A 72,089-nucleotide genomic window follows, 5' to 3' on the forward strand; every position below is an offset into this window, starting at 1 on the left:
ATTTCACTCCATTTACCATAAACACCAATGTGCATACTGCTTTACTTCTATGATGAGTTGGACTTCATTTGAAAGTTTTATTTTGTATTTTACAGCACAAACACTAAGTCATCTGCTAAACAAAGCAATGCAGTATCACAATGAAAACTTAGCATTAAAACTTTTCTGCCCTTGAAACTCACATTCATTGAAACAGCATTGAAACCCACATTCAAAGAAAATACATTTTGCCAGTGACAGATAAAGATTAATTTTGGGCTGTTTTCAAATCATAGGCCCCTTGCATATGAAATATACATGTGCTCTTTGATACACCTTCCTCATTGTACTAAATTATATTCCTTGTACAATACAGTACAGTTCTTAGAGGGCGTTTTAAATTTGTTTTGAACATTTTTCCAGTAAGCAATGAAACAAAACGCATGCACCCATAATGGCAAAACTGCCCAGTTCAGAACATTTATCATAAAAGTCTACTCAGACTTCCACAGTCCTCCATTATTAGTAAATGTGCACAATTCTACAGTCCACCATTATCAGTAAATATGCACAATTCTACAGTCCACCATTATCAGTAAATATGCACAATTCTACAGTCCACCATTATCAGTAAATATGCACAATTCTACAATCCATTATCAGTAAATATGCATAATTCTACAGTAAATTATCAGTAAATATGCAAAATCTCTGAAGAAGTAAAAGTCATCTAAATAATTCCACATTAAATAAACCTGTAACTAATGAAGAGGTTGCTGCTAGCAAACACCTTTATATTTCATGGTTTCATCAAAAAATAAAGTGTCTGTTGCCCCTCAGGAATAAATTGCCTATATTACATTAAAAAAATAAGCTATTAATATTGCAAGAGGAAATGGATGGCAAACTGATAACAGATTCATAGTTAGAATCTTCACCAAGGAGAACATTCTCAGTACGGCAGCATCCACCCCTTGTGGGAGTAGAACCCACAGTCTTCTTTATCAAAAGCAAGTACACAACCTGTTGTGCTATTAACAAGGCAAGCCAACTTCACTTGAGCAACACTAAACTTCTGTTCCCCTGCAGCTCTCAGCTCCTTGTAAAATCTACTCAATACTCAACTGCATCTCAACTTCACAGCACAAGAAAACTGGAAAAAGCCAAAATGTATTGGGGGGCAGTCAAAAGCCCAAAAACCAGGGACACATTAAACATTGCTTGTATAATCTTGGAAAGTTGCTAGAATAAAATGCTGTGTTACCACCATACATTTTACTGCCAAGGTCCCTGTGCAAAACAGTCAGAGCAACATACCACTATGCCAAATCAGCTGCTTTGTAAAAGAGAGGAAGACTGAAACTTAAATGGCTATCATTTAGTGAATTCAGTTCACACCATGGCTGTCAACCTCTTAGTACAAAACACCTGGACAAACTCAGTAATGAGGGAATACAGCCCTCAAACAAATTCAGTGAATTCAGTTCTTGCCATAGCTGTCAACCTTAGCACAAAAAACCTGGGCGGAGCCAATAATGGGGCAATACAGTCCTAAAAATAGGGACACATTTCAAATATTCATCTTATAAACTTAGAAAATTGCTAGAATAAAAGGTTGTGTTACGGTTGTGTTACTATGTATTTTATGAAGAACATGAAGTGTGAAATTCAAATGCCTGTCAATTTTACTGCTGACAGAACAAAAACAATTTTCAGCAGAGACACAGGGAGAAATACTGCAGACACGTCTTTGTAAAATGACAGGGCATCAGAGCAAATCCACACAAACACAGGGAGGAGATGCAGACTCCACACAGAAGGCACCCCAGCCAAGAATCAAACCAGAAAACCTATAGCTGTGAGGCAACAATACTACCACTGCACCATCAGATATGCAAGTAATTAAACATTCAGAAACCCGAAGTCTGAAATTCAAATGCCTGTCAATTCTATTTAACATTTGTTAATCAGGACAGTCTGACTTGGAACAAAAAAAAAATTTCAGCAGAGGCCCAGGAAGAAATAATGCAGACATGTCTTTGTAACATGGGAGGCCACAAAAGCAAACCCACACAAACACAGGGAGAAGATACAGACCCCACAAAGAAAGCGACCCAGCCAAGAATCAAACTTGAGAACCTACAGCTGTGAGGCAACAATGCTACTACTGCACCATCAAATATCAAGCATTGCACCATTTACAAACCACAGATATTATGAGGAACAGATCAGATCAAATATGAGGCAAAAATCTGCAATTTTTTTTTTACAAATGGTAGTGGGTAGGGAATTCAGGTCTTTAACACCTCATACAAGGTACAGGGTTCAAGCCTGAGGTATTCCCTACCACATACACACACACACACACCTGTAGTAGCAAACCACAAAAACTAAATATACTGCTCTGGGTGCCAAACCGTCATTGAGAGTCCAATCAAGACAAAATGAAATGTAGAAGAATAAAAATATTTCAATGCATTGGCTGCATGACAGCTTAATATCTAGATGGAAACAAAAAAGGTTGTGAGGCATAAAAAAAAATTACTTTTTTTAAATAAATTAATGGAATGCCAGTCAAAATCAAGTATAAGAAAAACAAGCAGCACTCAACTCAAACCACTTCTTGCAGTTGTAATTATAATTTATATTTAGCTTTATTAAAGTAACAAGTAACATGCTGAAAGTAGAAATCTCTGATGCCTCCACCTGTAAAAATGTTCCTTATCCAAAAAAAGACCTGCTGCCTGACATCTACTTGTTTCATGGGGGAAAACATGATCAAAGTAAAAAATGAAAAGCAAACAAGAAATAAGCACAAGATACATTGCTTAAAAGGATTACTGTACAGGTTATGGACCATGTGATTGGCATTCAGTTTACGGGTAAAGCCTGCAGAGATGACGAAGTCTCCAAGTGTAATGAGACTCTTAAAATAATGTAATACTGTCCTTTATTACAAATACTGGCATATGCATTTCAATACCCAAGGCTTATACATTATCTAGTTAAGTATTCTCTACATGGCAACAGAAAGGCTTTCAATGTTGGCAAATCTTTAACAGTATGCTTATTAAAGCTTACTTGCATCTTGCAATCTCAGCCAAGCTTACCTGATGGTCATTAAAGTATTGCTACTTAAACACAGAGCAACAGGCACTTTGAGTAATAAGCATAAATCAACAGTACAAAAAATATGACAGAAACCAGACCATTCTGTAAAAATCAAGGACAGATGAAAAGCCACTCTAGTACTTGTGTCTACCTTGGATGAGTGGGATTCTCTGCACATTTACACTGCATAACTACTCCTTGCCTTGCTTCGACACATCCAGAGTCACTACATGGGGGAGTGGGGTGCAACAAGTATGTCACAGTTTGAAATGTCTCTGGCTGACTTGTGATGGCCCTGACACATTTGTCATACCTCTCAACCTCAGAGCAAGAAATCTGGACAAAGCCATACAAAGAAATGGGACAAAGGCCCAAAAATAAGGACAATTTTTAAAATATTGCTCTTATAAACTTAGAAAGCTAATAGAGGTCTTGCATTAGTATGAATTTCCTGAATGGTTTGAAATCTGAAACTCAAATGTCTGTCATTATTTTCTAACTTCAGTCTTTAATTATTTGTCAGTAATTTGCCAACAAAAACACAATTTTATGAAAAATGGACCAAAATTTTAAGTAAAAATATAAAATAGCAACACAAAACAGCTGGGAACCTGTCAAAGAAGGGACACTTTAATATTAGTACTGCTAACTTTAGCAGCTGACAAAATAAAATAATCTACATGCATTTCTGAAATAAAAGTAATCTGATTATTACAGTTATTTCCTAATTATAAACCCTCCATGTTTTCTTCCAAAATTGCTATTTTGCGGAGGGATCATTAGGGGAAGAGCAACATTTTGAGCCAAAATTAGGGACAGTTGAGAGGTTTGGCTATGCCTAATTCTATAAAGCAATTTATTTGCATGTACCTCTCAACCTGTTAATGCAATAAATCTGGACAAGGCCAACTATATTGGGGGAACATATAAACAGTACTAAAAATTGCTCTTGTATAAACTGGGACCATTGATAGAACAGGTCTTACTTTGGCATGCATTTTTCTGAAGGTTATGAAGTCTGAAACTAGTGTGTCATTATTTAGTGACTTAATTCCTAAATGATTTGCCAGAAAACCACAAATTTTATGAGGAACAAACCAAAAATAAGAAGCAAAAAATCTATTCATTCTTTGAAAATCTGGGCAGTTGGGAGGTATAGTTCAGCTGGGGCTGCCTATGTTTGCCGCCCTTCCCCCTCACAAAACCATGGTCGAATGGAGCCTCCCCCTGCAGCCATTCCAATGATCCATTACTTTGCTATTTCACTCCATTTACCATAAACACTAATGTGCATACTGATTTACTTCTATGATAATTTGAACTTCATTTGAAAGTTTTATTTTGCATTTTACAGCACAAACACCAAGACATCTACTAAACAAACTTGGCATTAAAACTTATCTGCCCTTGAAACTCACATTCATTGAAACAAAATTAAAACCCACATTCAAAGAAAATACATTTTACCCGTGGCAGATAAAAATTAATTCTGGGATGTTTTCAAATCATAGGCCCTTGCATATGAAACATACATGTGCTCTTTGATACAGCTTCCTATTGCTTTGAACATTTTTCCACTAAACAATGAAACAAAACTGCCCAATTCAGAACATTTCCATCATAAAAGTCTACTCAAACTTCTACAGTCCACTATTATCAGTAAATATGCACAATTCTACAGTCCACCATTATCAGTAAATATGCACAATCTCTGAAGTAGTAAAAAAGTCATCTAAGTAATTTCACGTTAAATAAATTTGTAATGAAGAGGTTGCTGCTAGCAATCACCTTTATATTTCATGGTTTCATCGAAAAATAAAGTGTCTGATGCCCCTGAGGAATAAATTGCCTAAATTACATTAAAAATAAGCTGGTAATATTGCGATAGGAAATGGATGGTAAACTGATAACAGGCTCATAGTTAGTATTATAACTTTCAGTACGGCAGCATTCACCCCTTATGGGAGTAGAACCAACAACCTCCTGCATCAAAAGCAAGTACACAACCTGTTGTGCTATTAGCAATGTGAGCTGACTTAGCATAATCAGCACTAAACTTCTCTTCCCCTGCAGCTCTCAGCTCCTTGTAAAATCTACTCAATACTCAACTGCACCTCAACTTCGCAGCACAAGAAGTCTGGAAAAAGCCACATTTATTGGGGTGGGTAAAAAGGGCAAAAAACAGGGACACATTAAACATTGCTTGTATAATCTTGGAAAGCTGCTAGAATAAAATGCTGTGTTACCACCATACATTTTACATTTTACTGCCAAGGTCTCTGTGAAAAAGAGTCAGAACAACATACCACTATGCCAAATCACCTGCTTTGTGAAAGAAAAATGCTGTGTTACCACCGTATATTTTACTGCCAAGGTCCCTGTGCAAAACAGTCAAGAGCAACATACCACTATGCCAAATTAGCTGCTTTGTGAAAGAGAGGAAGACTGAAACTTAAATGGCTATCATTTAATGAATTCAGTTCTCACCATAGTTGTCAACCTCTTAGCACAAAACACCTGGACAAACCCAGTAATGAGGGAATACAGCCCTCAAACATATTCAGTGAATTCAGTTCTTGCCATAGCTGTCAACCTTAGCACAAAAAACCTGGACAAAGCCAATAACAGGGTATTACAGTCCGAAAAATAAGGACAAATTTCAAATAGTCATCTTATAAACTTAAAAAATTGCTATAATGAAAGGTTTTATTACTATATATTTATTGCTAGAATAAAAAGTTGTTTTGCTATATATTTTCTGAAGAATATGAAGTGTGAAATTCAAATGCCTGTCAATTTTACTTCTGACGGAACAAAAACAATTTTCAGCAGAGGCCAAGGGAGAAATACTGTAGACACATGTCTTTGTAAAATGGCAGGACACCAGAGCAAATCCACACAAACACAGGGATAAGATGTAAACTCCACACAGAAGGCAACCCAGCCAAGAATCAAACCAGAAAACCTATAGCTGTGAGGCAACAATACTGCCACTGCACCATCAAATATGTAAGGAAGTAAACATTCAGAAACCTGAAGTCTGAAATTTAAATGCCTGTCAATTTTATTTAACATTTGTTAATCAGGACAGTCTGACTTGGAACAAAAAAAACAATTTTCAGCAGAGGCCCAGGAAGAAATAATGCAGACATGTATTTGTAACATGGGAGGACACAAAAGCAAACCCACACAAACACAGGAAGAAGATACAGACCCGCCCACAAAGAAGGCACCCCAGCCAAGAATCAAACCCAAGAACCTGCAGTTGTGAGGCAACAATGCTACCACTGCACCATCAAATATCAAACATTGCAATATTTACAAACCTCAGATATTATGAGAAATAGATCTGATCAAATATGAGGCAAAAATCTGCAATTTTTTTTACAAATGGTGGTGGGTAGGGAATTCAGGTCTTTAACACCTGCATACAAGGTACATGGTTCAAGCCTGAGGTATTCCCTACCACACCACCATGAGTCTAACCACCAGTATATTGCAGCTGGGGCATTTACACACACACACACACACACACACACACACACCTACACCTCTTACCTGTAGTCCATAAGTCCAAATTAAATCCTGCCATAACTCCAAAGTCTGAAATAAAATAAATCCTGCCTGTAAACCTCCACCGCACATCCAATCCCTATCCAAAACCCGCGCACATCTGACCCTGCCCGTCGCGAGATCTTCCCCGATAAAACTGCAGCACACTCCAATCCAGACCCTGCCCGTCGCGTGAGATCCTAAATTCCTGACTGCTGATGTTGCAGTCCAACCCCGACGTGTTTCCCCAGGGCAGTCTATGCAGTTTAAAACTGCATAGACTTCTGGGAGCTCTGTTCTCCCAGTCAGGACTGCTGCTGAGACAATCTGCGCATGCTCCAGATTGTCTCAGCAGCAGTCTGGACTAGTGCGCATGTGCAAAGTCCGCGATTTTTAAAATTTATTTTTTCTTTTTATTTCTTTTTATTTTTGTGATTTTAAAGTTGAGGGGGCTGCAGTCCGGCAGTCCAATAGCATGGGCCGCCCCTGCCTGGATCACAAATTTATCTCATTTGCATGGCTTTCACCAGCAAATGAGGTAATTTGCATACCATGACTCTGTCCGTGCAAGGGTAGCTTTAGCAACACTCATGCATGCTCCTGCCAGCTGTTCCTGGATCGCACGGCAGACATATTGCTGGCGTGAGCTCCTACACTCTTCTTGCACTCCGTGCAAGCTTTCTTGAATCCGGGGATATGGCTCTAATTTTTCTATGAGTTCTTAATAAATTAATTTGCTCTGTAAAGATCTACCAAATGTTCCTAGAGTTGCTGTTCATTTATCTAGTGTGGAGGACATAACAACCTTTTGTAGAAATTTAAATTTAAAACATTGCACCACTCCAGTGGGGTAGGTCTACCAGTTTTACATTACAGTGTGCTAATATTCAACATTTTGTTTTTAAAAAGTCTGATTTTTAGTTACCATATCAACTCACTGTCAGGTTGTTTGTCTTCAGTGTTATGACTGCATCCTAATGATATTTTTCTAAATTATGGGCATAAATTAAGAGTGGAAGAAAAGTTTCTGCTTAAGGAGCTACACATGAGCAAATTTATTATCATCATCCCCACCACAGTAGATAAGAGTGTAGTACAATTGCTATTTAGGAAACTGCTGATTATAATTGGCCTAATGGTTAAGGTGTTTACCTTACGGACACAATGTGCAGGATTTGATTCTCACATGTGGTAACTGGCTACGCATAAAATGGCCTGAAAAGGCAGGTAGCCTAGTACTAACCTATGAACATTTATCTTAGTTTATATTGATGTAGGTTGTGAAAATAAATAAATAATTCAGGCACTTCATGACTGTTAGAAACATGGGTTACTTTATTTAGTCCTAACCCAACTATACCAGAGCAAATCCACACAAACACAGGGATAAGATGTAAACTCCACACAGAAGGCAACCCAGCCAAGAATCAAACCAGAAAACCTATAGCTGTGAGGCAACAATACTGCCACTGCACCATCAAATATGTAATGAAGTAAACATGCAGAAACCTGAAGTCTGAAATTTAAATGCCTGTCAATTTTATTTAACATTTGTTAATCAGGACAGTCTGACTTGGAACAAAAAAAACAATTTTCAGCAGAGGCCCAGGAAGAAATAATGCAGACATGTATTTGTAACATGGGAGGACACAAATGCAAACCCACACAAACACAGGAAGAAGATACAGACCCGCCCACAAAGAAGGCATCCCAGCCAAGAATCACACCCAAGAACCTGCAGTTGTGAGGCAACAATGCTACCACTGCACCATCAAATATCAAACATTGCAATATTTACAAACCTCAGATATTATGAGAAATAGATCTGATCAAATATGAGGCAAAAATCTGCAATTTTTTTTACAAATGGTGGTGGGTAGGGAATTCAGGTCTTTAACACCTGCATACAAGGTACATGGTTCAAGCCTGAGGTATTCCCTACCACACCACCATGAGTCTATCCACCAGTATATTGTAGCTGGGGCATTTACACACACACACACACACACACACACACACACACACACACACACACACACACCTACACCTCTTACCTGTAGTCCATAAGTCCAAATTAAATCCTGCCATAACTCCAAAGTCTGAAATAAAATAAATCCTGCCTGTAAACCTCCACCGCACATCCAATCCCTATCCAAAACCCGCGCACATCTGACCCTGCCCGTCGCGAGATCTTCCCCGATAAAACTGCAGCACACTCCAATCCAGACCCTGCCCGTCGCGTGAGATCCTAAATTCCTGACTACTGATGTTGCAGTCCAACCCTGACCTGTTTCCCCAGGGCAGTCTATGCAGTTTAAAACTGCATAGACTTCTGGGAGCTCTGTTCTCCCAGTCAGGACTGCTGCTGAGACAATCTGCGCATGCTCCAGATTGTCTCAGCAGCAGTCTGGACTAGTGCGCATGTGCGAAGTCCGCGATTTTTAAAATTTATTTTTTCTTTTTATTTCTTTTTATTTTTGTTATTTTAAAGTTGAGGGGGCTGCAGTCCGGCAGTCCAATAGCATGGGCCGCCCCTGCCTGGATCACAAATTTATCTCATTTGCATGGCTTTCACCAGCAAATGAGGTAATTTGCATACCATGACTCTGTCCGTGCAAGGGTAGCTTTAGCAACACTCATGCATGCTCCTGCCAGCTGTTCCTGGATCGCACGGCAGACATATTGCTGGCGTGAGCTCCTACACTCTTCTTGCACTCCGTGCAAGCTTTCTTGAATCTGGGGGTATGGCTCTAATTTTTCTATGAGTTCTTAATAAATTAATTTGCTCTGTAAAGATCTACCAAATGTTCCTAGAGTTGCTGTTCATTTATCTAGTGTGGAGGACATAACAACCTTTTGTAGAAATTTAAATTTAAAACATTGCACCACTCCAGTGGGGTAGGTCTACCAGTTTTACATTACAGTGTGCTAATATTCAACATTTTGTTTTTAAAAAGTCTGATTTTTAGTTACCATATCAACTCACTGTCAGGTTGTTTGTCTTCAGTGTTATGACTGCATCCTAATGATATTTTTCTAAATTATGGGCATAAATTAAGAGTGGAAGAAAAGTTTCTGCTTAAGGAGCTACACATGAGCAAATTTATTATCATCATCCCCACCACAGTAGATAAGAGTGTAGTACAATTGCTATTTAGGAAACTGCTGATTATAATTGGCCTAATGGTTAAGGTGTTTACCTTATGGACACAATGTGCAGGATTTGATTCTCACATGTGGTAACTGGCTACGCATAAAATGGCCTGAAAAGGCAGGTAGCCTAGTACTAACCTATGAACATTTATCTTAGTTTATATTGATGTAGGTTATGAAAATAAATAAATAATTCAGGCACTTCATGACTGTTAGAAACATGGGTTACTTTATTTAGTCCTAACCCAACTATACATTTTAAATAACAGACTGTTTTTTTTTTTTTTTTTTGCAGTATGAGATGATGAAAGGTGAAATTACATCACATATTTTTGATTAACTTAGGGATACTGACCCAGCTAGATCATATGTGTACTCTTGCCCACTATCCTTAACTTGATTACACCTACACTGGGATGACCTATAGTTGTGGGCCATGGTTCTTTTACTGAACCCATATCTGTTTTCTTAGTAGCCTGTCTTAAAATGTTACTTAGAAATGTCTCTGCTGGGATCTATGACAAGTCTTGTATCTGATACATAATACTGTGGTCACTTGGCACACTGACATTTATACCCCAGATATCCAACTACTTTATACTTGTACTCTGCACCATATAGGTATGGACATGATTCAATATGTTTACATAATGCATACATTTATGAAGAATGAATGTTTCCATTTTACATTTATTAAGTATGGTGTTTGAAATAAATGTTTTCTATTTTCAAGAGCAACGCTTTTTGCAAATGATTGGTACTGTAATGGAAGCAATATTTACACCATAGATGCTGGCTTATTTATCGCATATTATTTGGTACAAATGATGTATGACATAGCTTCCAATCCCCTTTTATGTCCCGAGTTATGGAGATGTTTGGATGGCTGTTTTCTTTTATACAATGGTGATATTTCAGGGTTTGAAGTCATTCATTAGTTATTTAAAGTACAATACTTGTGGAGTGATTTTCACTAAAAGCCCCCATTTTTTCTGAACAATTTTATGGACGTCACAGTAACTATATTACATGATAGATGTATTAATGACACCAACTATAGGAAATGCTTTCACTGTAATTCCCTTTTGCTGGCCTCCAGTTTTCAGTCACTCCATGTCAAGCCTAACATTTCTGCATATCAGTTTTTACTATTAAGATGACTATGCTTAGGTTAGAGATTTTGATAGACTAAGAATATGGCTACAGGTTTTGTGCAACATTGCTACCTGATCAATTTAATTAATTGGGGGTTAACAAGACTAGAACCGATGTCTGTTCCTACACATTATGCTGTGGAGAATGACTAAGTGTGGGAGGTACCTCCAATACATAGAGGTATGTTAGCACTTATGGTAATAACTTTTTCAAATTAAAGTCTCTTAGAAAAACATTGATTCATTTAACTAAGGCTCATTTATTTTCTTAGTTCCTAAGGAATTATGGTTTTCATATCACTGGGGCATGAGGTTGGCTCAAGGTTCTTTTGAGTACATAAAATGCACACATTTTGTATCTATACAAAGGGTATTACACCAAAGTACTCTGAAGGGTTATATATCTGATAATCATGTCTATTATAGCCTTGTTTGTAAAGCAAAGTTTTCTGCCACAATCAATGCATTTCATACCTATGAGATTAGATTTTTATTGACCTGTAATAGCAAATGGTTAATTAATCTCAATACGTTCCTGCATGGCTTTTTATGAAGGACAGACTTCTCACTCCTGGAAACAAGATATAGTAATATCCATTGCAAAAGAGAATGGAGTACTTTCTACAGACATCTAATTAATCATGCCAAAAGCAAAAGGAGTGCTTTCAGGAGACACCTAATTAATCATGCCATGTCAGTTTTTTTTCATTTAATGCCATTGACAAAATTATTAACTAAGGTCTGACATTACAATATAAACAACAGATACTTCACTGAATGAAAAGAAAACAGCTAGTGAATTTGGAAGCTGTTTTCTCTCCTGGTTTGATTCTCATATGAAGTAATTGGCTAGGCTTAAAATACCTCACAAAGGCAGTTAGCCTAGCACTAATCTATGGACCTATGAAGAGTCGCTGGTTATTTTTTCCTCTTTAATGAATATTAGTTTTATATGTACCTTCATCATTCATTTTTCCATTGACTTGCAATTTTGATGTAGTTTACTGCAAATATAATGTTATGTTTATTCCTATTTTAAACTTTTGAGTTTCAGTTGATGCATTTATGTGTAATTGGCTCTGATTTTTATAACACTAATTATTTATTGCATTGTCATTTGGTATTCTTTACTAAATGTTGTTTGATTTATTCATTACAGCATACAAAGAGTTGTCGCATGCTTCTTTTAATTTTTTTTATTAGGTATTTTGTTTAAATTTTTTTTCCAAGTCTATTGCTTGTTAGCACTGATAAAGCCCAGAAGGATGAAGCTATAGTCTGCTCTGTATTTTTGTTTTTTTACTTCCTGTTAACTTTGCCAATAAAAGAGGTTTACGTGTGTGTGTGTGTGTGTGTCAATAGGCACTTATTAAACTACTGAACACTCAGATGATTAAATGACAAAACGTCAAGCCAGGAAGTTTGAAAACCTGGAACATGAAAACGAATCAGATGTCTATAGTGTGGGATCACTGCACAGTAGGAATAGGGGAATTGCTCATTTCTTGACAGTAGTGTGATCTCTGAGATAGTATATATAATTATCAGGGTGTGTAGGGGATGGAGGCAGGTTTGCCCCCCTGCAAAAAACAGGTGTTGTGTGAGTTGTGGTCTGTGTTAATGTTCAAGGTTTTTGACCTTGCCATGTCATTCAGTTATTTGAGCATTCAATACTTTTATAGGGATCTACACACACACATATATATATATATATATATATATATATATATATATATATGGGTCGACAACCAGTATTCAAGGCACTTAGGTATTTACCCCCCTCCTCAATGTTGTGCGACCCTGGAGTTGATATATATAGTTAGGGGGTGTGGGGTGCACAGCCCCCCACATTGGGGGTGCAGGGGTGAAGATCCCCACCTATTTTCATTTAAAAGCATGAAAATACAAGAAATACTACACATTTTAAATGAAAATAGGTGGGGGGGCTTCACCCCCCCCAACTATATATAACAACTCCAGGATCGCACAACATTGAGGAGGGGGGCAAATCCCTGTTAAGTGCCTTGAATACTGATTGTCAACCAAATGAGCTGTCGACCAAATTAATGTTGATCAAATGGTCTGTCAAGCTTCTGAAGTAGACCCATATCTATCTATCTATCTATCATATATATATATATATATATGCGTGTGTGTGTGTGTGTGTTTATTTATATTAAAGCAATAATCCACAACTATGCATGGGTATATAAGGATTTTCTTATGGTTGATGTGGTTTGATCATGTAGGCGAAGCCTGAGTGATTAAAACAAAGCCAACTGTGAATAAATTCTGATATACCCACAGACAGGAGTGGATTATTGTTTTTATACAATAACATTAATTAAGAAAGATATTTCTTACACTTTTAAAATAATGCAATTGTATAAGGGCATTTCTGTCTTCTTCAGCATTGTCTTCACTATACTGATGTACTGTGCATGCAATTGCACAATACATCAGTGGAGGAGAAGTGATGCCGACAACAGAATTTCAGTTACTGTTTGCCTAGTTTAAAAAAAGACATCTAGAGGGACAGCACAAAAAATATGAAGAAAATCATGTATGTTTCTGTTTTAATTTTACAGAATGTATTTGATTTTTCTCGTATTTTGGAGTGGACTTTAGTATATGCCAGTTAAAAAATGTGGCCTCTTAATGGTATTTCAGCGGCCTGATTTTTGTTCTGTTGGTAGAAGTTTAATTTGCAATGGGCACACTGGTTATATATAGGGTCTATATTACCATGTCGACAGAGCTGTTCATCGAATGACCTTCTGTCGACACATGAACACCAAAATACCTAAATGTCGAATGGCCACAAAAGCAATTTTTTCCCTAATAAAAAAAATCGCTGGGCCAACAAAAAACAAAACAAATCGACATATGCTGTGTCCCCCACACCCTCCCTACTTAAATATACCAATTTCAAGATCATACTACAGAGAAGGAATGACAAATTACTGAAAACGGCCCAGCGATTCTTTTCCCTGATAAAAAAAATCACTTCTGTGGCCTTTTGACATTTAGGTATTTCGGTGTACGAGTCAACATTTAAACATTCGAAGAACAGCCCTATCCACAAGGTAATATAGACCCTATATATATATAAGAGTGCAGTAGATTAAGTCACAGCATGCTTTAATTGTGTGCCCTAATTTTTGGAAAATTTTGTCAGTGGTTACAGGGGTTTCCTTATATTACAGTCAAACTGTGATAGTTCAACTACAATATAATTTTAGGAGTTATCCTCTTTCTCAGAGGTTGTTTGAACTTGGAGTTAATGTATTTAATTTTGAAGTGTGTGGAAGTGAAGAACTCCCCACATACAAAGAATGTTTTGTTTTTTCTATAAGATCACAAATGTAAGCCATGCATTTACACATGTGATCACTTTATTTCAGAGATTTTTGTTAGATGTTTGACATCATAGTTGAACTTTTTAGATTCATTTTCTGTCAATTAAAGTTCATTGCTAAAATTAAAAATAAATGATTTTATATATATATATATATATATATATATATATATATATATATATATGGGTTCACTACCTAATCTCGAAATTTTGAAATATCGAATTTCAAAATCTCGAGACGATATATCTGAAACCCCTAAATATTGAAAGACCAGAAGCGCGAATTACAAAACCCCGAACACTACACTAAACATACACCACACAAATACACATACACACACCTTCACCCAAAACACAAACACACAAACCTACACTACATACAAGCAAGGGGGCAAGTACCCCTGCACCCCTCCACACCCCCCTACTTAAATATTCTAACTCCAAGGTCACACTACACAGACAATCACAAGAAAACACTACCACACACCTACATTCCCCTCGCACACACACACATCAGTCACAACACGCACACACATTAAAGCCCCTAACCAACACACTTAAACATAGATACTTACCTGACCTTCTACCTATCCATTCACAAACTGCAGCACCATGAACTTCGGGATTTTGAAATTTGCTCTTCTGGTCTTTCGGTATTTAGGGGTTTCAGCTATATGTTCTCAAGATTTTTAAATTCGATATTTCAAAATTTCAAGATTATGTAGTGAACCCATATACATATATATATATATATATATATATATATATATATATATGAGAGAGAGAGGGAAAGAGAGAGTTAAGTAGCTAAGTTTACAGGTGGTTCATAGGTGTGTACTTGGCTAACAAACACTGGGGTCTTTATAAGCTTAGCCATGCAACGAAAATGTATCCCATGAGTTATTTTGCATTAAATGTTTTTTTAAAGGGTATGTGTGTTAATAATGGCATAATTTAATGGCTGTCTCTGTCAATAAGAGACATAGGTGTTAGACCAAGGGTGAAATTATGATTTCCAATCCACTGGTCCAAGGTGCACTTGAAGAGCATTTGGGAAGGGCTCTGTTTCAAGTGGATGGAAAGCCTATTCCAGATAATTCTCTGAGATGTATAGCTGTCCCTGCAGCATGTCCTATTTGTCACAAGAAAAGTTTAAATCCCTGTTTCTAGTAGTTCAGGTGCTGTTCATTTTGTGGTCAAGCAAAAGGTCCAGCAGAGTGGGATCCAAGTATGCATAACTAGCATCTCAGCAGAATATAGAGATAGGGCTTTGATGTGATCAGCAGTGGACATTGTGTTTACAGCCTGCATCTTTTTGTGAGACATCTCTGTGGACATTATAGTTGTTGCATGGGGCCATTATACTCAATAATGGGTTTAATAAAGGCTGAGTACAGTGGCACAATAACTTCTCTGGACTTATGATGGCATACCCTTACTTATAAGCTGAGTAACAGAGAATAATTATCTTACTACCTAATACACATGTTAGTCAAAATCTAAGGTAGTAGCTGCATGAGTCTCCAAATCCCTTGCTATTGTGTCTACTTTGAGATTTTTTTTTTCAAAGGGGTAGTTTCTCTTGGTGGCCAACTTCTCAAAAGGTGTTACTATTCATTTCTTGACATTGAATTTTAAGTTGTGGCTTTGGCACCTGTCATTTGTCTGTTAGACCTTTCGTCAAGATGTTAGTATCATGCTGGATGTCATGATAGCCTTTAGCTTTCAATCATTTGCAAACTTTTTTGCCAGAGGCCCTTGACATCGGCCTTGAATTTTGAAAAATATTTGCAAAAGAGGAGTGGACCTAGCACAGAGGTCTGAAGGACTCCACTGGTTATCAGCCATTTTGTGAAGGTGTCTCTCCAAACCTATCTTCCTTGGTACTGTCTGTGAACCAGTTGTGTATTCAGTGAGTTACATAGGGGGTTTATTCCTAATTCTGTTAGTTTGTTTACAATGCACCAGTGAGACATTGTATCAAATGCCTTAGCTATGTCAAGGTAGGCAGTATACACCATTTTGCCCTAATCTATTGCCTTGGTGATCCTCTCAAAAAAGTCCACTAGGTTCAGTAGAAATTACCTGCCTTTCACAAAACCACACTGGGTTGGGTCCAGTGTCTGAAATGTTCTTATGTCATTGTTAATCATTTCCTTTATAATTCTTCCAATGGTTTTGCATATGAGACCAGTTAGATTAGTGAGTCTGTAGTTTCCAGGATCCACTGGTGGTCTACCCTCGTGTAAAAGGATGACTGCTGCAGTCCTGCATCTGCTTGGCATGAAGCCTGTACAGAGGCTATGGTTAAGCAATGACTATTTAGGAGGCATCATAAAATATTTTTGAGGCCCAGTGAAGCAGTATTTTTGGCCTTAGTACATTTATGACCTACTCCCTACTTTTAGTTGGGGTGTTATTTTAGAGGGTACATCATGGAAGGTGGCTGGAGAGAGGGGAAGGATAAAGTTGCAGCCATATTTGTCAGCCAGAAGATTTGTTATATCCTCCATTTCCATGAACATGGCTCCATTTATCACCAGTTTGATACACTGCTGTATGCTGCCTTTGAGGCTTTGGACATATCTAATGACCACCTTTTGGTTGTTCTTGGCCTGGGACACTATCATTAAAACAACATTTGCTTTTTTTGGACTTAATTAGTCCTTTTAGTTGTGCATTCAGTTTGATGATCAAGTTTTAATCTTTTTTTTTTGTTACACTTCCTAATTTTAGCTATGATTTTGTTTTCTTTTGTTGTACAACATGTTTAGTTTTAGATTCTACCATGTTCATTTGTTTTCTGAGTTAGTTTTGTGCTTTCTTCTGGTAGGCACAGCAGCTGCTATGCAGTCATTAACATAGCTGTACAGAGCTTCTGTGAATAACTCCACATAGATTGCTCTGTTGTCTGGGTTTGTAGGAGCTTGAAATTTTATCATGTTATCAACTACTAAGTGGTAGTTTGCCTCAGAGTAGCTTCTAACTGTTAAATAGTTTGCTTGGTTAAAAAATGTATTCTCTTTTTATTTTATTACCAAAGAGGGCACAAAGCTGGGATAGGGGCAGCATTGTCCCATATTAGTGAGTACCAGATCCAGTATACTTGTAGCTCTAGTAGGCATGCACACCAATTGGCCCAGGATATTTTTGTTTACAAACTCAAGAAATCTCTGCCTTTGCAAATTTGGGGCCATGTAGAATTCCCAGTTTATAGAGAGATAACTGAAGTCTCCCATGAGTATGGTATTTGTTTGAATTATGAATGTCTCGAATATGTCTAAGGATGAGCTATGGCTTTATGGGACATACAGGGTGACCTATAGCTTTCTAGGATATGGAATTTGATTTTGCCTATGGTAGTCTAGATGTGGAGGATCTCCACTGCATCATCCTGTTTAACCAGCCTAAAGGTATGCTTGTTATTGCTGTAGATTGAGACACCTCCACCTTTAGTGCCTGTCTTTGCTGCTGCAGGGCTAAATGTTTGGAAGTCACTGAAGTCTTGCACTGCCTGGGTATTCTCTAGAGTTTTAAACCATGTCTCAGTAACTCCACAAATGTCTGCATTCTTCAAGGTGATGAGAGCTTGGATGATTGAACATTAATGCCTTTAGATTTTCTTGGGTAGATTTTGCTATGTTGAAAGATTTATCAAACTGGCATTGCCTAAAAATTGCTCTATGGGTGAGGACAATGTTTTAACTCATATTCTAAAGCCTACAGGTGACAGGTACAGATGATCCTTAGCAAAGCAAAGTGGCTTGTTAACCATAGTATCCTGCTAGAATGACACCTAAAACAAGCCCATTATTAAAGTCAGTCATCTTGTGTTCATATTGTGGCATCATCTTTGGTGAAGATAGAATGCTGCTCAGTACTAGGCACTGTCAGCCAGTGACACATATTCTGAAACCTCCATAATGTCTCTCTTCACATCAGGTCTTTTACTTAATCATACTGGTACCTGTGGTGCATTGACTTCACTGCATGCATAACTTGGTGGATCCTGGTCCCTGACATACAACATATCATTATTTCTCCTTTTTCACCCTGATGAGTGGGAGATCAGTATATCATACAATGGAGTCCCCTTTGACTAGAGTCCTGGCTAGTGTATTGGCTTGCTTTACGGGCTTGATCGTTGAAGGCCCACTGGGTGTGGTTATATGTGCAGTGCTAGGTATTGTTTCTGTTGAATGCTTTCAGTTAGCAAAACATACTTTTTGCAGGTGGAATGTCTTAGAAGTTGTTAGGGTTTGAGAAGATTGCATATAAGTGCCACAGCATAAGTATTTTTTGTGCGGGATGAGTACTATGTGTGGTGGGTGAAGCATGTATGTCTCTGACAGCTATACATGTGGTCCCATGTCATTACAGCGATCCACTGTTTGGTCAATAATAGCAAGGGCAATGACTGAAGTCATGCAATGTCTATGAATAAAAATATTAAATAACTTTAATAGCAAACATATTATCAGAAGCAAGGCATCAAACTTAAAGACTGTAACCTTGGCATTGTTCAAAGATGGCTCTGGATCCTGTACACATTGAATGTAAACCGAATTATTCATCTGCAAAAGATTCATGACTATCCCTCTTTCAGATGATCAGATAAAATAAAGGTATGGCATACTACGCCTGTTAACATTTGATGTGTAATCCATAGAGGTATATGACCTGTTGCCATCAGAAAATGATGTAAGCACACATGCTTTAAATAGTAAAACCAGACAGTATGGAGTACCTGGATGTCAAGGGGACTGTAGACTAACCATCTGACATTGTCAGTGTTTAGTCAGGACATTGTACTAATGATTGAACAGCAAGCAAGTCCATCCCCTGGGCAGTGCAAACCTGGTACAGGTGGAGAATGTTAAACATTTGTAACATCACTGAAGGGCAAGATCATGTTATCCATAGAAGTTTACCTGCATTACCTTGAACACCAAAGTAAACAAAGATGCTACTGATGCTATAAAAAAGTGCAGCACACTGTCATGGGAAAAGAATTACATTTGTAATGTACCCTGGGGATGAATTGCTAAAGTCTATGCCTCATGACTGTATACCAGAAGACAGCATTGCAGAAAAGTATGAAATGATTTCAACAATACATGGCAAACCAGAAAAGTGCAAAGATTATCCGTGTCAGTTTCTCAGTGAATATCTGAGGTCAGAAATGATGTTGCTTTGCTATTGCCCACACAGTATAATTTGATGAATATGACACCGTGTTAGATAGAAATGTGTGACAGCCACTGAGCAGACACCTATAACAATTATAGATATCACTCCTCAGAATTGGCTATTACAAAATGGTGAATTCCTGTTCGGAAAGGTGAGTGATGACAAAACTATTATGCATTTCACTACTTTTGAAAACCTAAGGGATGTGTCATCCACAGAGATGTGGCTTGTGAATGGTACCTGTGTCTTAAATGGACATGTCCTATGACAGTTGTATTTTCTGCATGGCTGTATAGAAGTAGGAAGAAGATACAGAAGTTTCCCTTTCATTATAGCTTTGATGACTTCTAAATCACTTTGTAGTTACAACATAATGTGGAACAGTGTTTTGGATATATGTTGTTTCATGGTTAATCCAGGACACATCATCTGTGATTTTCTGCTGGCAGCCATAAAGAATTTCTAAAAGAACTTTATTTTGGCAAAAATCATAGGTTAGCATTTTCATCTGAGTTAGAACATTTGGCATAAAGTTCAGCATTTAGCATTATGCTCCCATCACCATAAAGATCAGTGTTTCTGACAATTTGTGAAAAAAATGCTGTCTCCTGCATTTCTGTTACATACCAAGATACCAAATGCTTTTACTATTTTATGTGATTTTGCACCAGAGGTTACTGCGGAATTTGGTGTCTTCCTTTGATCAATGTTATGTGTTTGGTAGAAAACAAAAATTTTCTACTCATTTCACGCTGGCTCCAATATTTCCACCCAACCTATGGTCTGTTTTTACTAAGGAATGACACAAGTATTTGAACTGTCTATTTGGTTGTTGTCAACGGAACCTGAGTGACACCATATCTTGCAGAGTAAAGAAACAGAAAAGTATTGACCAAGTTCATGTTCACCTCTCATAAGGAGAGTTATGCATCTCACCATGGAAACATTTGATTGACATAGATGCCTCATACATATTATACAGCATAAAGTAGACTGATATCTTAAAAGTACTGCAACTCATCACTCATCTATTACAAGCTTTTTGCAAATATGTTTTAAAGTGAGCAGGCTACAATAGTGCAGCATGCTATCATAGCTGTGTGATGCTTCATTATAAAAACAGTAAAGCGTTTCTTTTTGTTTTCAACATTTACACAAGTTGTAATCGGCATAGCTAAGTATTTTCATTGGTAATTACTGCACTGTGAGACTTACTCATGGGTATTAAACACTTGCACATGTTGTCTTATTTTTTTGTATTGATCTCACGGGAAGTATTTCTGTTCTCCATGTTATTTCTAACTTTAAAACTTGACGTTTGCTTTATTTCTGTCCATAATATATTACATTTTACACTCAATCACATTTACTAGCAACAGTGTAAACCTGACATAATTTGTCAAGTAGTAAACAGCATGCATCAGTACATATAGCCATCATGCTGTGGGTATCGCCAGACAGATTGTGTGATTCCAGTGTCAACCAAATCTGTCTTTGATCATTTCACTATTCCAAGTTTTACATAGTTGATCATTTTTATGGTTGTTTGCATACATTCGACTTATTTATGGCATGAGGTAATGTCATCACACACACACACACACACACACACACACACACACACACATATATATATATATATATATATATATATATATGCATATATATATATGGGTCTACTTTGATTCACTGGAAACTCATTTCAATGAATTTCAAAACACTCACAACAAATCGTTGAAAGCTCAAATCACTGAAAACTCATTTCACTGAATCACATTTCACTGGATGTAAGTGCTGTTGGGCAAATAAAATGTATATGCCCTTTTCCCCACTGTAGTGTGATCCTGCAGTTAGTATATATAGTATATATAGTTAGGGTGTGTGTGTGTGTGTGTGGAGCACAACTCCCCACATTGGGGGAGGTGAGGGGCACAACCACCCCACCTACTTAGCTTTTATATTTATGAATCTCATTTTAATGAAAACTGACAACATAAAGCTAAAAGTAGATGGGGAGATATGCCACCTCCCCAATGTAGGGGGAGTACGCCCCACACCTCCCCAACTATATATACTAACTCCAGGATTGCACTAGAGTGCAGCTAAAGAGCATTCCAAGTCTCCATGTAACCATCTAGTATATAAAAGTGTGTCCTGACATTGCTGTACTACAGATCGCTTCTAATCAACCTTGGAGTGTCTAAACAAATCCATCTCTCAAGTGTTAAAAAATATATATAGCATAAACTGCAATCAATGGCACCTAGTGTCTAAGGGGCCTGTTCTTCAAAAAAGGTTTCAAGGAAACTATGTCAATGAGGCCATAACCTTTGTCGGCTTGTAACCTAATTATCCATTTCTGTTCCTGTGATTCTGTAACATTTCTGATATCCCCCTTCTTCAAACCATTCAGTGTAAAGCCTAACACTAAATATTTAAACCAATGTGTAGGTCCTGCTTGTTGGATATGTTTCGCTGTAGCCAAAGTGACATCTCCCTTGTTGATCTTGTATATATGCTCTCTAACTCGTTCTCTTAAAGTCCCGTTTGTTTTCCCACATAAAATCTCGTGCATGTGGGCTCAACTGACCAAATATACTAAGTCTCTGGATGAACAATCAGCTATTTTTGTTTTTCAGAAAAGGTGCCAAAGAATCCCCAGGGAGGTTCCTGGAAAATCTTGTTAGAAGTGAGGTTCATAGGTTCATAGGTTCATAGGTTCATACTAGGCTATCTGCCCGAGGGCATTTACAAGCCTAGCTATCTTTTGTGGCTTTACGCCACCCTTTAGTATGGGGAACTATACCCATTATTTTGCTGTGCCTCTGTCGAGCAGTGACACTGAGGTAATCCCTGGGGTATATCTGCGATCTCCCATCCATTGGTCAAGATTTCTCTTGAACAAGGCCAGCGAGGTGCTCTGCCTCACATGTACCGGGATTTTGTTCCACAGCATAGGGAGTCTTTAGGTGATGAATCTATCCCACCAGCACGTCCTATTAATAGCCGAGGTTTAAGTCTCCGCCCTTGTGGCTCTGATGGATCTAGATTTTTGAGGTGAAGCATATTCATCAAATCTGGGTTTGACATGGCCTTGTATGTTAGGCAAAGGTCACCTCTGAGCAAGCGACTGAATAGAGCTGGAGTTCTTTCAGTCGGGCAGCATAGGACAAATTTTTGAGACCCTTTATCCTTTTGGTGGGGAACTTTTGTGGCCTCTCCAGCTGCTGCAAGTGTCGGGTCAGATACATCCCGAATGGGGCATTGTACTCAATCATTGGTCTGATGAGTGATGAGTAAAGGGAGACTATGACCTCCCTTGATCTAGATGAGAATCCCTTCATGATAAGGTGGGCAATGTAGAAGGTCTTCCTAACCACTTTAGCTACATGGGTGTCGAATGACAGACTACTATCAACCTGGGTCCCCAGGTCCCTGATAACTTCTTCTGTGCTCAGTGGATTGCCACCTATTTGGTAGCTAGGGGTAACTTTGTTTTTCCCAAAGGGTATGACTATGCATTTTTTGGCATTTAACTTCAGGCCGTGGCTCTGGCACCAGTTATCCGTTTCTGTGAGACCCTTCTGAAGGATATCTGTGTCAGATGTGTTTTCTACTATGGCCCAGTTTGCAGTCATCTGCAAACTTTGTCAGCCATAACCCTCCTGTGTTTGCTTGTACTTCGGAAAAGTAGATGCCAAACAAGAGTGGGCCCAGGACTGAGCCCTGTGGGACACCACTTGTGACAGGCTTTGAGTCTGACATGGCGCCAGCAACTCTGACCCTGTGGGTTCTGTCACTCAGCCAGTTTGCAACCCATCTTGTGATGTATGGGTTAACATTTAAGCTGATGAGTTTTTCAATGATACCCGAGTGGGGTATTGTTATCGAAGGCCTTAGCCAGATCGAGGTAGGCTGTATGGACTGCCTTTCCCTAGTCAATGGCTTTGGTGACTGTTTCGAAGAAGTCAACCAAGTTTAAAAGGCATGATCTGCCTTTGACAAAGCCAAACTGGGTTGGATCCAAAGTCTGCAAATTCCCTATGTCTTTATTTATGAGGTCCATTATGATCCTCTCCATGGCTTTGCAGATAAGGCTTGTCAAGCTAATGGGCCGGTAATTTCCAGGGTCGGTGGAGGCACCGCCTTTGTGAAGTGGGACCACAGTTGCAGTGTGCCCCCTGTGCACGTATCCAGAGGTAAGACTTTGATTAAACAGCTGTCCTAGCTGTGGGTTTAATTCCTCATTGAGTTCGTGGAGCACACAGCCGGGGACACCATCAGGTCCCATGGATGTTGTGTTTTTTTTTGGAGAGAGCAGTTCTCACTTGGAGATGTTTGGGGGCTGCAATCATTTGGTATAGATATCTCTCCTTTTGGGGGGGGAGAAGTTTGCACTGAACCTGTCAGCCAGTATGTTGGCAATGTCTGTAGGATCAGTAATCTTCACATCATTTTGAACTAGTTCTGAGCATATCTGGGAGTTTCCTCCTAGGTTTCTAACATAGCTAAAGAAGGCCTTATGATTGTCTTTTGAGTCTTTAGCTATTTTTCTCTCGAAATTTGCTTTGGATGATTTTATGAGAGCTCTTAGTTTTTACTTATAGTGATCAAGGGTGTCTTACCTTTTAAGGATTTTGCTCTATCTTGTAGTAGCTTCCTCCTTTTATTGTAGAGTTTGTTTATGGCTGGGGTCCACCAGACTGGACGCTTGCCTTTGGTACTAAGAGTTTTGTTTTGTTTGGGATTGCCTTATCCATGCAGTCCTGCAGGTGCTGGTAGAAGGTGTTTGTAAGTGATTCAGCGGCTTGAGTACTGTTTTCCGCTGGCTCGATGGCCTTATAGGCGACCACACTAGTCTTTAGAAGTGTGAAGTCGGCTTTTGAGAAGTTCTTTCCTGTGGTCTTTTTTATTTCGGGTGGGGGTGGGATGAGGACCTCCAGCGAGATTAGTTTGTGATCTGATCTCACCAGTGAGGGGTATACTTCCGGTGTTGAACATTGTGCTCCCATGTTCGTGATGATGAGATCAAGTATGTTATCTCCTCTTGTGGGGATGGTGACTAGTTGTTCCATGGCATTTGAGTTTATGAATTCCAGGAACTTTTGGGCTAGGGTGTTTGGGCTTGAGTAGTGTTCCCAGTCTATATTAGGGTAATTGAAGTCACCTAGTATGATGGTGTTTGGTGATACATTTATCCCCTCTAGTGTTTTCAGGAAGGCCATGTGAGGTTCCTGAGTTTGTGAGGGTGGCCTGTAACATGCTACAATTTGTAGAGCAGTCTTGCCTATGGTTAATTGCACCTGGATGGTCTCCGATGCATTGTGCGTTGCCACCAGTCTTGAGGTGTGGGTGTCCTTGATGAATATGGATACCCCCCTTCCTTTCTTGGTATTGTCCGATTTTGGGGCGGAACGCATGATATGAGGTAAAACCTGATAGCTGGGGTGCTCTCAGGAGCCTTGAACCAGGTTTCTGTCACAGCACAGACATCGATGTTCTCCATACTGAGAAGGGCCTCGTGCATTTTGAGATTTAGACTTCTGGCATTGAGCAGCATTACCCTTAGTTTATTTCCTTTGTTGTGTTCTAGGGTGGTAGGTTTAGAATTTGAGCCTTGCCTAAAAAAGGCACTATGGGGGTGGCAAGAGCCTTTGCCAATATCCGGAATCCCAGGGGTGACAGGTGCAAGCCGTCCCTTGTGAAGCAGCATGGCTTGTCCAGCATGTCATCCCAGGCAGACAGATACTGGATCCCCTTTGAATGACACCAGTGTTTAAGCCAATTGTTAAAGCTGATCATCTTATCTCTGTATTGTGGCATCACTCTTGGTGAAGGTAGGATACTGTTCAAGGTCAGGGTCATACCTGCCTGGGCTACATAATCAGAGAGCTCCTCAATGTCTCTTTTCATGTAGTCCAAGGAGGTACATCTCAGGTCGTTTACACCAGCGTGGACAATGACTGAGTCATATTTGTACTTGCTGTTGAATGACCTGAGTGCTTGCGTTATGTGGCAGATTCTAGCGCCCGACAGGCAGCTTACTGTGACCCTCTCCTTACTCAGTCTGGTGAGCGGGACGTCAGTGTGTCTGACTATGGAGTCACCAATGACTAGTGTGTCTGGCATTGTGTTTGGCCTTAAGGGCTGTGACTGTTTGACACTCTGACTGTGAGGTCTATGTGTTGCAGGTGTTGTGTTCTGAGGTGGTGGTTGTTTGGGTGTCTGCTTTGGTGGCCTCTGCTGTTTTGGTAGATTTTGATCAGAGCCTCGAGTATGTCTTTGTGTGTTTATGTGTATGATTTGAGGTTGTAATGGTGCTATGTGAGACTGGGTCTATAGTGTGTGTGGTAACCTTCTCTTCCTGACTGGTCTTGCCAGTCCTGTGTTGAGAGAGCTCAGCCTCCAGTTTGGCCGTATAGTTGCATCTCTTGCATGTATTTGTGTTTTGTGGGAGGAGGAGAGGGTTGTCTGTGTACATGAGGCAATTGTAACATTGCCTCAGTATTCCCAGGTTCACCAGCTGAGCAGGAGAGGATACTAGCAACTGATCCCTCGACATGCTAGAAGGATAGACAAAAACTTTTAAAAAGATTCAGGGGGACGTGGGTGACTGAGAAATGGGGGGTTACCTTTTTGGGGTACTATCTATGACAAGAGTGCAGTATCAAGGTAATAAGTACTGTAGGAGCAAGTGCTAGGTTTAACAGATAGAGAATAGTCTACTTGGAGTCAAATGGAGATGATCTTTTTAGTTATAGGATACGCTGATTAGATCAGTAGTATAGTTCGAGGAAGGTAGTTTTAAGGGAAAATTTGAAGAGTGGACTTTAGGTAGCCCGAATAGTTTAAACCTGCTTAACCGGCGCTGCCCTAATGTGCAACAGTGGCAGCTCCGTGCTAAATCACGCTAAATCATGCTTTTTATACCAGGGGGCTGGAAAAAGCTAGAAACTGGCCCAAAACGACCAATAAACTACTAGTTACTGGCTGAAACCTCACAAAACTGGACAAAAGGCAGCTCAATGCCTCCCACTCCCACTGGTAAGCAAGGTAACTTCCTCTCACCCAAATAAGGCAAGGAAACAGTACACAGGAACTACAACCAAAGCCCAGGAATCAGCAACTCTGAAACTGGACTAAACTAGTAAAGCAGGAAAAACAAGAGATATTTTTTCTTTTTTTTTTCTTTTTCACAAAACAGGCAGAAACAGGTACAGCAAACACTTATAAATGCTATGAATCAGCTACTACAGCTTACACAGAAGAATTTGCTACAAATACAGTCAAATAGCAACAAACAAGGATTCCAAGTGCAATATTAAGTTAAATGCAGTAAAAACAGCTTCAATGTAACAGAAAGGCAGGTGAAATACAGTCACTAGGTATTCAGATTTGGAAAGCAACAAAAAATATACTTAGTATCAAGAAAAGTCGCTTATTCAGCTCTCTGCAGCCTGGATTACTCTGCTGGCCCACGTGGAGTCTGTGCTGAGTAGGTACAAGCTGAAAAACACGTGTTTACCGCGTTTTATACCAGGGGGCTGGAAAAAGCTAGAAACTGGCCCAAAACGACCAATAATTTATTTTTATTTATTTTATTTTTATTTTACATTTGTTGACCGGGCTAGTCTAGCTGGATATATGTCCATTTTCAGTAGAGGCCCGGGGAGAAAAGCTCCACACAGTTTCAACAATGTTAACATAAACAACATAATAGAAAAAAAAACATATTTATACATTTTATACATTTACTAACAGGGAGTCTGTCACTTATGAGTACATAATAAGTAATGTATAATTTTAATAGGCTTAGAATAGTTAATAAGACGGTACATTTATGTGTTGCTAAAAAAAAGTATTAGTTCCAGGAAAGAAGTTAGTAAAAGTGTTGATATAGATAAAGGAAGTTAATGAAAATATATGGAGGGGTTGTTAGGTAAAGTGTGTAGTAATGATATGAGTCAGTTTAAAAGATGTAGTAGTAGTATGGAGTGTGAGGAGAGGAAGCATGGTAGTATCTAGAAAAAAAAATAGAAATAAAGAAAAATGGATAAGATAAGTTAGTGAAAGAGTAGGTTCAGAGATGAGAAATTTTAGATGAGTAAGTCAACAGTAGATAGGTTGGTCAGTCTGGTTTAGAACATGGGCACATCCAGTGTGTTTTAGGTGGAGTTTAAGCCTATTTTAAATAGAGTAATTGAGGGAATTGTGGTCAGTTCAGATGGAAGTTGATTCCATGTTTTCCAATGGAAACAGAAAATAGAGAGTCTCCTGCTCTATTGTTTGATTTGTTGATGTGTATAAGAGATTTTTGTGATGATCTTAGGGATTTAAGGTTAACATAGGGGTGGATAAGATTTGTTAGGATGGGTGTTCTTTCAGGTTGATACAGAATTTTGTGGATGATGGTAAGTTGATTATATTTCAGATGCTGCTGAAGTTCAAGCCATCCAAGGAGCTTAAGATTAATACAGTGATGAGTTCTGTAAGGGCTGCCTGTGGCAAATCTGGCTATGTTATTAAATGAGTTTTCAAGTTTTTTAAGGTTATATATTGACAAATTGGTAAATATGGGTGAAGCATAAAGAAGGGTGGACATAAGGTGAGTGTGGGCAATGGTAATTCTAGTTGCAGGAGTAAGGAAAGATTTGATCCTAAAGAGAGCCTATTTTTTATTTGTAGTTTTCAGAATGTTGTTGATATGGGCCTCAAAGTTTAGGTTATTATCTATGGTGATACCTAGCAGTTTGGTAGTTTGATCTTGGGTTATTAGTGTACCGTCACGAGATGATAGAGAAGTCTATAGGTGGAGATTTACTGGTAGGTGTGAAAAGGAGAAGTTTGGTTTTTTTGGGGTTTAGTAAGAGGCAGCGTTTTGTAAACCATAGTTCTACAGAGTTAAATGTGTCTTGAGATAGGGAGTGAAGATGAGATACAGATGATGCAGTGCATATTAGTGTAGAGTCATCTGCGTATTGGATGCATGTGGCTTGTGGAATTACTTGGTGTAGATCATTAATGAATATGGAGAACAGAAGAGAGCCCAGTATGGAGCCTTGAGGAACTCCAATGTTAACTGGTAGTTGAGTAGAGAGAGTGTTTTTCCATAGCAGCGCTTGATGTCTGTTATTTAAGTAGGAATGGAACCATTTAATGGCGAGTGTGTCTAGAGATAGAGATTTAAGAATGTTAATGAGAATAGTGTGATTTACCATGTAGAAAGCTTTGGATAGGTCTATGAAAAGAGCAGAGGAGAGCATGTTACGGTTCCGGTTGTTATTTATGGTGTCAATAAATGAGAGGAGGGCAGTAGTTGTGCTATGGGAGAAGCCATGTTGGGTGTTGGAAAGTAAGTTGTTATGGAGAAGGTGGTCTAGCAATTGCCTATGTATACATCTTTCCATGATCTTAGATAGAGGGGATAGTAGGGCTATGGGACGATAGTTAGAGAATTCAGTGGAGTCTCCTCCTTTGTGAAGGGAATAATGTGAGAGACTTTCCAGAGTTTAGGGATATATCCTTCAGTGATGGTTCTATTAATGAGGATGGAGATGGGGTATGCAATAGATTTGGCTGCTATCTGTAGATATTCAGATGGTAGTTGGTCAGCAGAAGGAGTACATGGTTTCAGTTTTGGAGAAGGGTGAGAATAAATGATGTGGGGACAGGTTGGAAGAGAAAAGCTGGAGGTGTGTTATAGTTAGAGATGGATGTTATGTCGTGGGAGAGAGTTGACAAGCAAGATCTTGAATTGCTTTGACAAAGAAAGTATTGAAGGTGTTTGCAGTTTGTTGATTGTCTTTGTCAGTGACTTGAGGGTTAGGTGTGAGTGATTGACTTGGGTGTAATAGTTGATTAATACATGACCAGAATTTTTGGGGTTTATTGTGGTGGGTATGTTGATATTGTAAATAGTAGTTTTGTCAGTCACTATGGCTTTTTGTCTCATTTCTCAGTTGTTTAAAGTTTTGGATGTCAGTATGGTTTTAGTTGCGTGATTTATTCCAGCATTTATTTCTGAGATGTATTTTTGTTTGGTTTCCCTAGTAAGCCATGTAGCAGCTTTAGTTCTAATTCTAATAGGCGGGTAGGAGCATCGGTTGAGTATGTCAAGAAAATTATTATTGAAGTAATCAACAGCTTCATCAAGGAAGGTGTTTTAGTGGGGACCAATTACATGTTTTCAGTTCAGTAAGGAATAATTCTGAGTTAAAGTTTTTCTTGGTTCTAATGTCCCTATATATGGGTTGAAAGGGTGGGTTGGTCTTTAGTCGGATGATGTAGGTTAGGGAGTGGTCGCTTATGTCGTCAGGGAGGGTTCGTTTCATAATTCTGTGGTTGACTATTAATAAGTATCCAATCTAAGGTGCTTTCTTTTTGGTATGTTTATTCAGTCTAGTAGGGAGGTAATAGTTTGGGTCAATCCGTGGAGATTAATATGGTTTGTGGGGCATTTATTATTGCAAGAGTTCCAGTCTATATTAAAGTCACCTAGGATTATGGTTTCTTGAGGAGGTTTAGAGATAACCAGGAAAGTATGTTTTCTATGGTAGTGATGTTGTTTCCTGGGGAACATAGATAGTAATAATATAGATAGATTTAGCTGGGTTTAGTTGAAATTTGGTAATAAGTATTTCAGCATTAGGGTCTTGGGAGGTTTAAGTTTAAAGTTGGTTATTTCAAGACCAGATTTGAATAGTACAGCTACTCCACCACCTTTCTTTTTAACACGGTCTAGGCGTATGATGTTATAACCAGGTGGTAAAATTTCATTATCTTTTGTTGCTGGTTTCAGCCAGGTTTCTGTTAGACATATGATATCAAATGAGTAGAGTTCCAATAGAGCATGGAGTTGTGTTATTTTATTGTTAATGCTTCGTGTGTTAAGGTGAGCTATTAAGAATGAGTTTGGAGATTTTTTGAGTGGGTGAGAGTTAGAAGGGTTTGGGTTGTTGAGTAGTATGGTATTTGTGGTGATTGGGCCTGGATTTGGGTGAATGTCTCCGTCTTTTAAAGATTGGAGTATTGTTAGATATAATTTCTTTGTGAGTTTGCAAATAAGTGGTGGATATCTTTTGAGGTTACGGGAGTTGTATCTAATGTGGACTGTTCTATGGTATTTAGGTGATAGATGCTTGGGTATGGAAGTGATGTTGAAGTGGTCAGTGTGAGAAGTGTGTTGAATAGAGGTAGTACATTTAGTAGGATTTAATAGGTTTGTGTATATAGGGTGCTCATAGGAGGTTAATGAGTAGATGAGTGTTAGAGGAGGTAGAAGTATGAGTAAGAATAACATTTGTAAGTAGATTAAGGTGTACTGTTTGTTTAAAGTCATGGTATTGAAAAAAGAAAGAAAAAGTAAAAGACAAGAATGAAGATTAAGTTAATTGTTTTTTTATTTTTAGTTGTTTTGGCGGGAAAAGTGTGAGAGTAGTGTGATGGAAGTGGGACTATGAGTGGTGGAAATTAGGGAGGGGGTGTGGTCTGTGAGGTATAAGGTTAGGACCCTGGGGTGGGTGGGAATTGGGGGTAGCGGAGTGAGCCCAGAGGGCTAACGGAGCGGTTAGAGCAAGTAAAGAAGATCTCCTGGAGTCAATCAGAAAAGCTACCGATTGGGCAGGAGTTCTGGGTAGTTCCAGGTGAGTGTAAAGTAGTTGTAGTAGTATAGTGTAAAGTAACACGAAATAGTAGAGAGGAAAAGGAATAGAGTACAATGAGGGAGTAATGAAAAGGAGGATGAAGAGTGGATAAGATAGACACTAAAGAGGGATAGTATATTAATTGAGAGGAAGAAAAGGAAATGCAAGGTAGTGGAGCCACCTGGTGGACAACAGCTTGAGTATCAGAGAGCTAGGCTAGGTAGAAAGAGAGAAAAGAGGTGAGTCAATTGGTAGAGCCACGGGGATAAAGGTTATGGAAGAGAGAAAAAGGATAAGATGGTGAGAGTTGGAACTGGCTGCTGGGAACCTGGCTCAGGAGGGCAGCTTTATCATACACTCTTGGTGTTAAGTAATACAGAACGTTGTATCCACAGTTATATCAAGGGGTCAAACGTACTTTCTCTATTTCTTCAGCAAGGTGGGATGTATGGCACAGGACAAGTAGTCTGGGTGCAGATTGAGATGGAAGTCTTAAGAGACAGGCAAGTTGGTTCCCAAAATCCTAGGTCAGTGAGGAGGTTAAGAGCTGTAAGGTCAGAGAAATTCAAGGGTTAAATTAGGTGAGATGGTAAGCAAGGCAATTTAGGTGTTAGTGTCACAGTTAAGGAAAAAAGCAGACTGTTATAATGTTAAAATAAACTACTAGTTACTGGCTGAAACCTCACAAAACTGGACAAAAGGCAGCTCAATGCTTCCCACTCCCACTGGTAAGCAAGGTAACTTCCTCTCCCCCAAATAAGGCAAGGAAACAGTACACAGGAACTACAACCAAAGCCCAGGAATCAGCAACTCTGAAACTGGACTAAACTAGTAAAGCAGGAAAAACAAGAGATATTTTTTCTTTTTTTTTTTTCACAAAACAGGCAGAAACAGGTACAGCAAACACTTATAAATGCTATGAATCAGCTACTACAGCTTACACAGAAGAATTTGCTACAAATACAGTCAAATAGTAACAAACAAGGATTCCAAGTGCAATATTAAGTTAAATGCAGTAAAACAGCTTCAATGTAACAGAAAGGCAGAGAAATACAGTTGCTAGGTATTCAGATGTGGAAAGCAACAAAAACTATACTTAGTATCAAGAAAAGTCGCTTATTCAGCTCTCTGCAGCCTGGATTACTCTGCTGGCCCACGTGGAGTCTGTGCTGAGTAGGTACAAGCTGAAAAACGCGCGTTTACCGCGTTTTATACCAGGGGGCTGGAAAAAGCTAGAAACTGGCCCAAAACGACCAATAAACTACTAGTTACTGGCTGAAACCTCACAAAACTGGACAAAAGGCAGCTCAATGCTTCCCACTCCCACTGGTAAGCAAGGTAACTTCCTCTCCCTCAAATAAGGCAAGGAAACAATACACAGGAACTACAACCAAAGCCCAGGAATCAGCAACTCTGAAACTGGACTAAACTAGTAAAGCAGGAAAAACAAGAGATATTTTTTCTTTTTTTTTTTTCACAAAACAGGCAGAAACAGGTACAGCAAACACTTATAAATGCTATGAATCAGCTACTACAGCTTACACAGAAGAATTTGCTACAAATACAGTCAAATAGTAACAAACAAGGATTCCAAGTGCAATATTAAGTTAAATGCAGTAAAAACAGCTTCAATGTAACAGAAAGGCAGGCGAAATACAGTCGCTAGGTATTCAGATGTGGAAAGCAACAAAAATATACTTAGTATCAAGAAATAGCTTAGCGCTTATTCAGCTCTCTGCAGCCTGGATTACTCTGCTGGCCCACGTGGAGTCTGTGCTGAGTAGGTACAAGCTGAAAAGCGCGTAGCATCACTTTTATACCAGGGGGCTGGAAAAAGCTAGAAACTGGCCCAAAACGACCAATAAACTACTAGTTACTGGCTGAAACGTCACAAAACTGGACAAAAGGCCAGAGAGAACTGTATTGGCAGTTGAGATTCAAAGCAATGAATTGAAATGACTGTTTTCATACTTTCTAAAATGATTTTAAAAGACTTTTTAGTTTTATGTGTTTATTTCGGTTAATTATTTATTTGTGTGCTGATGATATGATAAATATGTAAGTAGAAAATATACTTTGCTAGGGGATTATTTGATCTGATTATTATCATATACTGCGAGCCTCCTGATTTTACTTTGGAAAAGTTTTGTTCGGGTATGCAGAGGCAAAACATCATTCAGTTAAAATTTTATATATCTAACTGTACCTACATCTCTATCAGTCTCTCTACACGTATATATATATATATATATATATATATATAGATATATATATATAAATTAAACTTTGTGATGCATATGTGTATATATATATATATATATATATATATATATATATATATATATATATATATATAAACACACTATTTTGATATATTTTATGCATTTTGTGACAATCTTGCTAGATGTATGCAGAAATTATTAATATGAGATCAATTTGGGCATGCCCTATATACCTATATCTACATATGCAGAGTTGGATTCTATTCCAAACTGATAAGTACACTTTTTGCAACTTAATTTGCACTGTGCTGTATTTATACATTTGCTTATTATTTATAGTGGTGCTGTATTGTTTCTGTCCCTTGTTTTCTCCACTGTGTTTCCCACCCACCTTCCCTGTTCTTGCTTTGGTGGTAATCTTGGTGGCTTTGAAACTGCCCGCCCCTCTTGTAAATTTGTATTTGGATACTCCTTCTGGGCCCATCTTATTTGCTCACTCAACTGAGTGCTGTGAGATCATATTCTGATTTCAGGCACTCCTACTGTGTACAAACAGACCATTTGGGAAGGACAACCCCTGTAGCCTCTTAATCCTGCTCTGTTCCCTTTCTCAAAAGAAAAAAAAAAAAAAAATTATATATATATATATATATATATATATATATATATATATATATATATATATATGGATTCACTTCAGAAGCTCGAAATACTGAAATTTCGAATTTCAGTATCTCAAGCCCAAGAAGTGGAATCCACAAAACAACGAAAACTAAAAAATGCAAAATTCAAAACCTCGAATACCGGAAGTTTTGAATTTCGCAGTTTTACTACACACACACACACACACACACACACACACCATCCACCACACAAGCACACACAATCACTCTACTACATGAAATCAGGGGGGGCCCCCACACCCCCCCCCACTTAAATATTCTCACTCCGAGGTCGCACTACATACAAACACACACAAAACACCACCACACAAGCTACTTTCTCTTCACACACACACATCACAGCAACAAAACACACTGACACACCACAGCCCCTAGCCAAACCACTTAAAACACACACACACACACTTACCTGAATACATAACCATATTGGAACTTTAGAAGTGCGAAATTCAAAACTTCCGGTATTCGAGGTTTTGAATTTTGCCCTTCTAAACTTTTGCTATTATGTGGATTCGGCTTCTTGGTCTCGAAATACAAAAATTTGAGATTTCAGTATTTCGAGCTTCTGAATGGAACCCATATATATATATATATATATATATATATATATATATATATATATATATATATATATATATATATATATACACATATACACATTATTTATATATATATATATATATATATATATATATATATATATATATATATATACTTTATTCAGCTGTTCTTACTGTAACTGTCTTAGTTGCTGTTCTGTGTGCTCTCTGTTCAGTCGCTCTTACTCTGCACTTATTACTGCTTGTTAGTAGCCTTCTAATTTAATGCCCTCTGCACTTGTGTTTTAGTCATTTGTTAATTTAATTGCATTTAATTAAACTGTATTTGCTGTAATATTGCTACACTTGTGCTACCCTGAACTGCATTTGAGTTGTATATACTACTCTTTTAGCTGCTTTTCTCTAAAAAAAAAAAAATCTAAGCTTGTTTCCTGCCTTTCCTGTAACTAGTCTAGTTCAGCAGGACAGTTTGTAAGCTCCTGAGCCCCCAAGCCTTTCTGTGTTGGAGGGAAGCCTTCTAGCTTATCAGTGGGAATGGTAAACACTAGGTAGTCTATCTACACAGAGAGGAGGAGGGTTGGCCCATAAATTATAGTTTTTTTGGCGTTTGGGAAGCATGCCTTCCAGCTTATCAGTGGGAATGGTAAACACTAGGTAGCCTATCGACCACAGGAGGAGAGGTTTCTGGCCCATAAATTATAGTTTTTGGCCGTTTGGGAAGCATTTCCATCTCTTTCAACCTTCTGATGTAAAAGCCTGTGTTTGCGCTTGCTTCCTGCCTTTCCTGTTACTAGTCTAGTCCAAGTACAGATTTGCTGTATTCAGGACTCTTTGTAAGCTTCTGAGCCCCCAAGCCTTTCTGTGTTGGAGGGAAGCCTTCCAGCTTATCAGTGGGAGTGGTAATCACTAGGTAGCCTATCTACCACAAGATGAGTGGCTCCTGGCCCAGAACTTATTTTTATTTATTTTATTTATTTTACATTTGTTGACCGGGTTAGTCTAACTGGATACATATCCATTTTCAGCAGAGGCCCAGGGAGAAAAGCTCCACAATAAAAACAACAGATAGAATTACATACAGATAAATTCTTAATAACATAATAGAAAGAGACACAAAATTATATACAAATAAATTCACAATCACAACTTCAAATTCACAACTTGTATCTTATTGGCCATTTGAGCAGTTTTTTTCCCATCTCTTTCAACTTTCTGGTTTAAAAGCTGCATTTATGCTTGTTTCCTGCCTTTCTTGTAACTAGTCTAGTCCAGATAAAGACTTGCTGTATACAGGACTGTTGGTAAGCATCTGAGCCCCCCAAGCCTTTCTGTGTTGGAGGGAAGCCTTCTAGCTTATCAGTGGGAGTGGTAAGCTCTAGGTAGTCTATCTACCATGGGAAGAGTGGGTTTTAGCCCATAAATTGTAGTTTATTGGCTGTTTAGGCAGTTTTCCATCTATTTCAACTTGCTGGCTTAAAAGCCTGCATTTGTGCTTGTTCCCCACCTTTCCCGTAACTAGTTTAGTCCAGGTATAGATTTGCTGTATCCAGGACTGTTTGTAAGCTACTGAGCCCCCCAAGTCTTTCTGTGTTGGAGGGAAGCCTTCTAGCTTATCAGTGAGAGTGGCAAACATTAGATAGACTATCTACCACAAGAGAAGTGGATCTGGACTAGAAATTGTAGTTTATTGGCTGTTTGGGCAGTTTTTCCAACTCTCTCAACTTTCTGGTTTTAAAGCCCATGTTTCTGCTTAATCCCCACCTTTCCCGTAACTAGTCTAGTCCAGGTACAGAGTTGCTGTATCCAGGACTGTTTGTAAGCTTCTGAGCCCCCCAAGCCATTGTGTTGGAGTGGAGCCTTCTAGCTTATCAGTGGGAGTGGTAAGAACTAGGTAGCCTGTCTACTACAACAGGAGTGGATCTTGGCCCAGGAATTGTAATTTATCGATCATTTGGGAAGCTGTCCATCTCTTTCAACTTTCTGGTTTAAAAGACCACATCTGTGCTTGTTTCCCATCGCTCCTGTAACAAACCTACTGGAAAGCACTAGAAAGCCTTAAACTGATACAAGCCTTCTAGCTTAAAAGAGAGTCATTGGAGTGATTAAGTATCAGTTTTCTGTATTTTCTTGCTGTATTTAACTGTTTATCGCCTAAACGCTGATTTTCCAGTATTTATTCTGATTTAAAAGCTTGTTTTTTCACATATTGTACTTATTTGACTGCCTGCACTTTTAAAAAGTCATTTTTTGTTTAAATAATTTGTTTTAACTGTTGTAGGCTACACACTAAAGTACAATAGCCTTTTCAGATTGCTTGTAGTCGTTTAAATCTGTTTTAATGTACTTTTTATTGTTTTTGCCTTATCTTTTCAAAAAAAAAAAAACAGAAAAAAAAAAAACAAAAACATTCCTTGTTTCCCACCCTTCTAAGCTAGTATAGTCCAGTTTTCAGGCTAGTGTTGGATTCAGGGCTGTGTTACAAGTTTCTGAGTTGCCCATACCTTACTTGGATAGAGGGAAGTTTCTCTAATCACCTGTGAGAGAGGGGAAGTTTGAGCAGACATCTGTCCCTGGAGTAGTGATTCCAGCCCAGAAGTTAGTAGTTTAAAAACCGCCTTTGCACGGTTTTGCACACCGGGCAGCACTGGTTAGATATGGTTATATTATTCCCGACTCCACTAAGTCTCCTCTTCAGTTTTTCCCTTGAAATTAGTCCATCTCTCAACCGAAACACTCAAAAATCATCCTACAGTCCAGCACTTGTTCAGACCTAATAGCAAGCACTAATATACCCCAACACTTGATTGCCCAGCAGGGCAAGGCTCGTTATCCACCCCTCACCAATCAAGAGACTAAGCAGCTCACCCTACTATTCAGGCATGACCAAAGGGCAATTTCAGATGTACTCTTCAGTCCAGCTGGTGAACCTGGGTATCCTGAGGCAATGTTACAACTGCGTCATGTACACAGACAACCCTCTCCTCCTACCACAAAACACTAACATATGCGAGAGATGCAATTATACAGCCAAACTGGAGGCTAAGGTCTCTCCACCCAAGACTGGAACAGACAGTCATGAGGAGAAGGTTAACACTTGCACCACACTTCCAGCCTCACACAGACCTACTAAACCAGTAATGGCAAAAAATACACATAAATACACTAAATCATACTTGGAAGCTCTAAATAAAAACTTGCAAAAGCATCAGGGAGCTCCAAAGCAGACACCCAAATAACCTGCACCTCCCGTCACAAACCAGGCAACACATAAAACACAAAATCAGTGTGCTGCACAATCACAGCCCTTAAAACAAAATAAAAACCTAACACACTAGTAATAGGTGACTCTATAGTCAGGCACACTGACGTCCCACTCACTAGGCTGGACAAGGAGAAGGTTACTGTTAGCTCCCTGTTGGGAGCCAAAATCCACCACATAACACAAGCACTCAGGTCACTCCAGAACAAGTACAAATATGACTCTGTCATTGTTCATGTTGGTGTGAATGACTTGAGATGTACCTCACTGGACTACATGAAAAGAGACATGGAAGAGCTCTCTGATCATGTAGCCCAGGTGGATATGACCCTGACCCTGAGTAGCGTCCTGCCCTCACCAAGAGTGATACCTCAGTATAAAGAAAAATTATCAATTTCAACAACTGGCTAAGCTACTGGTGTCATTCAAAGGGGATCCAGTGTCTGACAGCCTGGGCGACATGCTCGACAAGCATCGTTACTTTGCAAGAGATGACTTGCTCCTGTCACCCCTTGGCTTTTGAATACTGGCCAAGGCTCTTGCTGCCCCCTTAATGCCTTTTTTAGGCAAGGCTCAAAAGTTAAACCCACATCCATAAACAGAATATGCTACTCAATGCCATGAGTTTAAATCTCAAAATGCATGCGCTCAAAGCACTCCTCAGTATGGAGAACATTGACATCTGTGCAGTAACTGAAACCTGGTTCAAGGCTCCAGAGAGCACTCCAGCACTACAGGGCTATAACTCATACCACACATTTCAGCCACAGAACACAGACCGAAACACAAAAGGAGGGGGTGTATCCATATTCATCAAGAATACCTACACCTCCAGGTTAGTGGCGCAGCATGATACCTCTGAGGTCATACATGTGCAACTAACATTGGGCAAATCTGCAATGCAAATTGTGGCTTGCTACAGATTATCCTTCATAACCCAGGACCACCACTCTGCCTTTCTGGAGACACTGAAAAACATGAAGGTCCTACCAAACACCCTGATATTGGGCAATTTCAATTACCCTACCATTAACTGGGAAAACTACTTGAGTACAAAATCCGAGGCTCAGCGCTTCCTGGAATTTATCAACTTAAATGCCCTGGATCAGCTGATAAACTCCCCTACCAAAGGTGAAAACATATTGGACCTGGTCATCACCAACATGGGCGACAGGTGTTCCGCACCAGAGGTCAAACTGTCACTGGTTAGATCAGACCACAAACTAATCACTCTGGATGTTCACACCCCACCACCACGCCCAACCAAGGAAACCACAGTGAAAAACTTTTCTAAAGCAAACTTCACCTTACTTAAGACAGAGGTGGTAAGTTTCACAGCCCCCACTCTAATGGATAATGCTGCCCAAGATGCAGAATCCTTTACAAATGCACTCTTTGAGCACCTACAAGGATGCATGGATCGTACTATCCTTAGCAAAACCAAGACTCACTCAACTAAGAGAAGTAAACCAGTCTGGTGGACCCCTGCCATAAACAGGTTATACAATAAAAGGATGCAACTAGTTCAGAAAAAAAGCAAATCCCAAGAAGGAAAGACATCCCTGATCAGTATCAGTAAGAAACTAAGGTCACTCATAAAATCATCCAAGGCTAACTTCGAAAGAAAAATAGCCAAGGATTCGAAAGATAACCACAACGCCTTCTTTAGCTATGTCAAGAATTTAAGTGCAGCTCGCAGATATACTGTGTACTAGTGCAAAATAGCACAAAATATACTGAACCTACTCATAGTGACAACATCCTGGCAGATAGATTCAGTGCAAACTTCACCCCCCTCTCACCTCCAAAAGGACCCTCAACAGTACCGGAAAAGTGTAGTGTCCTGGAAATCACAGACGCACAGGTGAAAACAGCCCTTTCAAAAGTCAAAAACACAGCATCAATGGGGTCAGATATTGTCCCAGGATGTGTCTTGCACAAACTCCAGAATGAACTAACCCCCCACCTAAACACGCTGTTCAATCTCATCCTCTTCACAGGCTCCGTGCCCATAGAATGGTGCACAGCAACAGTCATTCCACTCCACAAAGGAGGGGCCACAACTGACCCTAGTATCTATCGCCCTATAAGCCTGACTAGCCTGGTCTGCAAAGCTATGGAGCGTATCATCATGGAACTCATTAACAAAGACATTGGAAACCACCAAACACTTGACCTGACCCAGTTTGGCTTTGTTAAGGGCAGATCATGCCTACTAAACCTGGTTGACTTCTTTCAGACAGTCACCACGGCCATAGTCAAGGGAAAGGTGGTTCACACAACCTACTTTGACCTCACCAAGGTGTTCCACACCATTCCACACTCAGGTATTATAGAAAAACTCACCAGCCTGAACATAAACCCCTACGTCACAAGATGGGTTGCCAACAGGCTTACAGACAGAACTCATGAGGTAAGAATAGCAGGCTTCAGGTCCGACTCTAAACCAGTCACAAGTGGTGTCCCGCAAGGCTCTGTCCTGGGACCCCTACTGTTTGGCATATACTTCCCAGAAGTGCAGGCAAACACAGGAGGACTATGGCTAAACAAGTTCATCGATGACTGCAAACTGGGAGCCATAATGGACTCTCCGGCTGACACAGACATCCTCCAAAAAGGCCTTACTGAGATGGACACCTGGTGTCAAAGTCATGGCCTCAAGCTAAATGCCAAAAAATGCATAGTCATCCCATTGGGAAAAACAAAACACTCATGAATTACCACAAAGGTGGCAGCCCCCTTAATACAGAAGAGGTAATAAGAGATTTGGGGACCCAGGTAGATAGTCATCTCTCCTTTGACAATCATATTGCCAAAGTTGTTAGGAAATCCTTCTATTTGGCCCATCTAATTACTAAAGGGTTCACATCTAGAAATAAATATGTTATAGTGCCCCTCTACTCATCACTCAACAGACCCATCATAGAGTACAATGCCCCATTTGGGATGTACCTCACAAGGCACTTCCAACAGAAGGAAAGACCACAAAAGAACCTCACGAAGAGGATTACTGGCCTCAAACATATGCCCTATGCAGACCAACTGAAAAAACTCTGGCTGTACTCAGTGACATATCGCTTACTCAGAGGTGATCTCTGCCTGACTTATAAAGCCATGTCCAACTCAGAATTGATGGACATGCTCCACCTAAAGAAATCCAAGTCACTGCGAGCCATGCGCTCTAGTGAGCTAAACCTCACCACAACAATAAATAGAACATGCTGGAGGGATAGATTCCTGTCTCAGAGACTCCCCATGCTTTGGAACAAAATTCCTATCTACTTTAGGCAGAGCCCCTCACTAACACTCTTCAAGAGAAACCTTGACAAGTGGATGGATAACAGAAAATACACCCCTGGGATCACTTCATTGGCTCTGCTTGACAAAGGCTCAGTTAATTAATCAATGGGGCGACGAAAGCCAATACACTCTGGCTAGGCTTATAAATGCCCTCGGGCAGATAGCCTAGTACCTACCTATGAACATATATATATATATCTATATATCTATATATATATATATATAGATATATACACACACACACACACATATCTATAGCTATATATATATATTTATATATCTATAAAAACACAAGGTGTCTTACATTTGTTCAAAGGTCATATGGTCGAGTATCTCTCAATTCTGCAATGCATTGAACTTATTTGGTCAAAATATGCAAAATAAAGTAAAATGGATCATTTGTGTATTTGTTTGAATATGTGTGAGTGTGTGTATCCATTTGAATACATGAGTGTATGTGTATGAATGCATGTGTGTGTGTGTGTGTGTGTGTGTGTGTGTGTGTGTGTGTGTGTGTGTGTGTGGCATATGGATTCCATTTAAGTTGATGGCTGTTAGTGTGAGATTGCTAAAAGCTGGGTAAGGAGTTTTTTTTTTTTGCAACTATTGTGCAACGTTGTAGTTAGTATACTTGATTAGTGGGATATGGGGGGGGGGGGTACAGAGATCTTGCCCCCTACAAAAGCACTTTTTTTCAATGTATTTTTGATGATTCCTTTAATTCTAATATCATAGTATTTTCATTTAGATAGATAGATAGATAGATAGATAGATAGATAGATAGATGTAAATATATAGGTATAGATATACAAGTTAACTAACACGGAGTGCAGATCACCACTTCTGTGGTAGTATACATATATATATATATATATATATATATATATATATATATATATATATATATATATATAGATATATAGATATATATATGCATATATACATACATGCATTTCTTCCCGGGCCTCCGCTGAAAACAGGATCTGTGGAACCTAGTCGGACTTTCCCGGTCAACAAATGTTAAATAAAAATAAATAAATAAATAACTAAATAAGATATATATATATATATATATATATATATATATATATATATATATATATATATATTCACTTTATAATCTCAAAATACTGAAATATCGAATTTCAGTATTTCAAAACTATAAAGTTGAATCTGCAAAATGTCGAACCCCCAAAACCGAGAAATTAAAATTCACGAAGTTAAACAAACCGCACACCACACCACACCTACACCAGCCTTCCCACACTGCAAAAAAACAAATAAAAACACACACAAACACATAAATTAACAAGCATACACTATATAAAAGCAGGGAGGCAAGCCCCACTGCATCCCCCATGCGGGGAGCTATGCCCCCCACACCCCTGCTACTTATATATACTAACTCTGACATCGCACCAAACAGAAAAAGACAGCAAACTCACAACCATTCATTCTACAGTTCCCTCGCACACACATCGCATATATACAAACACCACCACTTTCAAAACTTAAACACTCATACCTTTACCTGCCTAACCTAACCCACGTACAACTTCCAAACACACTCACATACAGTCAAACACATACCCAAAACCCTTCCAAAATAGGTACATTCCTTAAATTCCACCTAAATCCACACACTAAACCATACACCATGCACACATTACATTCCACGTCACGTACCGGTACACCATAACTGTGAATTCGACATTTCTGATTTTGCGCTTATGCAGTTTTGCTATTTTAAAAGTTCAACTTTATGGTCTTGAAATGCTGATATTCGATTTTTCAGTATTTCGAGATTATAAAGTAAACTCATATATATATATATATATATATATATATATATACATATATATATATATATATATATATATATATATATATATATATACATACACACACATGCACACACAAACACACACACAGTATGTGTGTGCATATTTATATGGATCTTCTTTAAAACAGCAAATTACCATAATGTCAACTTGCAGAACGTTGAGATGAAAACCACAAAACTTTACATTAACAAACATTCACATCATCATAAGTTTTCACTGTGTAAGTAAACACCTGGGCAACAGTAGATAAAAAAACAAACAGAAGCAAATAAAACCCACCCAAGTGGGGGCTGCATCCCCCCCAACTAAATATACCAACTGTAAGATCGCACTACAGTAGAGAAAATGGCAAAATTCACCATGTTGGCCAACTGCCTCCTTTGTGATGAAAACTTATGATGATGTGAATGTTTGTTAATGAAAAGGTTCATGGTTTTTGTCTTGACATTCTGCAAGTCGACATTATGGTAATTCGGTATATTAAAGTAGACCTATATATATGTGTGTATATTTATATATATATATATGTTAACTACCATGGAGTGCAGATCAGCACTTCCTGTTTTAGTTAACAGTGCTGGCGGTTGCATTGTTTAAGCACAGGACCCCCAAAATATTTACTCTCTCATAATCACAGACCCTATACTTTTCCTTCTTTTTTTCTGAATGTCTCCTTTTTCTACCCTTGTAAAACACAGAAGGCTTCAATCAGTCATTAATGCCAGATATTAAAATTCCACACACCATACCCCTCAGCATGTGCAAGGATTCCCTGATGAATAGCATTTAGCCCCACCACATGTATTATTAAACAAGTATCCCTGGTACCCTTTTCTTCCCCTAATACCCATTAAGTGCTGTTAAAGCAAAATAAGTAAAATAGCACCTGCTCTTTAATGGATTCCCCCCATGCTGTGAATTGTTTAAGTACACTCTAAACATAAGGAAAATATACCACTGCTATCCCAAAGTGTCCCACCAGCAAAAATGGAAAGAAACACGTAACTTTTGAAAAACTGTAGGACACACCACGAGAACTTGATTGTAGTAAATCACAAATCCAACTTGAATAAAATGAACTTTCTTTATTCCATAGATATATACAAAATACTATACATGCTTCTTCAGATCTAACTAAACCATTCTAACGTACTACTTTTATATTATACAGTTTCATTCAATTACGTCAATTGATTGGTAATCATCCAATTAACCAGTCATCTAACTACAGAGTGCATCAGTGCTTATACTCTAAGGTTTACTGTCATTAGCGTTCACATTTTCAGCATGAAACTCAGCCTTCAAGTTCAGATCTTGTATGAATTCATAGATAAACAAATAAACAAATAATCACTAAACTTCTATATTTTAAAAAATATATATGCTTTTTAGATTTTTCAAAGTACATAAAATTAAATATATATATTATTAAAAAATACTTATACATTCTATAAGCTAGTGCTTCTGACTTCATCATCACACCATGTTCTTTCAATTAGGCTTCTAGTATTAAGTAAATAAATAAATGAATGGAACGGACAACTTATTCTTTATAAGAAATCCATTCTATATGCATCATGCTTTATAGGTAACCATTCTATATAAAAAATCATCCTTATTATTTAACTACAATTCGTGTATCAAAACAAATCTCAAGGAGTTTGCAGGCAGATTTTATAAAAAACTATTCTATATAAAAGATCTACCTTATTATTTCACTACAATTTTGCGCCATTTATATGTCAAGGCAAATCTCACAAAGTTGCAGACAGATTTTATAGCCATGCAAGTGACAAAACAGAGCGAACAGATCATTTCCTATAGATGTAACCTTCTTCTTGCTTCTTCTATTTTTCTCATGCTAATGCGCTTCAGAATTTATCACAAGGTATTTTTTGTAGGCAGATTTTATAGCCATGTATAGATTTCTTTAAATAAACAAAGTTCGAAACATTAATTTGTATATATGTCTAAAATATTCCTATCCATTATACACCTTGGCCTAATTATTTTAATAGAATATTAAAATAAGCTTCCATAAAATTTTAACAAATTATAATAAATTAATTATTCTTACTTATAGTTTATTTAAAATGCTATTTGTACCTCCATTCCAAAATTCATATTAATAATAATATTCTTTTCTAGATAAAAGTTAATAAAACTATATTCATCAAATTAATATTCCATTTAAGTTTATATTTGAATATATAAATCAATTAATATCTAGATTAAATATGAACTATAAAGTGCTATGTAAATATAATAGTCATGAATCCTATTCTATAATACTAGTCTAATTCAATTGTTGTTATCTAAAATCATGAAATATATACACTAAATTATATGCAGTACAAATGCTATACTAAAAACCAAAAATATATATAACCTTATAAAAAGTATATGTATTTTAAATATTGTATGCATAAATTGTTACTATCACCTCTAATAAAAATATTCGTAATATATCTACAGTTCCTTATTAACCCTCGGAAAAATATTATTAGAAGAAAATTTTTCATTTCTAAAACATTTATATACAATTTATCCCTATAGATGGCTTTATCAAAGGAACCCTCCATGTTAAGTATTATAATAAATTCATCTCCTTTCTAGAATAGGTTTTAATGAAACATAATTATTAATACCAGGTGTAATATGTGCCCCGAATCTAAAAATCCAATCCATTTCTAACTTAGCTAAGTAATTCTCATTGTCCCCCATCCTCAAGTTACTTTTAACTGTCTGCAAGACCCTAAACTTAAACTCATGTGTAGGGTGTAAGTTGACATGCCTGGCCAGGGCATTTAACTCATTCCTTTTATGAATGTCATACACATGGTTATAGACATGAATCTTCTCTTTGTAAGACCAATGTAAAACACATATCGTACAGTTAGCCATATTAAATTCATTTAGGTGTAAATTCTGATAGTCCATCTGGATGTTTGAAGTATTGAGTAGATGTAATATATGGACACATATTGCATTGGAAATGTTCCTTTTCACAAAACTATTATTAATTTTTGCTCATATTATTAGCGTCTCTGGAAAAGATTCTTTGTAAATTATCACATGTACGAAATGTGAAACTAGGTTTGTTACCAACCACTGTTTGAATCTCTTCTATCATAGTTAATACATTCCAGTTCTTATTAATAATACTCTGATATACTGCAAATGTCATTGGTATATTTCATTACATATCTAATCCTATTGGCTTTGTGAGTCCAATATTGGTATGTACTAGTTGTTAGGCATTCTCTATTGTCAAATCCATATACATCAACATTACTGTCATCTTTGTTATCTTTTCTATCTTTCTTATGTGGAATATGAAAGATGATTAAGCTAGAAGCATAGCCTCTTCTTTTAAATATTTCTTCCATAAAACATACTTCCTTTTTTAGTACTATTGGATCTTTACATATTCTCACTAACCTGGAGAATTGTCCTTTTATTACACCTGCAAACACATGCCTAGGATGCATACTACTGTATTCTATCATTCTGTATAGTTTAGAGGTTAGATGCCCCTCATTATCAAAGTAAATATTAACATCTAAGAAATTAATGTTACTTTCTGAATATTCAAGAGTGAATCTAAAAAACTCAGTAGTCGATTCTAGATACTTTACAAATTCTTCTAACTCAGTTTTAGTACCTACCCATACCAAAATCAAATCATCGACAAACCTCCTATATAGCTGTATTTTATTCATCCAACTGCTGTTAAATAGATGCTCTTGTTCCCAGTAGTATAAAACTAGATATGTTTGCAAATAATACTTACTACTGAATGTAAAAACATTATTTGTTAATACAGTTTCCATAAGTTGGTTTATCAATATCTGTCTGTCTGAGGAGATGCAATCCATATTCATTAGGTATGCATGTGAATAGATTGCATATATCTAATGTTGCCAGTATGGGAATGTCAGTGCTTTTGGATTCTAGCAAGTGTGCAGTATCTCTTAGGATTGTCTCTATTTTACAGAAATATTATATGTAGCCCAGTTCCTGCCTATGGGCTTAATTTCTTTGTGTATTTTAGTCAGCCCTTTAAATGATGGTATAAGTGGTTCTTGAATATGTAAAAAATCGAACATTTCTTTACTAATCTGTCTGCACATCAATAGGTCATAAATGTTTTCATGTATGTTTCTAATTATTGTCTTAATCATTTCTATATTAACTTCTTTATATGTGCTGTTGATTTCTAACATGGTTTCAATAGTATTTACATAGTCCGTTCTATTCAGAATGACTACTCCACCACCTTTGTCTGCTTTGGTTATTATGATGTCATTATTCATTCTTAACCTCTTAAGTGATTCAAATTCTAAACTATTTAAATTACAAAACTTATTCTTCATTTTTTATCAGAATAAAACTTATACAGATCTTTTTCACAAAGCATTCTACTGGAGCAGGTAATTGTGGAAAAAGTGCTTTTCTTTTGAACACATTGGTATTAACATAATTGTTACCTTCATTAGAGTCCAGATCACCCTATTTTTAAAAACAGTTTCAAATCTTCCTTGCAAACAGTCTCAGGTCACAGCCACAGTGCTGGATTGAGAAGGAATAAAATTTAAACCACGATTCAGCAGTGAAAAATCAGAGTCAGAAAGTACAAAGTCAGAACAATTGTAAACCAAGTAAGTCAGTTCCACGTCTTTTTCTGCTGGCCCTGTCTGTCCTGGGAATACTTCCTTGGTCCTGATCTGCCTCTGGTAAATTTGTCCATTCTTATTGGAAAAGGAGCCGAGGCATTAGTTGTTCTATTAAAGCTGATATTTGTTCGTTGGATGGCCCCCATTCTAAGAGAGTCTTCGGTGTTAGCGAGTGCTTGTTGGTTTGGAGGGGGTGTGTTCAAATCTAACCCTCCTATGCCATTACCACTACTGTTCACAATCAGTTCATCAGTGTTAGCAGTAGCCGTTGTTAAAGGCGCCAAATTCAAACTGCTTGTTGTGAATTGCGTTGTTCAGTAGTGTTATTCACATTGTCTCTGGGCCATACAAAGATATTGCCCATTCTGAAGTCATTATTGTCCCTTATTAATTTACGCTGTTTGGTGAGTTTCAGCCTCTCACTATAGATGTTAATTTGTGCAGATATATTATTCAACTTTCTGACGCACGCTTCAGATTTAAAGCACTCTGTGATGGATTTATACAGTTCATCAGTTTTATTTTGCAGGTCTTGTTCTAAGGGCTCAAAATATTCAAGTAATAAATTGATATATTTAAACCCAAGCTCTAGGTTGATATTCTGCCACTTCATTAATAAATCAGGGTATGACTGTCCATATGTGGGCATACATAGAACCCTCATGCCCCTAGGTATAACCTTAAAATGTACACAAGCTTGTAAGTGCTTTTTTTGCCATGCAAATCTTTGCAATTTATAAAGGTTATTTTCTAGCTCCCTTGTCATGTTAAAAAAATCATTCATATTCTCATCATTACCATTTAGCGCAGTCCTGGAATGCCCAGAATCAGATAGGTTGAGCATCAATAAAGGATTATTCCGTTGTGGTAAAAATGCATCAAGATTCGGTAGATTCAATCTGGTCTCTGGATTGTAGTCCAACTCCACATTTTCGTTCTCCATAGCGTGGATGCAGTGATACAAAACGAAAATTCAGCAAATATAAGGAAAATATACCACTGCTATCCCAAAGTGTCCCACCAGCAAAAATGGAAAGAAACACGTAACTTTTGAAAAACTGTAGGACACACCACGAGAACTTGATTGTAGTAAATCACAAATCCAACTTGAATAAAATGAACTTTCTTTATTCCATAGATATATACAAAAAAGAACGAGATGAGCGCATCAGTGCTCTGTTTTGTCACTTGCATGGCTATAAAATCTGTCTGCAACTTTGTGAGATTTGCCTTGACATACAAATGGCGCAAAATTGTAGTGAAATAATAAGGTAGATCTTTTATATAGAATAGTTTTTTTATAAAATCTGCCTGCAAACTCCTTGAGATTTGTTTTGATACACAAACGGCGTAGAATTGTAGTTAAATAATAAGGATGATTTTTTTATATAGAATGGTTACCTATAAAGCATGATGCATATAGAATGGATTTCTTATAAAGAATAAGTTGTCCGTTCCATTCATTTATTTATTTACTTAATACTAGAAGCCTAATTGAAAGAACATGGTGTGATGATGAAGTCAGAAGCACTAGCTTATAGAATGTATAAGTATTTTTTAATAATATATATATTTAATTTTATTTACTTTGAAAAATCTAAAAAGCATATATATTTTTTAAAATATAGAAGTTTAGTGATTATTTGTTTATTTGTTTATCTATGAATTCATACAAGATCTGAACTTGAAGGCTGAGTTTCATGCTGAAAATGTGAACGCTAATGGCAGTAAACCTTAGAGTATAAGCACTGATGCACTCTGTAGTTAGATGACTGGTTAATTGGATGATTACCAATCAATTGACGTAATTGAATGAAACTGTATAATATAAAAGTAGTAAGTTAGAATGGTTTAGTTAGATCTGAAGAAGCGTGTATAGTACTCATCTCGTTCTTTTTTGTATATATCTATGGAATAAAGAAAGTTCATTTTATTCAAGTTGGATTTGTGATTTACTACACTCAAGTTCTCGTGGTGTGTCCTACAGTTTTTCAAAAGTTACACTCTAAACATGTAATCACCTGGTGCCTGGTGCCCCCCAACTACCCACATATTGTAGATGCTGTAGAGGCATGGTAGTGAAGATACTTCCTGGTGCCTAGTGTTCTCCCTTAGCACACAGTATGTTACTGCTGATCAGGCATGTGTATAGGTGAGAGTTGGGGGTTAGAGGATGGCATAATGGTTAAGGTATTTACCTCAAAGGCAAGAGATGCAAGGTCTGATTCTCACCAAAGCAAACTGCTATGTTTAAAATGGCCCACAAACTCAGTTAGTGTAGTACTTACCTATAGCTCTATGAACTTATGAACCTACCCCCCTAGTTCCTGAAGTGTTTAATTACTACTCAGCTACAAGTATAGCGGTATTGCTAGTCCCTTCTGCCCCCCCCCCCCACCAAGTCTTTACTGTTTAAATGCTGCTCAGGCACACCTTTAAAAATGTTTGCCTGGCAGCTAGTGGTTCACCCTCACCCAATATTAGTGACCCCAACCCACCCACAGACACACACAGTCACACACACTCACACACACACACACATTCATCTACTTAACATACCCCCATACTGACTCCCTACTGCTACCTGTAAGGCAGACAGATACATCATCTAACCATACTATACTTCTAAGCTCCCAGGCACTTACCTCTCACATGTTGGATGAACACAGCCATTTTGATGTATTCACTACTTTGAAATGCAAAGAGTGGCTGTGATATTCTACATGGCAGAATTACCCGAAGCATAAATGCCTTCCAACAAGCAGTTTGGGGTGGGGGGTGCATGGCTTATTAGCATATGCCTCTCCACCAGAACATCTCATTAATATCTAGATCATCTACAGAGACAGCTCACTGCATTTTTACATGCCTTCATGTTTGTCTCCTTCAATCTAAGCGGTCCACTGTGCATGCAGGAATGTGGCATTCTGAACATTTTCTAGCCTCTCAGGCATTCAACTAGAAGCATGGAACAACAGTAATTTAATGATAAAGATAAAGTGAGTCATAGTGCAGTTGAAACTCCAACTAAAAAAATAGGTATAGCTATAAGGAAGAGAGGAATGCTTCCACTATTTAATCTGTTTAGAAGAAACAATGTTAGAAGGAATAATTTCACAAAGATATGCAAAAAGGGAAAGGCAAAAGAAAAAATCTGGAATATAATTGATTCAAAATATGAAAATGATTTTGTGGTTGCTATTACTGTAGAAAGAACTAATGCCAAGAAGTCAGAGAATAAAGAAAAGTGTAACATGATAATCAGTCAGACTGCTGGTAAGAGACTTTAAGATTTTGTAAATAATGTGTTAAATATAAATTTAACACAGAGACAGAGTAGAACATTATGGCATCAAAAATACTCAGTCTTGGGACCAAAACCTTTTCTACAGCATCAACAGAATTGTTTAGAGGTGCTGGTATATCTCTCAGAGGATACTAATGCTGTGGACCAGACTCTCCATCCACATAAAACTAAGTTCATCCCTGTCCATATTCAAGCTCATCTTAGATCTGTGGGTGAGGACAGAATATTTACCCCAGGACAGTCCTCCATACCACTAAGGAACAGAGGCAGCTTCTAAATGCGTTTTCCCATGCATGCGTCCCCTCAAATTAGCAATGTTGTGATTCCAGTTATTCTCATTAGGGCTAATATATAACTTTTGATCATGAGATGTGTAAGTCCAATCCATAACCAAATGGGATAGGATATTCTGAGCACAGAAAGTAAAAGTAGCCTGGCTTAAAATGGTCCACATGGGCAGGTAGTCTAACGCTTACATATGAACCTGTGAACCTATTTCTAAATGCCTACAAAGTGTTAGGGTGCAAAGGTACCCAGACTGCTTTCTCTACTTCATGATATGAATCTGAGATTCTATTTCTTGGAAATGACACATTTTTGCTTATTTAATAGTAAGCATATTTAACAGTCTTCTCTAATTTATATAATAAGCTATTGCAATTATGACAATAATATCACTGATTATGCTAACAACCTTAACTCTACTTTCAAACATCTGCCAATCATTTGCTTTATCTCAAGTTGTGGACTATTTTAACTTATACTTCATATTGATGTCTCACTGATTACAAACTGCTGTGTAATGTATAGAAGCAACATGGTTGTTACCTTTATTAATAATCATATATCTTGCTGTGTGGTGCTCATTGTACTGCATGCATATTCTGTAGTGTATACTGCTCTGAGCAATGATGACATTATTATAGCAATATATCAACATAAAATGTAATTAGCAAATTAGTCACTGTTCTAACCAAACTTCTTCTGAAATTGCGATTTGCAAAGCAAGAAAAATCTAGCAAAGAACATATAGGTATACAAGTAAAAAATTAAATACCCAAATATGCCAGTAATAAAGTGTTTCTGCAACAATAAGGAGGGCTGTATTTTATATATATATATATATATATATATATATATATATATATATATATATATATATATAGATATATATATATATATATATATATGCATGTGAGTGATACAGAAAAAGAATGAAAGTGAGAGAAAGAAGGACAGGACAGGAAATCAATGGGATGGTTTATTTTTTTCCACAACTCTCATTTATGTGTATTATTCGCCATTGTTGATACCAATATACCATCTGCACTTGCATATAAGCACTGTGGTAATTTGACAGCAGGGAACAGTAGATAATTCACTCTGAGATTTACTGCATACACTTATTTCCTTTTCAGGTATCTCTGATTGAGCTTAAACATCTCACACCATGCTACTGACATTCAGACAATGTACTGCCTTACCTGATAAATTACAACTTTAGCAGAAAGCAGGTGAGAGGTAACTCTTCAGTTTTTGATCTCAGTGGCACTGCTGCTCATAGGATCTTAAGAAGTTACAAGGCTAATGGCCCTAGAAACCCTTACAAGCCTAGCCAAGTTCTGCCCTTGTTTCCACAATCAGCACCTATTGTCCTTGTTCTACAAGCCACTGTTTTACAAGCAATGGCAACAGCAATTGAGGAACATTTCAGTTTTATTGTCCATATATGTGAAACAGTTGCTTTACATCTCATTTGCATAATAAAGTATGGTATTCTGTTATCTCTCATTGATCACATTGTTTGCTGTGTGGAGTATGTGTGATTGTAGCATTGTGCTTGCCAGCACTATACCATATCAGCACTGTGCTGAAGTCTCAGCTTTTTTTAAGTCTGCTAACAGTGTTCATTCCTTCAAAAGCTAGTATTTCTCATTCATGTTATACTAAGTAATGCATCAGCTTTGTTAACAAATTGGGTGTTTGCTCTCACATGCCAATATAACAGTTGTGGGGGAGTCACATGTCTCACACTTTTTTTAATAAGCTGCATCTGTGTCCATTGTCCTTATTTTGCATTTTATTGACACGTACAGAGTATATCTCATATGTGATAGCAGCTTCACTCTGCAGTTAATATGTTTTTTGAATTGTACAGGGCTCTAGTATGTATACTCTAATGTATACAAGACCTACAAAACTGGGCAACTATCTATGGATACAATAATATGCTTAACAAGAATGTTAGCACAGCTAGAATAAGTGTAAGGAAACAGTGATATATGTCATATACATCATAATAATAAGATAGCTGAGGAAATGCTAATCAATGTACTTCATTCATGTCCTCCTTGTACTGAAGAATATTTTTTCCTGGAGCTGAGTGTAAATTGTAAACAGATTTTTATTTTATATAACTATATATATATATATATATATATATATATATATATATATATATATATATATATATATATTTCAGAAAAAAAGCAAATCCCAAGAAGGAAAGCCATCCCTGATCAGTATCAGTAAGAAACTAAGGTCCCTCATAAAATCCTCCAAGGCTAACTTTAAAAGAAAAATAGCCAAGGATTCGAAAGATAATCACAAAGCCTTCTTTAGCTATGTCAAGAATCTAAGTGGCAACTCGCAGATATGCTCTGAGATAGTGCAAAACAGCACAAAATATACTGAACCCACTGATATTGCCAACATCCTGGCAGATAGATTCAGTGTAGTGTCCTGGAAATCACAGATGCACAGGTGAAAACAGCCCTTTCAAAAGCCAAAAACACAGCGTCATTGGGGCCAGATGGTGTCCCAGGCCGTGTCTTGCACAAACTACAGAATGAACTAACCCCCTACCTAAACACTATTCAACCTCAGCCTCTCCACAGGCTAAGTGCCCATAGAATGGTGCATAGCAACGGTTATTCCGCTCCACAAAGGAGGGGCCACAACTGACCCTGGTAACTATTGCCCCATAAGCCTGACTACCCTGGTCTGCAAGGCTATGGAGTGCATCATCATGGAACTCATTAAGAAAGACATTGGGAACCTCCAAACACTTGAACCAACCCAGTTTGGCATTGTTAAGGCCAGATCATGCCTACTAAACCTGGTTGACTTTTTTGAGACAGTCACCAAGGCCATAGATGAGGGGTAAGTAGTTCACACAGCTTACCTTTACCTCGCCAAGGCTATTGACACCATTCCCCCTCGGGAATTATAGAAAAACTCACCAGCCTGAACACAAACCCCTACATCATGAGATGGGTTGCCAACTGGATTACAGACAGAACTCACACTGTAAGAATAGCGGGCTCCAGGTCTGACTCCAAACCAGCCACAAGTGGTGTCCCACAAGGCTCGGTTCTGGGACCCCTACTGTTCAGCATATGCTTCTTAGAAGTACAGGCAAACACAGGAGGACTATGGCTAACCAAGTTCACTGATGACTGCAATCTGAGAGCCATAATTGACTCTCTGGCTGACATGGACATTCTCCAAAAGGGCCTTACTGAGACAGACACCTGGTGTCAAATTCATGGTCTCAAGCAAAATGCCAAAAAATGCATAGTCATCCCATTTGGGAAAAACAAAACACCCATGAATTACCACATAGGTGGTAGCCCCCTTAATACAGAAGAGGTAATAAGAGATCTGGGGACCCAGGTAGATAGTAATCTCTCCTTTGACAATTATATTGCCAAAGTAGTTAGGAAATCCCTCTATGTAGCCCATATAATTACTGAAGGGTTCACATCTAGAAATAAAAAGGTTATAGTGCCCCTTTACTCATCACTCATCAGACCCATCATAGAGTACAATGCCCCATTTGGGATGTACCTCACAAGACACTTCCAACAGCTGGAAAGACCTCAAAAGTACCTCACCAAGAGGATTACTGGCCATAAACATATGTCCTATGCAGCCCGACTGGAATAACTCCAGCTGTACTCAGTTGCATATCGCTTACTCAGTGGTGATCTCTGCCTGACTTACAAAGCCATGTCCAACTCAGAATTGATGGACATGCTCCACCTAAAGAAATCCAAGTCACTGCGAGCCACTCGCTCTAGTGAGCTAAACCTCGCCACACCAATAAATAGAACATGCTGGAGGGATAGATTCCTGTCACAGAGACTCCCCATGCTTTGGAACAAAATTCAAACTACATTTGGCAGAGCCCCTCACTAACACTCTTCAAGAGAAACCTTGACAAGTGGATGGTTAACAGAAAATACACGCCTGGGATCACTTCATTGTCTCTTCTTGACAGAGGCTCAGTTAATTAATCAATGGGGTGGCGAAAGCTGACACACTCTGGCTAGGCTTATAAATGCCCTTGGGCAGATAGCCTAGTACCTACCTATGAACCTATATATATATATATATATATATATATATATATATATCTATGGGTCTACTTAAAAAGAATGAAAGACCTTATTACCAGAGATGAAATGAATGAGATGACATTGCTGAAACTTCCCTTTCATGAATGACTGGAATGCTGAAGAATTTCACAGAGTAAGTAACCAGCTGGCCAACAAAGGTAAATGCCCTTTTCCCCACCCTTATGCGATATTGAAGTTGGAATATTCAGTTAGTGGGGGTTGGGGGCACAGCCCCCAACAATGTGGGGTGTGGGGGTGTAGCCCCCCCCACCTGGGTGGATATGATATAGCGAGGTGTGTCTCTTTGTTAAGATGGTGGCCAGTTGGATACTTACCCTCTGAAATTCTTCAGCATTCCAGTTGTTCATGAAGGTGCATCTTTGGTGATGTTGTCTCGTTCATTTTTCTCTTCTATAATGTGGTCTTTCAGTCTTTTGAAGTAGATACACACAGACACATATATATATGTATATATATATATATATATATATATATATATATATATATATATATATATATATATATGGGTCCCTATCATAACAATGAGAACTCATTTCACTGAAACCTAAATGGTCAAACACATTTCACTGAAAACTCATAACACTGACAACTCATTTCACAGAAAAGTGTAGAAGTGCATAGAATTGTGTAGAAAGTATCAAAGTATCATAGAAGTTATTAGGGAACTGAGTTTATCACTCTATGTATGAACTGAGATGGTCAGCATTATGTTGTACCCCCAGATCTAGAGATGTCCATGTTTGCTTTCAAGCACTTATCCATTGTATGTTTTTTTTTTTTTCTGCAGTTGTGCGATCATGAAGTTATTATATATATATATATATATATATATATATATATATATATATATATATATATATATATATATATAGGTTTACCTTCAAAATGTCGAATGCCATAATGTCTAATATTCATTTGTTTGAAAAATAACATCTAAACCCAAAACCTCTACTATTTTACAGGTGGGCTATGCCCCCTACACCCCACACCCCCCCTACTTAAATATACAAAATCCAATATCGCATTACAGTGCAAAAATGGGCAAATTTGATAATTTCAACATTATGAGTTTAGACTAATTTTATTTCAAAATTTTGATCATTCATTATGGTGCATTCAACCAATTCATTTTCAAACATTTAGCATTCAACATTTTGAAGACAAACCATATATATATATATATATATATATATATATATATATATATATATCTAGGTTCATAGGTTGGTACTAGGCTATCGGCCCCCAGAGCCTATACAAGCCTAACCATAACATTTCCCTGGCTATATCTTCCCAGAATATTTAGTTCCCTGGTCCCCTGTCTAGCAGGGCGAGTGATGTGATCCCTGGGGTGATTTTCCTATCTCCCATCCAGTCATCATGGTTCCTTTTGAAGAGGGCCAAAGAGGTGCACAACATGACATGTATGGCCAGTCTATTCCAGAGTATGGGGAGTCTCTGGGTCTGGAACCTATCCCTCCAGCATGTTTTGTTTATTGTGATGACCAGGTTTAGATCCCTGGAGCATGTGGCTTTAGGGATTGGAATTTCCTTAAGTGTAGCATGTCCAACAGCACTGGGTTTGACATGGCCTTGTATGTTAAGCAGAGATCAGCTCTGAGTAGGCGATATGCGACAGAGTATAGATGGAGTTTTTTTAGATGATCAGCATAGGGCATCTGCTTTAGGCCTGTGATTCTTTTAGTGAGGTATATCTGTGTCCTTTCCAGTTGTTGCAGGTGTCTTGTGAGGTACATACTAAATGGGACGTTGTACTCTATAATGGGTCTAATGAGGGATGAGTACAGTGGGACAATGACCTCCTTTTTTCTGGATTAAAAGCCCTTAGTAATGAGGTGTGCCACATAGAAGGATTTCCTGGCTGTTGTGGCTATGTGGTTATCGAAGGTGAGTCCACTGTCTACCTGTGTCCCTACGTCCCTTATCACACTTTTGGTGTTTAGTGTATGGCTACTTATGTGGTAATTCATGGGTACTTGTTTTTTTCCAAAGGGGATAACTATACATTTCTTGGCATTGAGTTTGAGCCCATGGCTCTGGCACCAAGCATCTGTTTCTGTACGGCCCTTTTGTAGAATAGCCACATCATTTGGGGATTCAGTAATGGCTCCCAGTTTGCAGTCATCTGCAAACTTTTTAGCCAGAGTCCCTTAGTGCTGGTTTGTACTTCTGAGAAGTAGATGCCAAATAAGAGCGGTCCCAGGACTGAACCCTGAGGTACTCCGTTTGTCACTTGCCTGGAGCTGGATTTTGAGTCTGCTACTTTTCCAGTGTGGGTTCTGGCAGTAAGCCAGTTGGCAACCCATTGAGTGATGCAGGGATTAATGCCCAGCTTAGTAAGTTTATCTATGATTCTACAGTGGCGGATAGTGTCGAAGGCCTTGGCGAGGTCGAGATAGGCTCTGTGTTCCACCTTACCCTCGTCCATGGCTCTGGAGATTGATTCAAAGAAGTCAATCAGGTTGAGGAGACAAGATCGGCCCTTTACAAAGCCAAACTGGGAGGGGTCCAGTGTTTGAAGGTTTTCAATGTCTTTCTTTATAAGTTCCATGATAATGTGTTCCATGGCTTTACAGATCAGTCTCGTCAGACTGATGGGATGATAATTCCCGGGATCCAAGGTGGATCCCCCATTGTGGAGTGGGATAACTGTATCTGTGCTCCACTCATTGGGCACGAAGCCTGAGGTGAGTCTATGATTAAACATGACACTTAGGTAGGGTGCCAGTTCATTTTGTAGTTCATATTGTACACAGCCCGGGATGTCATCTGCTCCCATGGATGCTGTATTCTTAGCTTTGGAGAGTGCATTTTTTACCTGTGTGGCCATGATTACCGGAATTTGGCAAAATGTTGATATTGAGATGGGCCCTTTAGATGGTGAGAGGGGGGTGAAGGTAGCACTGAATCGACCTGCCAGGATATTGGCAATATCCTTGGGATCAGTATATTTAATGCCATTCTGTTGTAGCTCAGAGGAGATCTGAGAATTGCCATTTAGATTCTTGACATAACTATAGAATGCCTTGTGGTTGTCCTTGAAACCTTTGGCAATTTTATTTTCGTAACTGGTTTTGTAGGATTTTATGAGGGATCTCAGCTTCTTACTGAGGCTGGTAAGCGAGTTTTTTGCATCCTGGGATTTTCCTATTTTCTGCAACAATTTCTTCCTTCTGTTGTATAGTTTGTTTATGACAGGGACCACCAGATTAGGTTCCTTTTTCTGGAGAAGACCTTCTTGGTTCTGTTTGGAATGGCATGATTCATGCACGAGTGGATGTGCTCGTACAGTGCCTTAGTGTAGGATTCAGCAGTCAAACTTTCAGTTTCCGTCTGCATGGGTGTCATGAAGTTTGTCACTTCTGACTTAAGTAGCATGAAGTTGGCTTTGGAGAAGTTTTTTATGGAAGTTTCCTTACTGGGGGGTGGGGGTGGGGGTGGGATGTGGACATCAAGGGTGATTAGCTTATGGTCAGACCTGACCAACGAGAGGGTGACTACTGGTGTGGAGCATCGATCTCCCATGTTGGTGATGACCAGGTCTAGGATATTTGAGCCCCTGGTGGGACTTTGGATTAGTTGGTCCAGGGCATTGGAATTTATGAATTCCAAGAACCATTGGGCAAAATTGTTGGTACCAGAGTAGTTTTCTCAGTTAATGGCAGGGTAGTTGAACTCACCCAGTGTTAGGGTGTTTGGTTGTATCTTAATATTTTCTAGTATGTTTAGAAAGGTGTAGTGAGAATCTTGGGGCATGTTGGGGATCTGTAGCAAGCTACAATTTTATTGTAGTCTTACCTAGTGTTAGTTTTGCCTGTAGGATTTCAGCTGCATTGTGTTGGGCAACTAACCTGGAGGTGTGAATATCCTTGGTGAATATGGACACTCTCCCACCTTTAGTGCTTTGATCCTGGTTTGCTGGCTGAAATGTGTGGTAAGAGTTGTAGCCTGGTACAGCAGGGGTGCTCTCTGCAGCCTTGAACCAGGTCTCAGTTACTGCACAGATATCGATGTTCTCCATTTTTAGAAGTGCCTCGAGAGAGTGCATTTTGAGGTTTAGACGTCTAGCATTGTGTAGCATTACCTTCATATTTTGCATGCTTATATCTGTTGCGGTGATGGTTTTGTCCTTTGAGCTTTGCCTAAAAAAGGCACTATAGGGGTGGCAAGAGCCTTAGCCAGTAACCTGAATCCCAGGGGCGACAGGTGCAGACCATCTCTGGCAAAGCATTGTGGTCTGTTGATCATGTCGCCCCAGGCAGACAGATACTGGATCCCCATTGAATGGCACCAGAAACAGCCAATTGTTGAAGTCAGTCATTTTGTCCTTATACTGTGGTATACTTCTGGGCAAAGGCAGGATGCTGCTCAGGGCTAGGGTCATACCTGCCTGGGCCACATGATCAGAGAGCTCTTCCATGTCTCTTTTCATGTAGTCCAGGGAGGTGTGTCTCAAGTCATTCACTCCAACATGGAAAATGACAAAGTCGTATTTGTACTTGTGGAGTGACTTGAGTGCATGCATTATGTGGCGGATCCTGGCACCTGACAGGCAGCTGACAGTAATTTTCTCTTTGTTCAGCCCGGTGAGTGGGATATCAGTGTGCCTGACTATAGAGTCATCTATGACTAAAGTGTTGGGTAGGTTGTCTTGCCTTAGGGGCTGTTGTATGATGGCACACTGGTGTTTTGAGCTATGTGTCACCTTGGTTGTGATTGCATTTTGTTTGCATATCAGCCCTCGGAGGTCCTTATTGCTTGGGCAGGGTAATGTTAAGGGCCTCCACATAAGTGGGTTTAGTGTTACTATGTGTGGATGTAGGTGGCATGAGTTTTGAAGGGCTATCTGTTTCTTGAGGTGTAGTGCAGGTGTTAACCTTCTCCTCTTGACTCTATATATATATATATATATATATATATATATATATATATATATATATATATTTATATTTTTTCATATCTGTGTATATATATATATATATATATATATATATATATATATATATATGTAAGTAAGGGGGTGTGGGGTACAAAGCCACCACATGGGGGTGCAGGCAAGCTATCCCCCCTGCAAAGAAACCTTTTTAGGATAGACTTCTGGTGGAGAAGGTTTTCATCAAAAGGAGTTTTCAGTGAAATAGGTTTGACCATTTGAGTTTTCAGTCTGTACTCTAAACAAAGCATATATAATGACATTGTATCAGGCAAAGATTTACAGAACAGGTGCCACAAATTTAAAAAGTTTAAATGAGACTAAGTTTAAGTACATAACTTCAAGTCCCCAGTTCATTTTCAAATATAATGTGCATTAAATTTATCAATTAGTGGTAAAAAAAGACATTTCACAGTCAAGTAATGCTCCAGTGTGTGTTCCAGCCCACTTCTGCAACTTCAACTAGAAGAGTGCAGTCAGCTGACCTAAATGAGGAAGTTTGGTAACAGCATTTTATCCTGGTCTCACCTCCTCCCATTGTAAGGTCTGGCTTGCAAGAATTCCTAGATGCATGGTGTTGCTTTAGCCAGCAGAAGGGGATTAAGATGGCCATCAGATCCTAGATGTGCTGAATTAGGGTAAGAAAAGGGGTCTAGATATAGACACACACACACACACACACACACACACACACACATATATATATATATATATATATATATATATATATATATGTGTGTGTGTGTGTGTGTGTATACACATAGCTATATGTAACAACATAGGGGCATAACGTATGGAAACCTCTTGTTCCACAAAACCTGGTGATGTAAGCAATCAATCCTTCCTCAAATACTGGACAAGGTGGTTAAATAAAGAAGGCAAGGTTAGGATGATGGGTGCTGTGGTTCCTCCTTTGTGGGGCACAACACCTTCCGAAAACACAATTATGGAGACAACAGTTATATTTACAGCCACCACAAGGGAATAGCACCATCCAGTAGAGGTCACACTAAATATGAATGAGATTATCACAAAGAGGGTGAGGGAAACCTGACCTACTCAGTTGTTGGAAAGAAGCCACATTTCTATGGTGTGGGTATAGAAGAACAATATCCCCAGAAATGTTTAAATCGGTTATATGCACCTCAATGTTTCCTGCAATGAATTGAAATGATGTTCATGACTTTCGAATTCTTGGACTAATATAATTGTATGATCAAAAGTGGTAAGCATCTGAGAAATTGGTAGATGACTAATATTTTAGATTATTTCAAGCCATTATTTGAGTAACTAGGCTAGACATAGGATTTTTGGTTATTATGGCACAATCACTGGTGGTTGTTCAGAAGTGTAATGATGGAAATCATGCCTTAGATCTGATAAAGTTATATATAGAACGTTTGGTGAACTGGTCTGAGTCATGACTCAGACTGAGTAAATTTAGAATTGTAAAGATTGGTTAAATGATAAATTACATTCAGTAACTGTGGCTGAATACTGCAAGTGGTACATGTTCATCATTCTCTGTGCTGCAGTAGGTTATGGGTTGTATCCTGCCAGGGATATAGCACTTAACCCACTTTGCAACTCTAACCCCCCCCACATAGTCACTATGTCTGCCTATAGCCAATCTCTTCTGGAGGGACATATAAAACCAACCCAAGTGACTAAAAATTATCAATACTTTCTTGGCGCCTCATGCAGATGAATCTCCGAGACTTCTCTAGTGCAGCAGTCAGCCAAGACCCCTCCCAAACATACAAATTATATTTTAAATATTTGTAATGTTTTATCTCAATTTTTGTCGTAAATAGTGATGTGTCACTTTAAGAATGCAGGCACATCACTAGAATTTCCTAGATTACTGTTACTGTCTCCCAAAGGATAGCTTTGGAGGACTAAACTGCTATTTAGTTCCCTAGGACTATATTTAAATTTAATTATGGTTATGGAAGTGTTTTATACAATGAGAAAGTATGTTTTTTTCTGAAAGAATAATGAGATTTTATTTGAATTATTATAATTATACTTGGTTTGATTAGGTTTTACATGATTTTACAGGACAGATAATTTATTTAATTCAGTCTGTTTTTAACAGGGAATTCTTGTGTGCTGCTTGTGTTACTTTGTTGTGTAGCAGTTTTGATTAGACTGGAATGGCTGCACACTGTTTTTGCTTACTAGTTACAACTTACCATTTGATTGACTCCTTCAGGCATACCTTACTGGCACTCAGGCTTCTTCCATGGCTGCAGCATGGATACATACTCTGGTGCTGCTGGTCCTTCTGTTAATGTATGTAAAAAGAAAAAAGTAATTAAAACATGAGTCCGTGCTTCCTATGTGGGATATTATTATACCTCAGCTGATGGTGGGTGATTCTGCAGTGGCCATTTCTGGTTTCTTAGATCACTTACCTATTTTTACAATCCCTCTTGTGTTGCCTCACTAGCCACTGTAGACACTCATCTTGGACATGGGGAATCATCTAATTTGGTTACAGGAGACACGTCAAGAGAATCTTCTTTAGGTACCTGGGGAAAGAGACTTTTTGTTTGGGATGATATGCTACCCCCTAGTCATTTACCTGTTAGGGATGTACCTTGTAAAATTAACAGAAAGTTAATTATGTTGAAATAAAGATATGGTTTATGTATGTAAAATTATATTATTGCCCTAACCAGGAGTTTATTATAATCAGTCTTTTCTGGGTGCTATATGCTTTTTTCTAATACTTCTGCTTTTCCTTTTAAGGCAGAGGATGTATTTTCAGATAAGTCTGATGTGGACTGAGACAGGGTTGTATCACCCCAGGAATCTATAGCACAAGACTCTGATTCTAAGGATAGCGAACCTGAGGTGGTACCTATGGAGGCTTTCTCTTTTTATGAGACTATTTCCATTCTAAGGAAAATATTTGCTTGGAACAGACAGATGTTCCCCCAGAACCTGTTACCTGGCAGATATGGTTTACTTGATCAAGAAGTTTCTAATTCATTCTTCCTATTTTGCCTGTTTTTGAGAATGCCATAAATGGTGCCTATAGTGCTCCTGATTCTCTCACATAGGTTCCTAAAAAAGTAGATAAATTCTATATATCGTTTCCCTAACTAATACATTTCATTATTCTCATTTTACAGATGATACTTCTTCCATCACTCACATGGCTCAATCAGCTCAAAAGCATCTTGCCTCCTCCAACCCAGTTCTGGAGATTAAGAAGTGAGGTGGTTGCATAGACAAGATAAAAGACTTTTTCTTCTGGCACATTAGCCTTCAGAATCCTGACCTACTAGGGCTATATATGGAAGTTCATTTTAAACTATGCTACTTGGAAGAATTTTCTGCTTTTCTGAGCCTTTAAGGTAAGCCCTATGTGAGTCAGATTGTGTCTATTCTTCCTTAAATTTCTAAACATTCCTAGAAGAGCATGCATGACTATGCTAATATGGTCAGCAGGGCTTCTGCTTCAGCCACTGTTTTGAGCAGATTTGTTTGGGTGCACAACCATAACTTTTCAGATGACAAAGTAAAGCATTTTGAGTTCTCCTCTAGTCTAAGAAATTGTGTTTGGGCCCACTGCTACTCAGGTACTCAAACGATGAAATGAGAAAGGCATATTAATGCAGGGAGTTTCTAGAGTCTTCACTTCTAAAAACTCTATCCCCTTTAAAGGATAGATTAAGTCTTGAACTTAGTCTAATAACAGGCAGGCACCAAAAAAATGTCAGGAGGCTAACAACTCAAAAAACAAAAAGGGACTTTCCCAAAAAAAGGATGAGGCACTAGCTTCAGAAAGACTATCCAAGAGACCTTATCACCCCCCCCACCCTTCCCTACTTCCCTTCCATTTTCAAATAACCTGTCCCTCGTTGCTTTGGCTTTGTTTCAGATAATTCAGACAAATGGGTTTTAAAAGTGAATCAGGAAGAATACAGCTGGCAATGGATAGATTCTTCTCCATCTTTCAGGTGGATTCCCCCTCACCCTCTAAACCAAACAGAGTTATTTCCTCAGGTGCTGCAACACATATTAGAAGCAGGTGTTATAAAACATGTTCCAGCAGAACACTAAGGAAGGGGCTTTTACTCCAGACTGTTTCTGGACCCTAGAAAAGAGCACTTGCATAGACAAGTTTTGGATCTCTCCTTCCTTGGTCTCTATGTGAAGGTTCCAAAACTGAAAATATGGACCATCCAGTCATTGTTAGCCCTTCTCCCAGATCACTGTGTCATGGTAACTTTAGACCTCGAGGATGTATGACATCACATTCCAAAAGCACTCAAATTAAGGGGATTCTTTAGATTTTGTGTACATGGGTTACATTATCAATGCTATCTACTGCATCAGGAGAATTTACAAAGTGCCTACCTCCTGTGCAGGTTCACTGAAGTCTGTAGGGTATTCACATTTTTACTTATTCAGATGACTTGCTTATTTGTGCAGTCATTGCACAGATGCAAGGAGTCCTTAACAAAGGTTTTATCCTTCTTAACTCATCTGAGATTTCAGATAAATATACAGAAGTCCTTGACTCCATCACACATGATTGGGTAGGTTGCCTTATAGACCGTCTCATATAAAAAGCCTTTTTATCTCTAAACAAAGTATAACATTGTTGGGAAGCATTCTAGAGCTGTTTTGTCAGACTGAAGATTCAACCAGGAAATTCCTTAGAATTCTCAGCCTTATGGCTTCTATGATCCCAATGATGTGCCAATTGCCAGGCTGAAACTGAGACAGATTTAGTGTTTCCTGTAAACATGTGGAACCGGTGGCTTCACTCCTTGGCTTTCAAATACCAGTGCTGGAATTTGTAAATCTAGAGCTACAGTGGTATAGGGATCAGATGACTCAATTTACAAGTCCCTTTTTCTACTTCTACCCCTATATAATCATCCACTAACTCCTCAAACTCTCTTGGGGTGTAAATTCTGTGAGACTAAAAGTGCAAGGCCTGTAGGAACAATTCAGACAGAAAAAAAAAACATCACTGTCAAAGAAATGCTGACTGTGATTCACACATTTCTTTTACCCTTCACATCATTATCTTTGGCAAGCAGGCCTATGGCAACACCACAGTGATGTGGTACTTAAACAAAGGGGTACCAAGTCATACCATCTATGCCATTTGGCAACATCTCTTGAGAGATAGCACTTCAACATCCGCTAACTATTCAGCCCTCTTACATACCATCAGAGCAAAAGTGGCAGCCATCCTCAGCAGATTCTGAACAGACCCTTTCTTATTTCTGTCTTTCTATTATTATCATTAAAATGTGTCTAAAGATTTTTTTCCTGTACCAGAAAAAAATCTCAGTTAGAAAACAATGCATGTCTGAGTATAACAAATGTCTACAAAGATAAATATTGCGCCTAGCCAGGAAGATTGCTTTCAGGCAGAAAGTTCAGTTGTTCTTGTAAATAAATTCCCCATAGATATTTGATATTTTAGATATAAAATTCCTGCTGTTCTAAAGAAGCAATCAAAAAGGCAGTTAAGTGGAAGCAAAAATTACACATGCCACTTAACATAATCCCTAAGCCATCATCAAATTTCTGGTATGATTTGACATCTGTATGCAACAGAGACCTAAAGTCAAGTCAATCAGGTTATAATCAGATTGAGCATTTAACTAAAAAGGCAATTAATGCAGTATCAAAAACATATAGGTTTTATGCTATATAGCAATGTTCAGATACTGACATATGGTTCTTGTTTTTTTCCCCTCATAAAATCAAGACAGAACTCATTTCTGATTTGAATATTATTGCAAGATTCTTGCTCTGCCCCCCCCCCCCCCCCCATGCCATGTAAAACTAGATTTTTCTTTTGCTTTATTTTACTGGTTTACTTTCTGGTAGCATGGATTACCATAAACATGAATTTCTGATAATGGCAAACAGGCAAAGTACATGATTTTACACCGAATAAAAACATGTGTAGCATTATAGTAAAACCAAACCTTCAAATAAAATAATGCTAGAGCTAGAGTCCAAGGAACTTCCCAAAATAAAGTGTAAAGAAGGATGTTTATTTAATGCTTTCATCCTCACCCAAGCAGAACTTCATCAGAATATCCCATAATATCACACACTGCAATTTATGTGATTTTGAGTGTAACTAATTGAGTAATTGCTTGTAAGATTTAAAGATAAAAAACGCAATTTTAATAAATTGACTAAATACATTAAAAGTCAAACAACACTTACATCAATACAAGACATATCAACTGAAAAAGTAAACTTTAAAAAATCACTCTTTAGGTGAATCCGTACTGTAGTTTAGCTGCTCTCGACTTCAAAACAGGCTGAATAGATGTGTAATCATTAATTCCTGGGTAATGCATAGCATGTAGCTTAAGTTGTCATCTATCTTCTTTATTCTCCAATGCTGTTTCAACATCCCCACCTCGGGGGTTCAAAGTGACTTGATCCAAAATTGCAAATTTAAACTTTGAAAAAGACAGACAGGTAGCTGAATGCTTAAATGAAGCATTATTTTCACGGTACTCAGAAATATCATAACAGTGTTCGTATATTCTTTTATAAAGGCTGCATTCGGTTTTCCCTACATAAAATGCAAGGCATCCTGAACATTTAGCAAGATACATCACTAGTTTTGAATGATAATTGCCTTTGCAGAAATAAACTTTAGAGTGAATTCTGTTTTCTAAAACCAGACTTTTCTCTTCAAGAATAAATGAGCACTGATTGCATGTACCACACTTTACAGTACCTTTCTTTTCATGTTCGAATTCCTGACTATTTGACAATCCTTCAAACAATTTTTTTCATGTTGAATCCAGTCTTGTGAATGAATAGGGTTTCTCCCCCAGGTGGTTAAGCACATTAGGACTAGTCTTAAAAATGTTCCATTTTTTTAATAATGTTCTTAATTTCAACTGACTGAGAACTATATTGAACTACTAGAGCTTTTTCTTAGTTTGTTGCTAGTGGGGCCTGGATATTAAGGGCTAGCTAAATACCCAATAATGGCTTATATCTAGTGCCCCATTTACCTTCCACTTGATGTCTAATACTTTGCACAAGGGAGCTAGGATAACACCTGGCTAGAAACATATTAACCACCTTGTTGAGTTCTCCCCCTAGATCTTCACTGTGGGAGGTCATATACATATACACTGTCCTGTCACCAAACTTTTCTTTTGGGCTAGGGGGTGGCAGTTAGAAAAATGGAGATATGAGTTGTTAAAACTTGATTTCCTATATACGTTAGATATAAATCCTCTGTCAGTGTGAGAAAGGTGAGTATCGAGATAATTAATAGATGATTAATCTCATCCTTCCCGACATTATAAGTACATTTTAGATCGTCAGAAGTGTTATTCAAATACTCACTAAACTTAAGTATCTGTATCTCAGACCAGTTCCAAAGAACAAATATATCATCCAAAAACCTTACATACATGCTTATGTTCATAAAGAACTCTGAATTAAACACAAAGTTGTTCTCCCAGTCCAGTACAACAAGATTTGCAAAAATGGGGGCACACGACTCCCCTGTAGCAACACCTTTGTTCTGCTTAAAGATTTCACCTTCAAAGTAAATGAAGTTCTTTTCTAAGACCGTACTCATAAGTTCCAAAATAAAATTGATGCGATCGTTTAAAAATGTGGTACACTGGATGATACTATTATAAAAGGCCTCTAATCCATGTTCCTTAGGGATGGCTGTAAATAAATCCATGGCATCTATTGTAAGAAAGATATGTTCCTGATACCATATTTCAGCATGTAGTCTCCTGTAAAAATCCCAGGAGTCTATAATCAAATGTGGAACTTCTTTATATATTGGTTTTAGCCACCTATCCATATAAATTGCCGGTGGGGGGGGTAAGGCTTTGACCCCTGGGCAGCCGCTACAGTTGAAATGGAGGACAGTTCAAGTTCTTGTAAATTTTGTGAATTCCGAATATAATTGGAATTGTAGGGTTCTCTACTCTAAGGGTGTTATATGGATAATTCTCTAATCTAATAAATATTCTTCTAACTAAGAGTCAGTTCTTTGGTAAGATATATTTATTTCATTCCTCGATACAGGTGAATAGGTTTCAGTGTCATATAACATACCAGACATAATGTTAGAATATTCGATTGATTTAAAAATCACCATACCTCCTCCTTATCTAGTTTCATTATGCAGAGTATCTTGTCATTTCTCAGGGACTTCAACAGTTTTCTCTCTCTTTTATTTAGGTTGGAATGAAAAAATAAATTACTACTAGTAGACTGTAAGTTATAAATATCTTCAGTAACTAATTTCTCAAAGACATTTAGTAAAGGATGCAATGGTGGGTTGAAAGTGCTTTTTTAACTAATCCCCTTTTCTGGAGGTATTTATCTGTCTATCTTATGATTCCTCAAGATAGAGGGCTAAATTTAATTTTCTAGTAAAAAGTTTAAATTCCACAAGGGAGTCAACTACATTAAACTCTTTGGAAGGTACAAACTTCAAACCTTTCTGAAAAAGTTTAAAAATTTCTACCGTGATGGGTCTATCTGTATACTTATAAATATTATATCCATCAAAGGAGAATATAATGCCATTTTCATGTTTTTAAATCCCTTCTGGTTCTTCTTTTGCTAGCTTCAATACTTTAAAAAATCTTGTTAGGGACCCCCATCCCAGATTTACCTGTCTTTTCTGCCTTCTTCAGTTGTTGCCGAAACTGGTCTGTTTGCTGTCATCTTAAAGATGAGAAGGATATATACCAAATAAAAATATTTAGTCAAAGTTATTATGATCTTGTTGTGTGCTGGAGATTTTTGACTTTAAATACATGGTTTTGGGCCATTGCACCTTGCTAAGTTTTCTGGAGAACCCATACAATTCCCCAGATACAGCAAGGTATAACCAATTAAAGACAGTGCAAGTTAAACCAACTAAATGTAGTATTGCACCACATGGATTAAATGTTACAAGATGTTACATGCCTGAAGACTTATAGAAGGAGCCATGTTTCTATATACTTAGTGATTGTAGGCTGGAAACAGACTGTGCATTAATGGCTAACTTCGGCCAAACTAAGAAGTACTTGCAACCTGCTGAAAATAAATGAGAAAACTTGATATAATGGAAATATACAGTAAAAAGATAGAGCTGATATCCTGTATATAATACAGTGAAAAAAGCTACAGTGTAATACTTAAACTACTATTATACATCAATTAAAATCATTAGGAATGCAAACATATGGAATTCATATTTATAAATACTGACTGGTTTCTACTATCTGAGGGGAAATCAATTGGATGACTGAAAGTAGTTTTGCTAATGATTTGTTTAGAGGTATAATTAGGGAATGGTTTAAGTAGGAGTGGATATAGTGCAAAGCAGTATGGGAGAGAGGAAGGAACCGGGCAATGACAGTAAAAGTTATAAGGAAGTTGAGAATAGGTGAAGAGTGGAGTGCTTCTATGATGTTTGGAGAGGTAAACGGATCGGGTGCCACAGGTGACTCGTGTACATGTGTAATATAATCCTAGAGTAAGGCGAGGTGGCTGAGGACTGGTGCAGGTTAGTAGAGCTTATCAAACCTTAGAGGCCCTTTATAGCAGAAAGCAATCAGCTTATAGCTGATGTTCAATGATTAGCCTAGACTCACAAAGTAAACAGGTGTTCTTTCAGTTACTGAATGCAGACACCAAGAGACTATGGGAGTAAGATTCTGGATTACAATGTAATCTAATGGCCAATGTATATGGACAATGACTGATTATGTAAGCAGCTTTAAAAGTGTAAAGGCTAATCCTTTGGGGGGAGATGTGACAGACATTTTCTGGCACAGAGTAGGTACTTATCTAACTTGTTTAACATGCAGGAGGTGTTGGGAAACACAGTGAAAAACTGTACAGGGTTATAGAGGGCAAATTATCAGAACATAGCATTACAGTGCTAAGCAAATTTTAAACCCAAGACATAAAAATTATATATGAAATTAATTAGCTTGTCAAAGAATGTAGTATATGCCTATGCATGAAGTTACATACTTGAATCACATACTCACTAAAGGGCTCAGGCTCGACATGCATAGAGGTTGCCCAACTACAATATAAACAATACAAGTACAACACACCATCAGGGCCTTTTCACTGTTACCCACACTGATAGAATAAATTTTAGAGTAAATCACATGACAGGAATGACTGCTGTGTAGTAAGATGGAGACCGAGTAGGTGTGAAGACCTAACTGAAGCAGAGGCTTAGGAATACATTCTAATACACACTAATGCAGTGATCTAGACTCAGAGGAGGATGGAAGAGAGAAATGTGACCACTATTCACCCGGGTCATCAGGCATAGGCAACTCTGTAACCTGACTGCCGAGGCCCTTTATATAAAAATCAATAGCTGAAGTTTAACAGTTAGCCTGGTGACACAATGTACACAGTTTTTTTTTTTGCCAAACTCAATGCAAGCACCAAGAAACTAAGGGTAGGAAGCATCTGGATCATAGTGCGATCTAATGGTCAATGCACATGGACAGTGACCAATTAAGCAAGCAGTCCTAAGAGTAGAAGTGTTACTTCTTTAGGGGAGGATGTCAATGAAAATTTTCCAAGACATATCTAGTTTAATATTAAAGTTAATGGACAGGTATTAATATAATGTAATTCATGCTATCACAAGAATGAAAAAAAAAACATCTTTTATCCCTCACCCTGTTTCTCCCAAATGGTACAAGGGAATGGGAAAAATGTGATGTTTCAAGCTTGAATACCTATATCTGTCTATATATATATATATATATATATATATATATATATATATATATATATATATATATATCAAGGGGCTTGCTACTGTGATTAGGTCATGGCAGAATTAAAAAAGTATATAATCTGTCTCATTGTGAAGTACATTTGTCTTTCTGACTTGCATATCATACTACAGTCTGACTGCCTTATTGACGGCTTGCACATAAAACCATACTTCGTGTCTTTTTCACAGTAAGAGTGTATACTGAGAACATCCTGGTATTCTGACGACTCAGATCAGTAGTTGGTTGCTATATACTATATTTGCTGATTCTTCTTTTCCCCAGATATCTTGTGCGCTCCAGGCTGTCGGAGACAGTGATTTATGCTTATGTTCCATAATAAGACATCAGTCTGGAAGGGGTGTTTTGTGAGGTTGAGCACTGTTAGAGCTTACCAACATATATTCTTCTTTCCTCTTTCTCAGCAGTTGGCACTTGAGCTGTGCACGATGCATGTGTCATGCAGGCAGAACAACAGTAGTTACTTAGTGAAGACTAAATAATCTTTCCAAGTCTTCACATATCTAATATGCTGCAGGCTTAGCAGGCTACAATAATCACTTACCGTCCATTTTCTTACTGTACAACATGTTGCACATAAAATGAAGTTCTGAGAGCTCCTTGTTACAGAAGTACAGGAAGTGAAACAACAAAATGCAAAATGTCTCCATGTCTTCTCTGCATCAGAAAAACAAAATATCATATTATGTAGCTGACAAGCCTAACATTTTACTTACCTTAAGTTCTCATTTGAAAATATACCAGGCATATTATTTACCAAAAAAATATAAATACAAAATACAGCTCAGCTTGCCAGGCAAGTCTGTAAGAGTCAGTATCTCTCAAATTCAAGGAGTAGGACAACCAGTGCCAAAACGCTAACATATCTATAGGAAAACTACCTGTGTAACAACTTAACCATAACTGACAGTTTTCTAAA

The sequence above is a fragment of the Protopterus annectens genome, chromosome 1.part2 (assembly GCF_019279795.1).
Source record: "Protopterus annectens isolate FY-2018-M chromosome 1.part2, PAN1.0, whole genome shotgun sequence".
NCBI lineage: Eukaryota > Metazoa > Chordata > Ceratodontiformes > Protopteridae > Protopterus > Protopterus annectens.